Genomic DNA, 72,089 nt, shown 5'->3' on the forward strand with positions numbered 1-72,089 from the left:
TGTAAAGGAGAAATTGTGATTAATGTTGCTTCAAGTGGTATTGCTTCGTTGTTATTACCTGGTGGAAGAACTGCTCATTCCCGTTTTAAGATTCCAATCAATGTTAGTGAAGATTCTGTGTGCAATATAAAGCAGGGTAGTGAATTGGCAGAGCTTATTATAATTGCCAAGCTAAACATATGGGATGAAGCTCCAATGATGCACAAGCATTGCTTTGAAGCTTTAGATCGAACTTTACGTGATCTAATGCGATTCACGAATGCTTCGAGCTTTGAGCTGCCTTTTGGTGGGAAAACAGTTGTATTTGGTGGTGACTTTCGTCAAATATTGCCTGTTATTTGTAAAGGTAGTCGACAAGATGTGGTTAATGCAACAATTAATTCTTCTTATCTGTGGGAGAAATGCAAAGTTTTGCATTTAACTCAAAATATGAGACTCATGAATATTGGTAGTGGAGATGAGGCTGCAAAAGTATCTGAGTTTGCTGATTGGATTTCACGTGTTGGAGATGGTACTATTGGAGGACCAAATGATGGAGAGATTACTATTACACTTCCAGCAGACATTTTGTTGAAGAATGTTGGGGATGCACTCGAAACGATAGTATCAAGCACATATCCAAATTATGATTACTCTGGTGTTGGGAATTCAGTTTTGGGAAATCGTGCAATATTGGCACCTACATTAGACATGGTTAATTCAGTGAATGAGTACATGACTTCCCAAAATTCAGCTGAGTCTCGAGTATATTTTAGTTATGATAGTTGTTGCAAGTCATCGTCAAATTCTAATGGTAATGAGGAGTTGCATACTCAAGAATTTTTGAATAGCTTGAGGTGTTCGGGCACACCCAATCACGAAATAGTACTGAAGGTTGGTAGTCCGGTTATGTTATTGAGAAATATCGATCCTGGTAATGGCTTGTGTAATGGCACAAGATTAGTTATCACGAGATTAGGTACTCATGTTGTTGAAGCAACAGTGTCGGTTGGTTATAATGCAGGGCATGCAGTTGTCATACCTCGATTGTCACTTATACCATCTGATAGTAGATTACCGTTTAAGTTTATGCGTCGACAGTTCCCATTGATGGTGTCATATGCAATGACAATAAACAAAAGTCAAGGCCAATCTCTTTCACATGTTGGGTTGTATTTTAAAAAACCGGTTTTCACTCATGGCCAGCTATATGTAGCTTTTTCCAGAGTTACATGTCGAGCAGGTTTGAAGGTACTCATTTGTGGTGATGATGGTGATGACACATGCGATTCTACTTTGAATGTTGTGTATAAAGAAGTATTTAGAAATGTGTAAGTGTTTTAGCCTTCTGTAATGTTGTCATTTGTTAGATAGTGTGTCTTTTATCTTGATTACAGAGTTGAGTTTGAAAGCTCTGGGCTTTTGATTTCTCTGCTCTGGCCTTTTGATTTCTCTGGCGAGTGCATGACTTCGCTGCTATGGGCTTTTGATTTCTCTGCTCTGGCCTCTTGATTTCTCTGCTCTGGCCTTTTGATTTATCTGGCGAGTGCATGACTTCGCTGCTCTGGGCTTTTGATTTCTCTGCTCTGACCTCTTGATTTCTCTGCTCTGGCCTTTTGCTTTCTCTGGCGAGTGCATTACTTCGCTGCTCTGGGCTTTTGATTTCTCTGCTCTGGCCTTTTGATTTCTCTGCTCTGCCCTTTTGATTTCTCTGGCGAGTGCATGACTTCGCTGCTCTGGGCTTTTGATTTCTCTCCTCTGGCCTCTTGATTTCTGTGCTCTGCCCTTTTGATTTCTCTGGCGAGTGCATGCCTTCGCTGCTCTGGGCTTTTGATTTCTCTGCTCGGGCCTCTTGATTTCTCTGCTCTGCCCTTTTGATTTCTCTGGCGAGTGCATGCCTTCGCTGCTCTGGCGGAACGACTTCAGCTCTGGCATCCTTGGCTTTGGTCTGGCGCGGGATTCAGCTCTGATCTGGCGCGACCTTAGCTCTGGTCTGGCATGGGATTCACCTCTGCTCTGGCGCGAGCTTGGCTCTGTTCGGGCTGCATCAGTTTGACCAGCTCAGTTATTGTATTTTTTATTTTCTAATATGCAATGAGAATGATATCTGTTGCATATTCATTATATTGCCTTATTTATTATTTATGTGCATCTAAAATATGAGAATTAAATTAATTTAAAACATTTATTTTTTAGAAAATATATTAAAACAATCATTCACATAAAAGAGTAAATGTGATTTAAATCAAAGTTGTGAAACAGCTGTAAAAAATGAAAGAGAGATGAAAAAAGAGGGATTCCATATCTTTTTTGCTGTGTATTTTTTTTCGTAGACATAAATAGATATAGATATAATAAAAAAATGATCAACCAGAGCCAGAGCTAAACAAATCAGAGCTGCTATATACAAAAATAGAAACATGATCTTCAACATACAACATTAGATAAAATTAACATACATACATCATCAATTTTTTTTTTTGAGGGAACATACATCATCAGTTAAAACTAATATAATACTAAAACTATAACTCAAGTGTTTCGGCTGATATACTTACAAGATACATAGAGAATGCATATCGTAATGATAACTAAATAGAGCTTCATCTTAAAACACATTGGTCTTTTCATATATACATCAAAAGTGGAGTTGCATGCTTTTGGAGGACTCGGCCTCGCTGGCCTTGATTTCTCTGGCGCCCGACACCGCTGGCCACGATTCCTCTGGCTCCTTGCAGACTCGATCCCACTGGCCTCGATTCCTCTGGCGCCCGACTCCGCTGCACTGGAGGACTCGGCCTCGCTGAACTTGATTCCTCTTGCGCCCAACTCCGCTGGTTTCGATTCCTCTGGCGCCTTGGAGACTCGATCCCGCTGGCCTCGATTCCTCTGGCGCCCGATTCCGCTGCACTGGAGGACTCGGCTCCGTTGGCCTCGATTTCTTTGGTGCCCGGCACCGCTACCCACGATTCCTCTGGCTCCTCGGAGACTCGATCCCCCTGGCCTCGGTTCCTCTGGCGCCCGACTCCGCTGCACTGGAGGACTCGGCCCCGCTGGCCTCGATTCCTCTGGCACTTTGGAGACTCGATCCCGCTGGCCTCGATTCCTCTGGCGAGTGTGATTCCTCTGGTGAGTATGATTCATCTGGCGAATGTTATTTATCTGGTGAGTATGATTCCTCTGGCGAATGTTATTCCTCTGGCGAGTATGATTCCTCTGTCGAAAGCAATGTCGCTGCTCCCCGTGATTTCCCTGGTAAACTCATTCCTCTGTTCCGCATATATTACTCCTCATCAACTTCTTTATCACAATATGAAATTTTATAGTTTTTTTTGAACCAACTATACTGAATTTTTGGAAAAAAAAATAAAGTTAATGAATGTTTCTATATAGACAATAGAGAAAAAAATATAACCCTAATATTTAAGTGTGAATGTGACTGTGTTACCACGTTTTAAGGAGTACTCATAATTTCGTAATTAGATATGCTATATAGATAATTAATATATACTTTTTTGTATGTTATACTTTAATCTATTTTATTCCTCTGGCGAGTGTGATTCCTCTGGCGAGGGTGATTCCTCTGGCGAGTATGATTCATCCGGCGAGTGTGATTCCTACGGCGAGTGTGATTCCTCTGACGAGTGTGATTCCTCTGGCGAGTGTGATTCCTCTAGCGAAAGCTATCTCGCTACTCCCCGTGATTCCCCTGGTAAAGTCATTCCTCTGTTCCGCATATATTACTCCTCACCAACTTCTGCTGCACTGGAGGACTCGGCCTCGCTGGCCTTGATTCCTCTGGCGCCCGACACCGCTGGCCACGATTCCTCTGGCTCTTTGCAGACTCGATCCCACTGGCCTCGATTCCTCTGGCGCCCGACTTCGCTGCACTGGAGGACTCGGCCTCGCTGGCTTTGATTCCTCTGGCACCCAACTCCGCTGGTTTCGATTCTTCTGGCGCCTTGGAGACTCGATCTCGCTGGCCTCGATTCCTCTGGCGCCCGATTCCGCTGCACTGAAATACTCGATCCCGCTGGCCTCGATTCCTCTGGTGCCCGATTCCGCTGGTCTCGATTCCTCTGGCACTTTGGAGACTCGATCCCGCTGGCCTCGATTCACCTCTGCTCTGGCGCGAGCTTGGCTCTGTTCGGGCTGCATCAGTTTCACTAGCTCAGTTATTGTATTTTTTATTTTCTAATATGCAATGAGAATGATATCTGTTGCATATTCATTATATTGCCTTATTTATTATTTATGTGCATCTAAAATGTGAGAATTAAATTAATTTAAAACATTTATTTTTTAGAAAATATATTAAAACAATTGATGAAACAAGAAACTTTACCCTAATTATAAAACGATAAACGAGACAAGATGTACGTGGTTCGATCATAAATGATCTACGTCCACGGGAGTTCTTCGTTGTTTTCACTATACTTTTAGAGAATTACATATTACAAGTGAGCAATCATGATGCCTTTAATGCTTGCTAACCTTCTATTTATAGATGTGAGAGTGAGCCCTACAGGCCTTAGGCCCATGAACACTAATAATCGAATTTAGGCCCTTTCATGCCTTAATACACTTTAGTTTTGACTTGATCCATTTGTATTGTCCTTCGTTGCTCATGTTGAGTAGCTCCCTTGAGCTGCGCAGGCTAGTCTTTGCTGCCGAGTAACCTGGGTAGTCTGCGCCGCCAAGTCCCGTAATCTGCGCTGGTGAGTCCCTTAATCTGCGCTGCCGAGTAACCTGGGTAATCTGCGCCGCCAAATCCTGTAGTCTGCGCTGCCGAGTCCCTTAGTCTACGCTGCCGAGTCCCTTTATTATCTAAGGTCTTCAATTAAACCTGCGCTGGTTGGCCTCGTTCAATGAGAATAATAATAACAATAATAATAATCAAGTAAGATGTTCCTGTATTGCTAAGCACATCGCTGATGAGTATTCTAGTCCTCATCAGCTACTCCCCTCCTAGTCTGGTTGAACTGTGTCTTCTCTGTTCAACCAGTGGTGCGTGATATAGAGTCGGCGCTGTGCTGCTCACCCGAGTAGGGTCCAAGTGTTTTTTAGCCCTGCAACCCTGTAACTTATCCCGAATCGAATACTTGTAAGCTTGCAAAATAATCAATGATAGAATATTATATCCTTGCCAATTTGTCAACATAAAAATATCCCAACTCTGTCAAAATATTTAGAATAACAACAAGAATAATAAGAGTGAAGCAACTCCCTTTCGAACGTGCTCGTTGAGCCGCTTTTTGATTATTATCATTGTGCTCGTGCTAAGGCAGCTCCGGGAGCTTTGTACTTAGGCAGCTCTAAATTTCTTAGGCGGCGAAATTCCCCAAACTTCTCAAACTTAAAAGCATAATCCTCAATATAGTCATTAAAGTTCAGTTGCACATGCAAAAGATGATGTTCCCAATAAAAGTAAAAACAACTCGAGAAGTTAAGGAGTGATACAACAACACCCGAATCATGAATTGAGTTCAAAGTACGTGATCAGCGCAATCTTAACAATCAGCAAGTACAACCCAAGAAAATAACTAATTCATCAAGAATTAACATAATGAAATGAGATAACTTAGCTTCCTCTTATATTAGTGTTTATCAACGTCGGAAATTCAGCGCAGGCGATGAGATGGACCGGTATATGGTATTGACCTGGTGAAGAACAAAGAATGCGCCGCAGATGGTGAAGAGCAAAGCATAACATCACTGCGCTGGAAACTTCGTTGTATCAAGATCAATAAATCCCATAGAGTTGAGATGCTAGAGTAATTTGTTTGGCTTGGTGATCATAAAAACTGAGACTTTGTCATCCCAGCTAGTTCACCTCAGTGGTGGGTGTGAGTTGCCGACGACGTGATTTAGATTTCGAAAGGCGACATCTTCGTATGTCAAGGAGCTCTGAAGCTGAGAGTGCATCTTCAATAATATCAGCCCATCTTAATCACGAGCGGAAACAAAGGAGAGAGGCGGCGCTGGCTGCGTTGCCAAGCAGCAACAAGCGAGGGAGGCGGTGCTGCCGAGCAGCAACAAGCGAGAGAACAAGTTAGAGAGGCAGCGCTGCCGAGCAGCGACAAGCGAGAGAGGCGGCGCTGCCGAGCAGCACCAAGCGAGAGAACAAGTGAGAGAGGCGGCGCTGCCGAGCAGCGACAAGCGAGAGAGGCGGCGCTGCCGAGCAGCACCAAGCGAGAGAACAAGTGAGAGAGGCGGCGCTGCCGAGCAGCCCCAAGCGAGAGAACAAGCACGAGCCCCTTTCCCTTAGGTTTTGAATTTTTTTATCCCTAAAAAATAGGATATAAGAGGTGATGGGGGCATACACCCCCTACTCCCCCCCCAGTGTCGTGCGCGTACTTTAGAAGTCAAGCACGATTGTTGAAGACTTGGAAGAGTTGAGAATGCCCCCGAGTAGGGTTGAAAAGCCGGTGCCGAGGAGTGACCCGGGAGAACGGCTGAATTGCCCCTTAAGGCTCATCCTCAGTCTAACTTTTGCGGCTTACGATGTTTCTGCGCGGAGCATAGACATTGAGGCCTTCATCGTGCAATTAATGCCTTGAGTTGTGCAATTAATGCCTTGGATTTTGCAATTAATGCCTTGAGTTATGCAGTTAATGCCTTGAATTTTGCAATTAATGCCTTGAGTTATGCAGTTAATGCCTTGAATTATGCAGTTAATGCCTTGAATTTTGCAATTAATGCCTTGAGTTATGCAATTAATGCCCCTGTCTAACTTTCGCGGCTTACGATATTTTCGCGCGGAGCATAGACGATCAAAGAACCCTGTCTAACTTTCGCGGCCTACAATATTTTTGCGCGGAGCATAAACGATCAAAGAACCCTGTCTAACTTTCGCGGCTTACAATATTTTTGCGCGGAGCATAAACGATCAAAGAACCCTGTCTAACTTTCGCGGCTTACAATATTTTTGCGCGGAGCATAGACGATCAAATAACACTGTCTAACTTTCGCGGCTTACGATATTTTCGCGCGGAGCATAGACACCGTGAACTGACCACGACTCGGACATTCTGCGCCGACCGAGATAACTGTTTTCCCTGTACTTGATATAGATGCTCTGACTGCGCTGAGATAGTCACACTGGTCGCGCTGACATGATCACTCTGACTGTACTAAGATAGCCGCATTGAGATAGCCACACTGGCTGCGCTGATATAATCACTTTGACTGTACTAAGATAGCCACACTGGCTGCACTGAGATAGCCACACTGGCTGCGCTGATATAATCACTCTGACTGTACTAAGATAGCCATACTGGCCGCATTGAGATAGCCACACTGGCTGCGCTGATATAATCACTCTGACTGCACTAAGATAGCCACACTGGCCGCATTGAGATAGCCACACTGGCTGCACTGAGATAGCCACACGGGCTGCGCTGAGAAAGCTCAGATACATTCTGAGGTTGATAGCTGCGCAGGCTGAGATAGCCTGTCCTAATTGTGCTGAGAAAGCTCAGATATATTCTGAGACTTACAGTTCTGGATCGTGGTTAAGTTACCATTTAAGGTTTTAATATCCGCTACGCGGCTGAGTTGCCGTTAAGGCTCAAATATCTTGCTAGGTTTTTCGAGAAAGCACACATGGTGGTATATACTCCACTCCCCCCCTTAGTAACATGTGCATGGTTCAACAAAACATGTTATGTGTATGCTTGTGATTGGTGTTCCTGCTTGTGATGCTAGTGGCAGCGCTGTTATGACTATGGTCCCAAAGTATGTTATCCAAATCGTGTCTCAAGTCCCTTTATGTACTTAGTCAATTTATATTCCAAGTCTAGGCACATATGCAGAAGGTGTGCAGCTTCGTGTACTTAGTATCAAATTCTCACATCCCATCAAAGATAATATAAATCACTAGTATGCCCAAGTGTTCAAGTAGAATATTGTTCAAATCCCAATCATGCCTTCATGCTTAGATAAAATAGCTTAGATCACGTAGTAAGGAACTATAGTTCTGCGAAGTACCTGAGTCACCACTTGTTAGTGGGTGACCTTTTCATGTATATGGTGTTCACCATATTTGTTCAAGTCTTTCCCCCAGAGATGTTTATCCTGTGCTGTAAGAATTCTTAAGCAAAAGTATTAGTAAAATATGAGAGCCCTTTCAGGACTGTAAACTCGTTAACAAAGAAGGCAGATACTCCGGACAGAACTAATTTAATTAATCTCCAAATGACCCCCAAACAGATTGATCATGACGATGCAACTAGAAAGGACTGAGTTTGCAAAAATTAGAACCGAATCAGTCTTAAGATCATAGCAAAGTTATAGCATCGGTCCCGACTCCCGAGATTACCGCCGCATCGTAGTAAAGTCTAGCAATATTGGTCCCAAAATCAGAAGAAGATCATAGCAAAGTTGAGTTCAAAATTCTGTACATATATGTGTGTATATTCCCAGTGCAGGTACCATAAAAGGAACAACAAATTTGATATTTAAACTACAAATTCGAATATTAAAGAATGGATGTCAAGTAATGTAATCAAGCTCAATCCCTCGGAAAATCATAATCAAAGGACACTTCTTCCCGGGCGGAGCAGTGGTGCTTAGTCTTCTTGTCATACCGGAAAGTTTCTTCGTATCAAAATTTTAATAAAACTTATAGGGCTGAGCAGAAGTGCTGCATCAGCGCAGCGGCGCAGTTGATGAACTATCCCTCGCCCTTCCTGCGCTGCATCAGCGCAGCGGCGCAGCTGAGGAACTATCTCTCGCCCTCCCTGCGCTGCATCAGCACAGAAGCAGCTGATGAACTGTTTCTCACTCTCCCTGCGTTGCATCAGCGCAGCGGCGCAGCTGATGAACTGTCCCTCGCCCTCCCTGCGCTGCATCAGCGCAGCGGCGCAGCTGATGAACTATCCCTCACATTCCCTGTTCATTTCATAAGCAGCAGTAATTCTAAATTCAAAAAGCATTGGAGACGAAGACATCAAAAGAACTTATATAACTTGACTAGGGCTGCAAATCGAAAGCTGAGAAGAACAGATAACACGAAAGAAAGCCATTGTCATGTCCTGTCGACATATTCACTTCTGCCAGCAAATCAATTTGCAACAGCAATCAGCAAGGGATACTAAAAAAAAATGAAAGGTAGACAGAAGCCTATGTAGAGTGCATGCCAACCAATCCAAATATAATCTGTGCAGGTCAAGATAGTGACTGGAATATATTCCACTCTGATAAAAATAGCAACTTCACAGCATCCAACCCAGAATCCCCAACAATAGATATAAGATACACAACAAGAACATAATGGTCAACCATCTGGTTTCAGAATGTAATCCCCGTATATTTTCATGGCTGGCAGGTGCAGATGCCATCGCTGCCCGAACTGGGTCTCGCCAGCAAGATACGGAGCTCTTCTGTTTTGATAGCGTTTCACCGGGTTTTCCGTGGCAATTCCGTTAAGCATTCGAGCTTTGCTCGGTATTCATAGGTCCTTGCACCAAGAGTTGAGCAAAATTATAGGAAATTGTAAACAAAATAAACAAGCAAAGTTAGTAGACTGAATTAGAGGACTAGGTCCTTCACGAAAGTAATTGAGAAAGCTCTGATAGATGGAGGTCTTCCTGTCGATGTAGGCTGCACCAAGGCAGCCGCTCAAGCCTCTTCTTGGTTATAGGTATAAGGCCGGAAGCTTGTGCTCAAATTCTCAACATCAGAAATTGGTTATAGGAGTCAGTACGGCTCAACGGTCAGTGGCAATGATCAGTGTAGCGTCGACCTTCGGTCAATGATAATTCTGCTTCGACCAGAGCATATCTTCAGAGGACCAAGCAAGAACTCGGATTGAGTATAGCCTGCATATTGAGCACGGCTAGTTGTCAGCGAGAGAAAGGAGCCGTTCCTGCGTCGACGGCGATTATAAATCCCGATTTCATGATTTCATCAGAGTTGGGGATAGATTGCACCCTAAACACACGGTAAAAACACAAGGTTAACCAAGATTTGCACAGAATTGATGAGAGATACATATTAGCTAAGAAAATTGGGGGTTTTCCCCTCCGTCAGTTGTCGACGATATGCAGGGTGTTGCTCAAAGATTGGCCCAAGTAAAGACCCTTTCCCCATCGGAGACTTAGCTAGGGTTTAGGAAATCGAAACTCCCAGAGATTCAGAGATAGCCGCAGATCATTGGTCACACTTCTGCGGTGTATTTAGCTTCTGCACTGCGGTGGTGCGCGGTTCTCGCACGGTAGTGATCCCTGCGAGGTGGTGGTGTGCGGCTTCGTGTTCTGCGGTCTCGATCGAAACCTGCGTTGGACTTGGTCTGGTTTCTTCCCGGCGATGAGAGCTCCGGTGCAGGGTTCTGGTGGTTCAGCTGTTCGCCGAAGCCAGAGCCATAAATTCCCCAGCCGGCGATACGGTGGTCTACGGTGGTATGCGCAGCTCCTGCGCGGCGGCGACGGGCGGCCACGAGGCGACTCCCACCGGCGTTGGTACAGCCGGCTATCAGCTTGTCTCTCTCCCCTCCCTTTTTCGTTTTTTTTTTTTCTGTTTTTCTTCGATTCAGCCTTCGTCCCCCTTTTCTTCTTTCTTTTCCCCTTTTTTTTCATGAACAGTAACAATCGATGAACAGTAAATCCGAATCTGGAAATTCCGAAAATCAAGAAGAATGTTCCTCGAAACTCACGCCATAAGCTCAATTTCCCACAGACGGCGCCAGTTGATGAAACAAGAAACTTTACCCTAATTATAAAACGATAAACGAGACAAGATGTACGTGGTTCGATCATAAATGATCTACGTCCACGGGAGTTCTTCGTTGTTTTCACTATACTTTTAGAGAATTACATATTACAAGTGAGCAATCATGATGCCTTTAATGCTTGCTAACCTTCTATTTATAGATGTGAGAGTGAGCCCTACAGGCCTTAGGCCCATGAACACTAATAATCGAATTTAGGCCCTTTAATGCCTTAATACACTTTAGTTTTGACTTGATCCATTTGCACTGTCCTTCGTTGCTCATGTTGAGTAGCTCCCTTGAGCTGCGCAGGCTAGTCTTTGCTGCCGAGTAACCTGGGTAGTCTGCGCCGCCAAGTCCCGTAATCTGCGCTGGTGAGTCCCTTAATCTGCGCTGCCGAGTAACCTGGGTAATCTGCGCCACCAAATCCTGTAGTCTGCGCTGCCGAGTCCCTTAGTCTACGCTGTCGAGTCCCTTTATTATCTAAGGTCTTCAATTAAACCTGCGCTGGTTGGCCTCGTTCAATGAGAATAATAATAACAATAATAGTAATCAAGTAAGATGTTCCTATATTGCTAAGCACATCGCTGATGAGTATTCTAGTCCTCATCAACAATCATTCACATAAAAGAGTAAATGTGATTTAAATCAAAGTTGTGAAACAGCTGTAAAAAATGAAAGAGAGATGAAAAAAGAGGGATTCCATATCTTTTTTGTTGTGTAATATTTTTTCGTAGATATAAATAGATATAGATATAATAAAAAAAATGATCAACCAGAACCAGAGCTAAACAAATCAGAGCTGCTATATACAGAAATAGAAACATGATCTTCAACATACAACATTAGATAAAATTAACATACATCATCAGTTAAAACTAATATAATACTAAAACTATAAGTCAAGTGTTTCGGCTGATATACTTACAAGATACATAGAGAATGCATATCGTAATGATAACTAAATAGAGCTTCATCTTAAAACACATTGGTCTTTTCATATATACATCAAAAGTGGAGTTGCATGCTTTTGGAGGACTCGGCCTCGCTGGCCACGATTCCTCTGGCTCCTTGCAGACTCGATCCCACTGGCCTCGATTCCTCTGGCGCCCGACTCCGCTGCACTGGAGGACTCGGCCTCGCTGGCCTTGATTCCTCTGGCGCCCAACTCCGCTGGTTTCGATTCCTCTGGCGCCTTGGAGACTCGATCCCGCTGGCCTCGATTCCTCTGCCGCCCGATTCCGCTGCACTGGAGAAATGTATATTTGCCAATCTATAATTTAGGCTGCACTTATTAGTAATGTATTTGTACAAAAATGTCTAATTTTAAGTAAGTTCTTAAGTTACACACCTCTGTTTCTGCAGAATGAGAACCTGCATTTTGTGATCGAAGATAACTTTATACTCAACACCATTCATTAGTGGGATGGTGCGAGCAAACTTTGACCATGTACCACCCAGTTCGTAAATCACGCTTCTTGGACGTCTCTTTAGCAATTTCATGTTCCACTTTTTCCTCTGATCTTCGTACTGAACTGTGATGAATTGCTTATCCTGTAAAGACGATTCTAGAACAAAGTTCTTGCGCAATGCCTATTTTGTAGTTTGATAAACATGCATTTTTACCTCTTGGTGTGTCATTTTTGATGCTTAGTTGTGAGGATTTTGTGTGTTTGATGGTCTATTTGAGCTTATATTCGTTTATGGTCAAGAACTTGTTACTTGCTTGTTTTTGAATGAATTTTCAGAAATAATGAAGCAGAATTTGGAAGAATTGGCTGAAATACAAGTTGTAGTTCATCTCGATAGGAGTTCGTGAGAGTAAACGGTTCGTAAATCGGAGTTTGGACGAGAGAGAACAAGCCAAAACAAAATCTCTGCGCAAAGCTGTCAGGAGTTCTGTTTCGTCACGCGGGCCGGCCATGCGGCCGCGCGACGTGGCCGCGCGAGTCGCCGTATTTCCGCCCAAAATTCGTTTTTTTAGCGATTTTGGGTATTTTTTAGAGCTACAAGACCTAGGGCATATAAATACTCCCCAAGAACTTATTCTCTGAAACCTTTTATCAACTTTGTATCATATTTTACTTTTCCTGAGAGCTGAGAGAGACGGAGAACAGAGCAAGAACAAGATTGAAGATTCTCGATTTCAATACGGTTTTTCTTGTTGGATGTTTATTTATTTGATTGAGAATTATATTCTAGTTCATATGTCTATGTGTGGCTAGAATCCCTTTTTCCCAGGGTTTAGGGAGTAGACATGATTTGAATTTCTGACTGTTTGATTCAATTGATTGAGATTGTTTTTCCTTTTTATGTTCTTGTTACAATTGTTTGCTTTATTGATTGGCCACCAATTTAGCATAATCATAGGTTTTAATTTGAGATCGGGAGATGATAATTATTACCTGAACTAAGAACATAGAACACATATATTTAATTCTAAAGGGAATTGATATTTGTGAGGGCGTTAATCCAATGAGCTTTTAGGAGTTGCATGTTAGAAGTGCGATCCGGAAACGGTAGCCTTGCATGTAATCAACGGTTTGTATGCCACGGGAGTGGGTATAGACTAGTTTTGAGATTGCCTTAGGAATCGTCTTATTAATTGAATTGAACATGTTAGTTAGGAGAATTTGTTGAAACATTTACCTTGGGAAATCTTGTCTCATCTGTTTCTCTGTTTCACAGCTTGATTTATTTTGTTTCCTGTTATTTATTTATTTAGTTTTAAAAACAAAACTCTTATTTTCGTTTGTCCAGATAGAGTAGAATAATTTAGGATAGGAATTGATTAATTCAGTCTCTGTGGAATACGACCTTGCTTGCTACTGTACACAATTGCACCCGTACACTTGCGGCGTGTTAAATAAAATAGCGAACAAGTTTTTGGCGCCGTTGTCGGGGACTGATTTTTATCAGTACTATCTGTTAATTATTTGATACTAATCTGGATTTTTTTTTGTTTATTTAAATTCTGTTTTTTATTTTTTTCCTGTGGTCCTGATTTTTGGTTCTGAAGTTTGCTAGGTAGTTCTATGGCTACCGTAGAAGAAGTTCGTGCTCTCAAGGAGCAACTGCAGCGTTTGATTGAGGCGCAGGAAAACCGCGAGGTTCAGAAGCAGCCTCCGATCTATGAGGCGTTCACTCCGCAGTATCAGTACTACGAGCCTCCAAGAGTCAACGCAAACAATTTTGAGCTCAAGACTGGTTTAATCACGATGGTGCAGCAAAACCAGTATGGAGGCAAAGCTGTGGAAGATCCCAATGCGCATTTGGCGCAATTCCTGGAGCTGTGCAGCACTGTTAAGATGAATGGAGTCCCTGATGACATTATACGACTCCGCCTTTTCCCATTCTCACTCAGGGATAAGGCAAAGTCGTGGTATCAAACTCTACAGCTGGGAGCCAATCCAGTATGGGGGGACCTGGCAGATCTTTTCCTACGGAAGTTTCATCCTCCTGGGCTTACTTTGAAGTTGAAGATGGACATTCTTCAATTTCAGCAATTTGATGGAGAGACTTTGGCTGAAACATGGGAAAGATACCAGGAGAAGCTGAGGAAGTGCCCGTCCCATGGCTTTGATGAGGGGACTCTAGTGGTCATGTTTTACAATGCGTGTGGTGAGCGTGCGAGAATGTTTATGGATACAGCAGCTGGAGGTTCTCTGCTCAAGAAAGGGAGCTCGGAGGCAATGGAGATCATTGAAAGCATGGCTACTACAAGTTATCAATGGCCATCCGAGAGAGTTCAGTTGAAGAAAGTTGTTGCTGCGTCCAGCTCAGATCCCATGGCATTGATTTTGACTCAGCTGGTAGAGATGAACTCGAAAATCAATGCTATGACTGTTGGCAATTCTGAGCCAGCTGTAGAGATCCCGACAGGCGTAGAAGACGTCAACTACATTAATGGCAGAAACTACGGGAACTTTCAGCACGGGCAACAGAGCGGGTATAATAATGGACAACAGCTTCATCATGGAGGGCGTCCACATCCGAATTTGGCGTATGGGAATCCCAACAATGCAATTCAACCTCCACTAGGCTTCTCGGTACCCAATGAAATGATAAATGCAGAGAAGAAGCCGAATATAGAGGAGTTGCTGATGAAGTTCATATCCAAATCCGACGAGAGGATGGAAAAGCTAGAGTCCAATGTCGTTGCTGTGGGGACTCAAATGAAGATGTTCGAGACCCAATTGGGTCAAATAGCCACCGCCGTCAACAAACTCCAACAGTCGGGTAATCTCATAAACAATGCCAAGGTGAATCCAAAGGAGCAGTGCATGGCCATTGGAGTAAAGAGTGAAGTCACCTCTGAAGACAGCCATGGTTCTCATGAGATGGGGAAAAGAGAGCTCTCGTGGAGAGTCCATGAGGAAGGTCGACGACTTCCACCTCATCTGCGTCCGCCTGGGTGGATGCCGTTTCCCCAGCGTCATTTTAAGATGGTTGATTTGCCAAGCGGGACTACACAGGAAGGGGCCATGACGGCAAAAGATGAGAGTGCACGGCTGATTGAGAAAAAAGCTGAGGAGGTCACTGTTGAGGTTTCTGGCAGAAAGAAGGAGGAAAAGCAGAAAGCTACTTCGCCAGCAACTGTGACTATACCATTCCCTCAGCGCCAGAAGAAAGAGAGGATGAAAGAGCGACTCTCTAGGTTTTTAGAGATCTTTAAGAATGTGAACATCAATATTCCGTTGGTGGAGATGTTACTAGAGATGCCGCAATATGCCAAATTTCTCAAGGACATAGTCTCACGAAAGAAGAAGTTGGGAGAGTTTGAGACGGTGAATCTCAATGAAGAATGCAGCGCAATCTTGCAGAGGAAGCTGCCGGCGAAGGTCAAAGATCCGGGTAGCTTCACACTTTCCTGCATTATTGGAGGCCAGCAATTCAGAAGGTCACTCTGCGACTTGGGGGCGAGCATCAATCTCATGCCGTTATCTGTTTTCAAGCAGCTGGCGATTGGAGAGTTGAAGCTGACATCTATGAGGCTGCAGATGGCAGACAGGTCGGTCACCTATCCTCGTGGAATTGTGGATAATGTGCTTGTGAAGGTGGGGGATTTTATTTTCCCTGCAGATTTTGTGGTTTTAGACATTGAGGACGACAACAAAATTCCGCTGATTTTGGGGCGCCCGTTCCTTGCAACGGGAAGAGCTTTAATTGATGTGGAGAAAGGAGAGCTCACGCTGCGAGTTCACGATGAAAGCCAAACCTTCAATGTCTATGAACCATGCCGCATCCACAAGGACGAAGTGCCCAAGAAAGTTAAAGATCCGGGCAAGGTAAGTGATGATATTGTTAATACTTTTGATGAGGATCAGTTTTCTTGGCAGGACCCAGGTGATCAGAGTTCGCAGGAAGGGAGTGATCACTATTTTTATAGCAACAATAACTGCAACTAAACAGTGTAATTGTAGTATGAAAACAGCAAGCAGAGTATCGTATCCACGGAGACTGTAAAACGAAATTACTATATCTATCTCCTAAACAGACTCTAACAGTATGCAGGTAAAACGAATTATGAAGGTGAATTACGAACTAAGATTAACTAAATAAAAACTAAAGAGTATGTTAACTATGATAATTAACTCAAATATAAGGAAAGCTCTGACCCTAGGGATGTACTTTTACTAAGCAACTACATGCATTTAACCTATTGATTCAATTACCAATTTTAATCCAACCCTGATGAAAGATCACTATATTATTCACAAGCGTCTCTAACGACCACCTATGAACGTAGATTAATTAATCCCTTTTCGCATTCAAGACTCCAAGGAATAAATTAACTCCCAAGCGTACACAAATAATAGCTTCCTATAGCTTCACCTGTCGCAATCAAGACTCAAGGCTAACACTATATCATGCATTCCTGAATCGGCTGAACAATTATCGCATTCAAGACTCAAACTGAACAGCTAGACATGTAAATTATTGGCCAAATAATTCACAAGAAATTAAGCACCAGGAATCATGAATCACAAGTTGGAGGGCAAATTGATATCAATAAATCATACGCACATAATTGAATAGCTATGTACAAACCCTAGGTTCAGATAAAAGAACTAGCCAAACATAATAAAAGAAAGCAAAAACATAATTAATGAGAACTCAATTGAAAGAACTAAATTAAATAAAACTCTGAATAAAATAATTGTAGCGGCTTGAATCTTCAATCTTGTGGAAATCCAATCCAAGCTGTAAAAACTGGAAAGCAATAATAATCTAAAGCTATGAAACTGAGAAAATAAAGTTTGGGAACTGAAAGAGGAACCCAAAATAGGTCATAAGAAGACCTATTTATAGTACCAGGGTAAAATACAGAGTTTGAAACCCAGAAGAACTCCAAAAACGCGCAAAACTGAAAAATCCGGGTAGCCGGCGACCTGCCCGGCGACCCATCCGGGGGTCACCGGCGCAAGCACAAAAATCCTTCCTAACGCGGCGATCGCCGCGTCTTTTCCAACGTTCCAGAAGGTCCGGCGACCCAGGCGGCGATCGCCGGTCAGGTCGCCGAAAATCCTTCTTCGGGCGGTGGTCAACGGTGTTTGACCGCCGGATTCTGACTGCTGCGCGCGACTTTCTTGTTTTGGCCATATCTTTCTCGTCCGAACTTGGATTTGCGATCCGTTTGCGCTCACGAACTCCTATCGAGACGATCTACAACTTGTATTTCAGCACAATTTTCCAAATTCGAACTCAATAAACCTGAAATTTCCTTCAAAGTTCGAGTAAGAATCATGTTTCAAAAGATAAAGCAAATTAAGCACAAAACAATCATCCAATACTCAATTTCCTATAAAATTGACATCATATGAATACTAAAAACAAAGGAAACATGAGTGTTATCAGGGAGCACGACTGGCAAGAGTGGAGCAGGGAGCAGCTGTTCGCAGCACTGCTTGTACCAATCTCCTTGATGAGTTTGTTGTTCTGTCGAGCTAACGACGTTAAAAATAACGCTTATTGGGAGGCAACCCAATTTTTGGTTAGTTTGTTCCTTTTTGTTTGTTTTTTGTTTTCGTGCCCCACAAATCCTTTTCAAACTTATTCTCCTTAGTGGTGAATAAGTTTGGGGGGATGTGTCTTTGTGGGTGCACTTTTTGTTTTGATTGTTTTTGTTTTGTCGTTGAGTTTGTTTTAGTCTTGCTTTGGTAGTTTCTCTGTGATGTTACCTTGATGATGATGTGAGTAGTGTAGAGATTTGTTGGATAACTGGTTCATGATGATTTCTGTTTAAAACTTGTGAAATTGCATGCGTTTGTGTCGATATTGTTGAGATTGAGCATGAATGATGAATGATAAGCATGGTCTCTGTGTGCTTGCAATCAATGAAATAAGCTTTGAGATTTGAGCCTTGACTGTCATTATTTTTACAGTCTTATTTCTTATTCTTGAGTGATTGTTCGAGCATGCTTGTGTCTCACTAGAACTTGTCTTGGTTTCTCCCTCGAGGTCACATAGTGTGCTTAATAACTTTGAGATGATAGAAGGCCATCTTTGCTAGCCTATTTATCCCTTATTTGTCCTATATCTTTATATGATCCTAGTTCACCCCCTTTGAGCCTTATTTTTCCTTATTCTTTGATTCAGCTATGGGTGGGAGCTTGGAGATTGTTGTTATGGGGTAGTTGGTTTGTGGAGATGTGTGTTTATGAATTATATACTTTGATCTTGATTGAAAAAATCCTAGTACCCTACAAGTCGTTGAAAAAAAAAAACAAAAGGAAAAGAAAGAGGAAAAAAAGAAAAGAAAAGAAAAGAGAGAAAAGAATTGAAAAAAAATGGGTACATAGGATGCTTTAGAAAGTCATAATATCATGAGAATTAATTATTGTGTTGTGATGGATTTTGTATTGGAAATTTGGTTTTTGTGATAGGTGGATGATTGTTGAGTTAGAATGTTATAAGGTTGGTGATTGTGCTACATTGAGGAGTATCTTTTAGTCACTTAGCCAAATATATCCCACCTTACCAAAGAGCCTACATTACAACCCTTAATGAAGACCTTTTTGATCTTGGTTATAAGAGCACACATTAAGTGGTGGAGAGGTGAGACGATTGACAAGCTTATGGTTCAGTACTTGTTTTGCTTGAATTGAGTGTAAACACGTCCATATCTTTGATTGATACACTTGAGAGTTGAGAGTTCTTATTTTCTTTATCTTTTTGGTGAGGATTGCAAGTCATTGAGACCACAATTTGAAGTTTGTCATGAGTGTGATATCTTGATGATTGGAGATACAAATGCATGCTGGTAATTTTGTTGACAAATCTGAAGCCACAATGTTATCCACTTTTCTCTGCGCTCTTGTTGATTCATTCTTGGTTCATCTTTGTTTTGTCCGAGGACGGACAATAGTTCAAGTTTGGGGGGTTGATAAACATGCATTTTTACCTCTTGGTGTGTCATTTTTGATGCTTAGTTGTGAGGATTTTGTGTGTTTGATGGTCTATTTGAGCTTATATTCGTTTATGGTCAAGAACTTGTTACTTGCTTGTTTTTGAACGAATTTTCAGAAATAATGAAGCAGAATTTGGAAGAATTGGCTGAAATACAAGTTGTAGTTCGTCTCGATAGGAGTTCGTGAGCGCAAACGGTTCGTAAATCGGAGTTTGGACGAGAGAGAACAAGCCAAAACAAAATCGCTGCGCAAAGCTGTCAGGAGTTCTGTTTCGTCACGCGGGCCGGCCATGCGGCCGCGCGACGTGGCCGCGCGAGTCGCCGTATTTCCGCCCAAAATTCGTTTTTTTAGCTATTTTGGGTATTTTTTAGAGCTACAAGACCTAGGGCATATAAATACTCCCCAAGAACTTATTCTCTGAAACCTTTTATCAACTTTGTATCATATTTTACTTTTCCTGAGAGCTGAGAGAGACGGAGAACAGAGCAAGAACAAGATTGAAGATTCTCGATTTCAATACGGTTTTTCTTGTTGGATGTTCATTTATTTGATTGAGAATTATATTCTAGTTCATATGTCTATGTGTGGCTAGAATCCCTTTTTCCCAGGGTTTAGGGAGTAGACATGATTTGAATTTCTGACTGTTTGATTCAATTGATTGAGATTGTTTTTCCTTTTTATGTTCTTGTTACAATTGTTTGCTTTATTGATTGGCCACCAATTTAGCATAATCATAGGTTTTAATTTGAGATCGGGAGATGATAATTATTACCTGAACTAAGAACATAGAACACATATATTTAATTCTAAAAGGAATTGATATTTGTGAGGGCGTTAATCCAATGAGCTTTTAGGAGTTGCATGTTAGAAGTGCGATCCGGGAACGGTAGCCTTGCATGTAATCAACGGTTTGTATGCCACGGGAGTGGGTATAGACTAGTTTTGAGATTGCCTTAGGAATCGTCTTATTAATTGAATTGAACATGTTAGTTAGGAGAATTTGTTGAAACATTTGCCTTGGGAAATCTTGTCTCATCTGTTTCTCTGTTTCACAGCTTGATTTATTTTGTTTCCTGTTATTTATTTATTTAGTTTTAAAAACAAAACTCTTATTTTCGTTTGTCCAGATAGAGTAGAATAATTTAGGATAGAAATTGATTAATTCAGTCTCTGTGGAATACGACCTTGCTTGCTACTGTACACAATTGCACCCGTACACTTGCGGCGTGTTAAATAAAATAGCGAACATAGTTTCATTTATATTAGTATATAAAACAGTTAAGGTGAAACTTTGCGATATGCAAAATCTATATAGTGTGTGTTACCAATCTCGAATGTTGCGCCTTTTTGTATTTGAATACATACTGAGGAGGAGTTTCGAACTCAGTTTCTGCAAGGCATATAGTGTACTGTGAGCTTTGTAAATGAAAAAAAAGTATATACAGATAGATTAATAAGTGATCTTACTGATCGATACTGAGGAGGGCAATTGTGATGGTCCAGCAGCTGAGACAAGATGAAAATGAGAACTATTTCGTTACTGTTGCAATAATTGAAGTATATACTCTAATTAGATTTATCTAACCGTTGTTCAGAGTTTGACGCTGCACTTCAACATCCTTAACAGATCCATTTTCATTGTACACAGTGGCAAGAAAGACTTTTTTAGTAATGATGTGCAACAGCAGGTGGTCATTTGCAGACAACTGAACATACTCTTGAAATGGCTGAATGTTGCTTAAGTACCAAATCCTTTCACTTCCAGATTCGTTTTCATAGTAGCATAGTTTGATGTTCCATTTCTTTTTAGGAGAGCGAAGTTTTAACTTGAGTGCCTCATTCAAATTGTGTGCGTTGTTTTTAACAAAGTCATGAGTGATAATCTGAAAATACCATTACAAAACAAAAGCTGTAACTCTCAATATAATTGGAAATTAAATAGCTGGCAATGTAGTTCAGTGTTTGAAGTATGAAATACCAATATTCCTCCACGTCTGACATGAGGATAATGTTAGAACCGGGTACACGATCGAGATATTACAAAATAAATATTTTGAGATATTACAACTCAAAATAATTGAAAATATTACAAAGAAAATAATTTGAGAAATTACAACTCAAATAATTTTGTACAAGTGAAATATACAGTATAAATAAATTATACGTATAGACTAAGTCGAGTCGAGATAAATCTCTTCCCGCAAGAAGATTATCGCCCCGGTAGTGCTCTTCGGTTTAGGCGTATCTTCCCCAAAGGTAAAACGACTTCGTCTCGTCGGATGTAGCACCACAATCCGGCGAGCTCCGGCGAACTGAATAGGATCAAGAACTGAGCATAAGTGTTGTGCAGAGAGTGTGTGTGTAGAAATGGCAGAATGCAGTATTTCTTCGTGTGTTACTCCAAGCTCTCCAGAGGCCTATTTATAGGCATGTGGTAAGTATGAATTCAAGACCTTGAATTCTACTCCGACGGCTGGAAGCTGTAAATGTTGAAGATGATGGCCGGTGGGCGCAGTCATTGAAGAAACTTAGCTGCAAAATTGAAGTTGCCATGCAGAAGTCGTAGCTGGCGTGTTTCTGCTACTGCCTCTTCTGCTGCTGCTGTCAACTGTTGCTGTGGGCTGGGCTTGGGTAAAACAATCAGTTGGGCCAAAAAATAAAAAGCCCAGTGGAGTTGGTCCAAAAAATAGTTTGGGCCCCAAACACCACCCCAAAGCACCAATTGCCAAGATCCAAGTCCTTGGCCGCGGCCCGTACCCGACCCGCCCGTCCGGCGGCGACGTCGTCGTCCGTCCGTCCGATCGATCGTCGACGGCGGCGCGCGTGTGTGTGTGCGCGAGGCTAGTACTTAGATCAAGCTCACTAGCAAGCCCACAAGTCAATTTATCAACTCCATGTGCTTTGCTATTCTTATACATGAAAAACATCTCTATGTTTTCCAATGTGGGATAGCATTTATTTTCCCTCTTCAACATCCAAACTTTGACATACAATATCTCACTCATCGGAAATCGGTTTTGAGACTTCAAGTATATCACGTTGATCTACTCGAGATGTAGATTAACATCCAATAATTATTTTAATTAAATAATAAATATTTAATTACATAATAATTTTCAGATATGGCTTAAAACCATATTTCCAACAATCCCCCACATGAGTCAGAAATCAGTATGCGAAAGTATGCAAACACTTAGCTCAGTCCTCTTAAGATACAACATTGCATTTGGAAAGGTAGCTTGTGGCTTTGAACCTGCCATAGTCAATATTATCGAGTATACCGGCGGCCTAGTGGATTGTGTTCCTTGAACTAGTCCTCCTCGGTGTATACTGAGTCAACAATATTGACACAATATTGCTTCAATCCTTATTCGTTCTCACGTTTGTGTCCATTACAGGCCTTGGAACACCCCTTTGGATTCATAAGTGTTTCAATCGAAGCGGCCCCACTTCACACTTACATAGGTGACTCTTAACTCAAGTATCCTGCTATACTTGTCCTCTTCGAGGAGTTCTAGAGTCATTAAAAGTCAAAGACTTAACCTCACCACGTGCAGATTTCCGAACACTCACTGTTCTACAAGGAATAGGCAATTCGAGTGTTCAACACACGGATTTTCATAGCTTAGTTGTCCCATTGAACCAAGTTCTTTGGATCCTCCAGTCATCATGGTTGGGTTGCCACTATGATTATCCTTAATTTGTGGACTTCAAACCCATTCCCCCTAACAGTTTATACATCTGATCTCGATGGATACTTTTTGTCAAAGGATCCGCTATGTTATCAATTGATCTTATATAATCAATTGTGATAACTCCACTAGTGATCAGATGTCTCACGGTATTATGACGTCGACGAATATGTCTCGACTTACCGTTATACAAATGGTTTTGTGCTCGTCCGATAGCAGCTTGACTATCACAATGAATTATTACGGACGACACAGGTTTCGACCAACATGGAATATCCTCGAGGAAATTTTTAAGCCACTCGGCTTCTTCACCAGCTTTATCCAAAGCTATGAATTCTGATTCCATGGTCGATCTAGCAATACATGTTTGCTTCTTGGATTTCCAAGACACAGCACCACCCCCCACAGTGAATACATAACCGCTCGTTGAAAACGAGTCTTTGGCATCAGATATCCAATTTGCATCACAGTACCCTTCAAGTACAGAGGGTTCCCTAGTATAATGAATCGCATAGTTTTGAGTATATTTCAAATATCTCAAAACCCTTTCAAGAGCTTTCCAATGTTCATTACTAGGGTTAGCTGTAAAGCTGCTCAACTTGTTGACCGAGCATGCTATATCGGGACGAGTGCAATTTGTTAGATACATCAGGCTCCCAATAATCTTCGCATATTCTAACGCGTCAACAGGTTCTCCCTTGTGTACACTCAAATGCACATTAGGTTCCCATGGTGTCTTAGCTATTGGCTTGTCAAAAGCGTTGAATTTCTTTAACACTTTCTCAACGTAGTGAGATTGTGTTATAGCAATACCATCAGGTCTTCTTAGAATTTTAATTCCAAGGATAACATCAGCTAAGCCCATATCTTTCATGCTAAAATTTTTACTTAGCATGCCTTTGGTTTCTTGAATCACTCGGGAATTACTTCCCATGATGAGCATGTCATCTACATAAAGACAAACAATAACATATCCGTTATTAGAATTCTTAATGTAGATACATTTATCGCACTCATTGATTCTGAATCCATTTGACAACATTACACTGTCAAATTTTAAATGCCATTGAAGCGGTGCTTGCTTCAACCCATATAAAGACCTTTGAAGTTTGCATACTTTGTGCTCTTGCCCAGGTACTACAAACCCTTCAGGTTGCTTCATATATATTTCATCTTCCAACTCGCCATACAAGAACGCAGTTTTCACATCCATTTGGTGAATCTCGAGATTGTGCAAGGCAGCAATAGCGAGAAGCATCCGAATAGATGTTAGTCTAGTCACAGGTGAATAGGTATCGAAGAAATCGTACCCTTCTTTCTGCCTGAAACCTTGAACGACAAGTCGGGCTTTGTACTTATCTATAGTACCATCAGATTTGTACTTCTTCTTTAGGATCCATTTGCATCCTAAAGCTTTACTTCCAGGTGGTAGATCCACTAACACCCAAGTATGATTCTGCATAATGGAATCAATCTCAATATCGATGGCTTCTTTCCAGAGAGCTGCATCTGAGCCAGACATAGCTTCTTTAATCGTCACCGGTTCGCCATCTAGCATCAAGACAACATAATCCGGTCCATAGACATTAGCTTTTCTAACTCGTTCCCCACGTCTCGGTTCTACATCCATAGGTTTAGACCTTGGTCTTTTCCTATTAGGTGGTACATGATTAGAACCCGTGGCATCATCTACTTGAGTAGAATTACTAGCTACTTCCATAGGTTTAGAACCTGTAGCATCACCATCAACTCCATCATTAGAGTTCGATGTACCTTTATCCTTGTTAGGATAGATATTTTCAAAGAATATAGCATTCCTTGATTCTATCGTTGCCCCAACATGTATATCAGGTATCTCCGATCTGTGCACTATAAAACGATAGGCACTGCTATTAAGTGCATGACCAATGAAGATACAATCCACCGTTTTAGGTCCTATTGTAACTTGCTTTGGTAAAGGCACTTCTACCTTGGCTAAACACCCCCACACTTTGAGGTATTTATACGAAGGTTTCCTTCCTTTCCATAGCTCATAGGGAGTTACATCTTTCCCTTTGAGTGGAATCTTGTTCAAGATATAGTTGGCCGTTAAGACAGCTTCCCCCCACATGTTCTGGGGTAATCCCGAACTAATCAACAAGGCATTCATCATCTCCTTAAGAGTTCGATTCTTGCGTTCAGCAACGCCGTTAGATTGTGGTGAATAAGGAGCCGTCGTTTGATGGATTATACCACTTTCGTTGCATAATTCAGCAAACGGAGCTACATATTCTCCACCTCTATCACTTCGAACCATCTTAATTCGACATCCAAGTTGATTCTCGGCTTCATTTTTGAAGTTTCTAAAAGCTTCAATAGCCTCATCTTTACTTTTCAATAAGTAAAGGTAACAATACTTTGTGCAATCGTCTATAAAGGTGATAAAGTACTTCTTGCCACCTCTAGTTTGCACGAACTTTAAATCACAAACATCGGTGTGAATAAGTTCCAAAGGTTGAGTGCTCCTTTTTACCGATTTAAACGGTAACTTAGCCATTTTGGCTTCAACACAAACTTCACATTTTTCTTGTGAGTTGTATTCATCAACTTTTAGTAAATTCATTTTTACTAATCTCTTTATAGCATTTAGATTAACATGTCCAAGTCTACAATGCCATAAATCAGAACACTCAATCAAGTAAGCAGAAGAAGTTGATGCATCTTTATTGATTTTAGCCTTGGCAGGCTTACAAGCTCTTACACCAAGTTTGAAAAGTCCTTCGGAGGCATAGCCTTTCCCTAGGAACTTTCCCCACTTGCGTATTACAACATAGTCAGATTTGAAAAACAATTCAAAATCCTTATTCGTAAGCCTAAAGCCCGAAATTAAACTCTTTCGGACAGTTGAAACGTGTAATACGTCTTTTAATGTGATCTCCACGCCCGACGTGAGTTGAAGAATCACATCTCCCATGCCAAGGACTTGGGATGTCCGCTCGCTAGCCTCCATTATCGTTTTGTTTTCCACTTCCTTGTAGTTGTGGAACAACTCACGATTTATGCATATATGGACGGTAGCGCCGGTATCCACGAACCAAGCGTTCGGGTTGTCCACATGATTCACCTCGGAGATCATGGCAGCAAAGTCATCGTGGTTCCAATCGTCGAAGTCCTTCTCGACGTTGTTCACGTTGCTCTTTGCCTTCTTCCGCTTTGGCTTGCGGCAATCTTTAGCCATGTGACCTTGTTTGTCACAATTAAAACATACACCATCAAACTTTGATGGTTGACTACCGCCTTGTTTCCCTTTACCCTTATTATTAGGGTTAGGGCGACCACGTTTATTGGAGGGACCGCCTTTCTCGGTGAGATTGGCCTTTGCCTCCATCGGAGCTTTTCCCTTTTGATCACGACTTCTCACGTGATCCTCCATTTGAAGCTTGGATATTAATATCGGCATGGACATCTCCGAGCGCTCATGCTTCAAAAGGTTTTGAAATTTCCTCCAACTAGGAGGTAATTTCTTTATGATGATTGCAACGAGCAATGCATCCGCCAAGGGCATCCCTTCGGCTTGAACCTCATGTGAAAGATTTTGGAATTCTTCCACTTGGTCCATCAATGGCCGGGAGTCGACCATTTTGTATTCCAACCATTTGGCGACAATATACTTGGTAGTATTTGCCTTGTCCACTTGATATTTCAAATCAAGGGCCTCCCACAATTGTTTCGCGGTTTCATGAACCTTGAAAACACGGTAGAGCCGTTCGTCCAGAGACATGAGAACGGTGTTACGGCACAAGTAGTCGCCGCGGCACCAGTTCAAATATCCGGCACGAATTTCTTGGCTCGTCTCCCCTTCACTCGGGGTTGGAGGTTTATCCTCCATCAAGAATCCGGCAAACCCCACGGTTGTGACGTTGAAGCGCCCATTGATGCAAACGAGAAAAAGCCCAGTGGAGTTGGTCCAAAAAATAGTTTGGGCCCCAAACACCACCCCAAAGCACCAATTGCCAAGATCCAAGTCCTTGGCCGCGGCCCGCCCGGCGGCGGCGGCGGCGGCGACGTCGTCGTCCGTCCGTCCGACCGATCGATCGATCGATCGTCGGCGGCGGCGCGCGTGAGGCTAGTACTTAGATCAAGCCCACTAGCAAGCCCACAAGTCAATTTATCAACTCCATGTGCTTTGCTATTCTTATACATGAAAAACATCTCTATGTTTTCCAATGTGGGATAGCATTTATTTTCCCTCTTCAACATCCAAACTTTGACATACAATATCTCACTCATCGGAAATCGGTTTTGAGACTTCAAGTATATCACGTTGATCTACTCGAGATGTAGATTAACATCCAATAATTATTTTAATTAAATAATAAATATTTAATTACATAATAATTTTCAGATATGGCTTAAAACCATATTTCCAACAGATAATTGAAGTTGAGTTTGATGAGGATAGATGGCGAATTCATTGTTCAGCTATCTCTAGAGAAAACAGGATGAATAATACATCAAAACATTGATACGGTTATTTGAAAAAGGTGCTTAACAAGTGTTCTCATATCAAATGTGTTATCTAATTATGTTGACTGCACACAAATATGTAAATATAACCTACATAATAAAGAAATTGATTGCAGAAACACTATATAATGAGTTTTCTCTATATGTTTTAAGGATTATGTGCTTGCTCTGTTCAAACTCGAGTATTCCCTTTCATAACTTTAAGTAAGACTCAAAGAAGAACTCTTTTAAGTGTGGTTCTGTTAATGAGCAAAGTGGAAGTTGATGTAACGAAACTGTTGAATATAACACTTCAGATCTTTTCAAAAAAATTATGAATCTGGATGCGAGGACTTCAACAGGACTGATAGAACTTTGATTAATTACTTACCCATTGGTAAAAGTTAAGTGTGATGTTTTTTTTAGGTTTTCATTACTGTCTGTGTTGTGAACTAACTAACAAATTGTGTTCTTCTAATTTTAAGAACATGAATCAGACAATGTATTAAGAGATTAAAGTGTGCTTAAAAAAAAAGCAGATTGAAGTGAGGGAAGGAGTCAGACTGACCGATTGTTCAAGCCGATCGAAGTTTCTGGAGCGGAACAGTTTGGGCCTGAGTGTCGTGATGGAGAAGTGAGGGAAGAAGAAATTGCAGATTTCTATCAAAGTTTACGAAGGGTTTTTTGCAAATACAACATGTCTTTTCATCTTCCTTTAGATGGTGGGCCGGTGGTTTCATTTAATGTACTTTGATAGTATTAATTTTTTTATTTGACTGTAAATTTAATTTATGTTACTTTGGTTGAAAAAATAAATTAAAGTGGAGATTGAACTGCAAAGCATTAATTTTAATTGTGCTTATCAATTTAATTTTCGTGAAAAAAGAATGACTACAAAGAATTAAGTTTTACATTTGTCTGAAATAAAGTCAATAATAGAACTTTGATTATATATTTTGATGGTTATTATTATTTTTATTATTTATGCAATCTATTTATTTAATTTAACCTAAAAAATAAAGATAGATGAAAGATTAATTTAAATTTGATGTCTGCATTTTGAGCCTCGCAAATTGTACTGTGATCAATGATGAAATTCGAGCCATTGCAAAGATAAAGAAAAAGGAAGATATTGGTTGAGGTGAATTAAACATAAACATAAATATTTGGATACTTAATAAATAGAAAGTGGTTTAGATTAAGAATAATTAGCCCAAATAAATTAGAATTATAAATTATAATTGTAAATTACAATAATAATTCTAGAAAACATAACTCTAAATAACAAATAAGTAAATGGTGAAGATTTAATAGTGATTGTTACAAATCATTTAATGTTGGAGATTTTGGAAATCCATAAAATCTGCAATTGACGTAAGGTACAGTAACGTTATATATATATGATTACATAGGTTATGTATTTTTGCCGTCAAAATAAAACAATAGTCTTCAAATTACTGTTCAGCGACTCATGGTTTCTAGCGTAGATACAATATAATACAGCAGAGAAATATAGCGAGATGGAAGATGAATAAATCAATGATATTTGGGTGTTCTTGAGCCCCACAAATGGTACGAAGAGGAATGATGAGATTTGAAGCATTACATCAAAGAGATTGTGGATGAGCAAACTTAGATTTGAGGCGTTCTATGAAAGAGGTTTCACGGATTGCATTGGAAGCATAATCCCGAGAATTCTTCTATAAATACATGGCCATTTCATCGATTTTATACTCACCCAAATCAAGGTTTGCTCTCTTGACTTCTTTTCTGAAGCTTATGTCTCTGTGAAGTAATGCTTACTGTTTTGTTTTTTGCAGCGATTGTGATCTTCAGCAATTGTTAAAGATGGCGCCTTTGCTCTGTTCAGTAAATGATCTGTATCCTTCTTTGATAACATCAGCAATCAAAATCAGGGTGGTACGTGCATACGGTCTTCTTTTTAATGGTGATTCACAGCATATGATGAGCTTTGAATGCATTCTTCAAGACGAAGAGGTTTGTACACAAATAAACTATAGACATACCTTTTTTTGTAGCTAAATTGATAGCTTAATCTGATGTGTGTATACTTTTCAGGGTGTGAAGATTCATGCTTCGTTCGCACATAACTTGGATGGTAGTGCTGCATCGAAAATCAAGGAGGGTTGTTGTTACGTTTTCTACAAATTCTACATGCGGCCCAACCACATGCGTTTCAAAACCACAGATCATGAATTTCGTATTGTAATGACACAAAAGAGCCAGATCTTTGAGATTACGGCTGATGATTTTCCTAATGAGATGTTTTCATTTAGGACATTTGCAGAAATTGCAGGAATAGAAAGTGTTGGGGATGCTGCACTATTTGGTAATTATTTGTTGTTTTGCTAAATATTTGTTCATTTGTGAAATGCATTTATTTTACTTTATATGTTGCAGATGTCATTGGGGTTATTGTAGAAAGTGGAGGTGTGATCAATCAACCTAATCGAAAGATGCTGGAGATAAAAATTGAGGATGAAAAGTAAAATTTCTGTTTTTAAAAAGTTTGTTCTGTTTTGTTGTTGCTGCTGAATTGCAAAAAGTTTCATTTACGTGTTATATACTTTATGCAGCCATGATTCTGTTGTTTGTACTTTGTGGGAAGAATATGTTGATGAATTTTTAAGTCAAATTGATCCAAATGTGAAACAAATTCCGATAGTGCTGATTCAATACTGCAGGCCAATCTCATACGAGGGTAATAGTTCATATCTTATAAGTTATTAATTTGGATTTGCATAGTGTAAGATTGTTTTTTGTTTATGTAGGGGAGATAAGAATCTCTACTTCTTTCAATGTTTCAAGGGTACTACTAAATAGAGACACTCCGATAATGAATGAGTTCAGACAGAGGTAAACAAAAGTACTTTTTGTTTTTATGTAACAGTTTATTTAATTGTGCAGAAACATATTGTTGTTGTTGTTGTATGTGTTAGAATTTTTGGCAACATTCGATTCTTCGAAACTGCAAACCTAACATTCAACCATGTATCGAGAAGGATGGTTGATGAGACAGAAAATTTGGAGGTGAAGTCAATTGAAGATGTGTTTTGCTTGGAGGTATTCATTCTTAAAATCTAAGTATATAGCATGTGTTGAATGTGCATATGTATGAAATAAGAATTAAGCAGCCTACAGTTTCTAGATTTTTGTGATACTTTGGATAGCTCTTACTGGATATGTGGGAAAGTGGATAATGTCGAAGCGATTCATGAATGGTGGTACATGGGTTGCACGCGTTGTGGGAAAAAAGTAACACCAGTTGACAATAAGTTCTATTGTGATGCTTGCAAGAAATATGATGGGGTGGCCAACAAGAGGTAAATTTTTGAATAATTCTTATTATTATATGAGAAATGAGATATTTTATAGATTTCATTTTTTTTTATTTAATAGATTCATGGTGAAGGTCAATGTCGTTGATGCCAGTAGTGATGCTACTCTGTTACTGTGGGATCGTGAATGTGTTAAGCTTTTGGGTAAAAGAGCTTGAGAAATTGATGTTGAAGGTGTTGAGGTATTACAGTATTAGGAAATACATTGTTTTGTGTTTTTTGGTTTTTATGTTAATAGGATCAAAGCTGAAATGTATTTTTATTGTATTGTATGATCTAGCCAAGAGATTCATGCAACATTCCCAAAGAAATTAAGGAGAAGTTTCTTCACAGGGTGATTTTATTCAAGGTGCAATTGAGGAATGATGGAGATTTTCGGTTTGATGAACCATATACTGTGAAGAAGATTTGCATAACACCTGAAATTGTTGAGAAACATGCTGCTGAGTTTCTTTACAGTTTGAATGATGTTAAAAGTCAAAATGATTCTGCCAAATCATTCTCTGATATTTCATTTGTTGATGATGTTGTCACTGAGGTATTTATTAAGTATGATACATCTTTTTATATTTAATGTATGGTTATTATTATTATGCAGAAACACATTATGTACTGTCGAATGTTGCAGATGCAGATTCCTGTTTCTGAAACTGATGAAGCATATGGTGGTGATTTTGAAAAAATAGTGAAGGAGGGGAATGAGTTAATTGAGACAGGAAAAAGGAAGATTGAAAATTTATTTGAGGAAAGTGTGAACGTGAAGAAGGGGAAGTTGAACGTCAAAGTAGAGAAGGAGTGATCTGGAAGTTGGAAGGCAGTCTTTGTTTTTGAAAGTAAAGTGAAGATGACCATCTTATTGTTTAATCCTATATCACTTTTGTTTAGTGTTTTGTTGTTTTGAGTACTTGACTGTTATAGTTGATGCATTATTATATTAGCATCATTAAATTGTAGTCAAGTCAGTAAGATGGTGAAAAATTAGATTCCATGAAGACTGCCAGTTTAAAATATGAGGAGAATAAACTCAGTTTTTTGTATTTATTAGAAGTTATTATGTAATGACAGCTCAGTTTAATGATATAGTTTCTTTCGAAAGTCATATTGCAGTGTTTGTTACAACTTCTTTTTGACTGATATAGAATTTCTTTCACATCCACAACCCATTCTTTGCTGTAATGAAGTTTCACTTTCAGTTTCAATTTATAGATAGAACTATAATTCAGTAAGAGTGAAAGATATATGTAATGTTGTATTTATAGAGATGAGTTATGCAGATTTTCGAAGTAAATTCCTTTGGAAAGAAACCAAAAGGCTTCGGCAGGCAAGCATAAAAAGATTCCTCTGGCAGTGGGGAAGCGACTTCTCTGGCAGCGGGGACGCGACTTCTCTGGCAGCGGGGAGGCGACTTCTCTGGCAGCGGGGAAGCGACTTCTCTGATCGGGAGACTCGATCCCTCTGCTCGGCCTTCGACTCCGCTGCACTGGAACTTCGATCTCGCTGCTCGGGAGACTCGATCTCGCTGCTCGGGAGACTCGATCTGGCTGGCACTCGACTCCGCTGGCCTTCGACTCCGCTGGCCTTCGATCCCGCTGGCCTCCGATTCCGCTGGCCTCCGATTTCACTGTCGCTTCGATTCCGCTGGCGCCTCAATTCCACTGGCGTCAGAGAATCCACGACTTCGCTGCTCGGCATATTCTTCAATTCTCTGCTCTGTCGGACTCGGCTTCTCTGCTCTGTCCCTGCAGAACACCAAGAAAAGCAACAAGTAAATGGATACAAAATGAAGAAAATAATGAAAGCAGGAAAGTTCAGAGTAGATTCGCAGTGGGAAAATGTGTCCTCGGGACACTTTGGCTCAGATTTTCCCACAGTAGGCTCGGCTCTTCCAGCAGCTCAATGCAGATATATTTGTATTTTTTAGAAAATATATTAAAACAATCATTCACATAAAAGAGTAAATATGATTTAAATCAAAGTTGTGAAACAGCTGAAAAAAATGAAAGAGAGATGAAAAAAGAGGGATTCCATATCTTTTTTGCTGTGTATTTTTTTTCGTAGATATAAATAGATATAGATAAATTAAGTTGCTAAGTTTCTACACTTTGCATTAAGCAATTAATTTTGTTTTTAAAATGTATGTTTTATTTCTGAAACCTATAGCAAAATAATGCATACTTTAGATATTTTAGCTTCGTACAAATATTAATGTGACATAAATATAATATATATGGGCTCGAGTTTTGGATTTAGCATTTAGAATGCAGCTGACATATTAAACAGAAAGTTATATGTGTGAAGTGAGAATGAAATGCAATGAAAATATAACAAAATTAATGGAAGTTAAATTTCTTTTTTAATAAGAAAAAAAAAGTACTATAGAGGAAGTTAATTTTTTTAGAGCTTATAACTTGTGTAATTTTATACAATGTTGGTTGAGTAGCATAGAGGAGAAGACGGGGGCTAGAATTTGAGGTAAAACGATGTCGTTTTACGCCCAACTAAACGACGTCGTTTTGGTTCCCGTCCGGCGGCGCCATGTCATATTTCAGGTCACTGAAAAGTGCTATGTCAGCACTCAATTTGGAGATTTTTGAAAACCATTCAAAATTGATCAGTTGGTTAAGTTCATAAAAAAGTTGATAAAAAAAAAGTTCATGGCAAACTTCAAAATCGACCCAAAGTTCATGATTTTTTACGTACATAACCCAAAAATATATTAAGTATTTTATCTAACAAAAAATTTCGGATTCATAACCCGTGCGTAGCACGGGTGCGGCACTAGTTAAGTCTAATTTTGTAATACCATGTTTCCTTGTAGCTAAATTTAGAGTAATTTTGAACTTAGATTTAAGATGATTCACACCGAATAAAAGAAAATCATTTATTTTTAATTCCAACAAATGATTTGCAAAATCTTTTGTAAAAATAAGAAATAAAAGATTTATTTATTTAAATTTATATGCATTGTATATTTATTTAATTAAACATTCAAATATTTACACAAGCTTTTAATTAGCGAACGTGAGGAATTATTACAGCCGTGATAATTCAACCATAAAAATTTATTTGTCCAGTCAAGACTCAACACCCATACCCTACTTTCCTATGAGCCACCCTACCATGTCCTCTCTCATCACCGCAGTAACCCCAAAAATCAACTTGAACTTCCCCAACTCCTCTCCCAATTTCATTTCAAATTATTAGTTAGTCTTTCACTATCATCCACCATCTTCTCCACGCAAGAAAAACACAAGAAGCAGATGTAACCTTAAACTTGAAAATTTCTTCAAATCCTTCTTATTTTGACCTCGTAAAAATTTGAAGAAAACAACACTTGATGTCCTTTATAGCTCCATTCACAAAAGCTTAGTAAACAGTAGCAAATCTAGCAGCCACGCATCTCAGAATTCAGCAATTCAAACCAAAGGTTTCATCTATTGCCATTTTATTCTTACTCACTGCTAAAGAACTTTGATTTCAGTTCATGAAACCTTCTTCTGATTTCAACCTAGACAGCTCATTCCGTGGAAACTACTGATTTCATAAATCACGAATGAACAAAATGACAATTACATTACATATGCGTACACTCTATTCACATATATTTATATATAAAGCATGTCTGTTTTTAAAAGAAAGAGAAGAAAGGAGTCTTGAGCTTTGATTTTGCTTGTCGAGTCTGGGTGTTTGGGTTGTCTGATCGGGTTTTGCGGAGGTTAGGGGAGAGAGTGGAGGCTGCAGGGGAAGGAGAGAACGGCGGCGGCCACGGCTGTCCTCTGGTCGCCGGGATAGGAGAGGGAGGGGCGGAGGCAGCATTGGAGGTTGTTTTGAGTCGGGGACGGGAACTAGGGCTCCGGTCTGTCAATCGGAGATAGAGGGAGGCGGCGGCGCCTCGCCATCGCCAAGGAGGAAAGCGGAGGCGGCGTGGAGGCTGTCTGTGTCGGGTTCGGTGAAACATGGGGATGAGACTGTTGTGCCGTTTTTTTATGGGACGAGCGGACTTGAGAGGGGTGTTGAGGGACGGCGGTGCCGTGGTCGTCGGAACTAGGGGTGGAAAATCGGGTTGCGGGTATCGGGTATACCCTCACCCGTCCCGATACCCGCGCGGGTATCGGGTACCCGATACCCGCAAAATTCGGGTGGAGGGTCGGGTGCGGGTATCGCATCCTCAAAAATTGCGGGTAGAGGGTACCCTCGGGTATACCCGCGGATACCCGCATTACCCGCAGATTTAACATTATAAAATTAAAATTAATAATTTTATTTAGGATTTTAGGAATTAACCCCCAAAACTCCTCCTAGCCCTATTTCTTTTCGTCTATAATTCATTGTGCTTGTTTGTTAGTTGTTTATTTATTATTTATTCGTCACAGGTTTTATGGATAATCGATGAAATAGAAAGGATATTTTCAATTTTTTTTGTGAAATGCGGGACAAAATACCCTCTCGCGGGACGAAATACCCTCCAGCGGGACCAAAAACCCGCAAAATTACAATTAAAAAAAAAAATCGCGGGACTGTGAGGGTACCCTCATACCCGCAGCGGGTATCCGCTGCGGGTATTCGGGTACCCGCATCGGGGAAGAGGGTCGGATGAGGGTGCAGTTTTCGGCGGTTTTCGTCCCGCGGGTAGGGTACCCGCGGGTACCCGATTTTCCACCCCTAGTCGGAACCACTGATGGAAGAGAGGAGAGGGGGCGGAGTTCGTGGAGCGTTGAGGAACCTGAGGAATAATAATAATTATATTATTATTATTATTATAATAAGTAAATACTTATCATATGTTTAAGCATGGCATGAGATCTCATTTGCATCATGCAATAAAAAGTATTCATGATTTAATTGGTTCTATTTATAAATTCAATTAGTAAAGAAAATCGAGTAAGGACATTGTTGGTGTTCTTGACTCAAGAAATTTAGTTTTCGAATATTTATTAAATTTTGAAAATCCGGCATGATGAATCAAGTATGTTTAGTGTATCCACTGAAACATTAAGTTAGCTTCACGAGGCCTATTAATGATAGAATTCTTTGTAGGCTTTTGAGCACCAAGAGATTAGCGATGCTTTCCCAAGACAAGTTTATGTGATTATGATCTCCAGGCTTTGCCTAAGCAGGTGAGCTTACTTTCCAAATGTATAAAATATGATTGAGTTATTGAGCTCTAAATGTTATAATGAAATGCAAATTGTTTATAAGTTCAAAAGAAATGTAAACTGTTTATCCAATAAAATGTTTATGTGCACTCTGCTCTATTTAAGGCTTGCTACAACAAATCGTTCGAGGTTCTATTAGGGCCTAACATGTTATTGGAGAATTGTCTACACTCTTTAGCTGACTCGGTGGGTTGATCTCCATTGGACATGGTGCTTGCTGGATGTGTTCCGAAGCATATAATGTAAGGCTTGTCTGGGTAGCGTCCCGAGATCAAATGAAGCTTGTCTGGGTTACGCCCTCAGTTCAAATAAATGGGAGAAATGGGTCTGTCGGTGGCTAAAAGGTCCGGGATCACAGCGAGTAATAGAAAGGGAGTGTGACATGTGCGCACAAATGAAAGAAATATTTTAACATGCTTACAAGTTCTTTTAATTTAAAACCTTATAAATTATGCCAAGTATGAGTACATTAGTACTTAGTCCAAATACTTTCAAATATTTTTCAGGTTCACTGGCTGGTGCTGACGGGGCAGAGCTGAGGCTAGGTTTCAAACTTTTTATTTAGACTTTCAAATGACATCTATTCGAGCTTAGATTATAAACTCCTAGTTATATGCTAATGAATGTTGGTTATCAGAAGCATGAAACAAAACTTGTGATTTAAAGGGGTCTAGCCCGACTTGCTACCTTTTTATTCTGGTATCAACAAGGATTTCTCCCTGTGTTATTTATATGAATTGGTTGTGCCTCAATTGTATTTATTCCTTCAAGAACTGGGGTGTGTCAAATCTAAAAGAGTCCAAAAAAAAAAGTCTAATCTAAAAGGACGAAAACCCTCCTGCTACGTAAACTCTCTCTTCTAAAATTCTTCCGTTTCAGTCTCTCTTTCTAGACTCTTTTGATTGAGAACTGAAAATTCTGTAATCATGTTGGTTTATCAAGATTTGCTCACCCGTAAATTACTCTTTTATCTTTTTATTCTTTATTTCAAGTTGAACTTGAATTTGTGGGTTTTCTTAATTCTTTTATTACATGGATTTTCATGTTTGTGCGTAGATCTATTTGTGAGTTGTATCTTTTTACTAGTAGGATGAAGGAGTTGATGAGCAAGCTGTCAAAGTGGTCGACATTGTTGACACATTCATGCAGTTTGTTCTTTTGAGTTTATGTGTTATTCACGCCAATAATGATTTTTGGATTTCATGGTCTGACCATATTTGTTTATAGGATCGTCTCTAAAATCAAAGATCTCCAATTGTAAAAATCCTAGCTCTTTGTTTCCTCTTTCCTTATACGCATAGATCTCACACATTTATGTTGACTTATATGTCTAGAATCAAAGATCTCCAATTATAAAGGCTTGATTTCTAAGAAGCAAAACGCCTACTTTCTATGATGTTAACTTATATATCTAGAATCATGCTATAATTGCAGTAGTTGTGCATGTTATGTCCACGAGTATTGTTGCTAGAATGATGACCGTGTGTGTTTTTTCTGTGGTCTTAGTTTTGTCGGAGAGAGCGATAGCTCATTGGTGTTTGCTTATACTACAAGGAAGGTGCAACTGATCCATAGTTTGAAGGAAATCAAGTGTTGAGTGGCCGGAAAATTGGTCACTTGCCCAAGTGTTTCTTATACCATATATTTTTATGTTGCCATTATTCATCTCTACTCTCAGAAATTCTTATTCATATGGATTTTAACTTGAAATTTTTATTAAGTAATTGCATTTTTTATCCTATGGACATCATAATTTATTGCTTATGTTGGGTTTAAGGTTAGTTTCTTATGAGTTTCTGTTTTGATCATATTAATTAGACTTGAATTATTAAGAATGTAAGCATATGCTTGATTCTCTTTAGTGTCTGCAGGCATCTTCGTTTTTCTCTCTACATGAAGATTCTGCACCATCTTTTGATTATTGGCATAAAGGTTAGAGAATTTATTTCTGTCTTTATAAAGCTGTATTTTCAAATTTTTGTGCTCAAAATAATTTAATTAACGCATCATTCATAGTATAAAATAATCCATATATTATAGCAAAATAAATCTTATCCTACATGGCATCGTATAATCACTTTATTCTAATTTTTCTTAATTCACATTCATTCTTATTTATTTATATATTTCTAATCAATTTTTACATTATAGCAAAATAATAAATCCTAATATTATAGCAAAATAAATCTTATCCTACATGGCATCGTGTAATCACTTCATTCTAATTTTCCTCAATTCTCATTCATTCTTATTTATTTATATATTTCTAATCAATTTTTACATTATAGCAAAATAAATCATATCCTACGTGGCATCCTATAATCACTTCATTATAATTTTCCTCAATTCTCATTCATTATTATTTATTTATACATTTCTAATCAATTTTTACATTTAAAAACTATTAAATAATCATATAAAATTATAGATAAATTTTATACTATTAAATAATCGTATAAAACTATTAGATAAAGTCTGTACTATTAAATAATTGTATAAAACTATTAGATAAATCCAACATATCAATTTAATTATAAATCATATATATCCATTTGATTATCGGAACCCAGCCAAATTAAAACACATTAGCATTTCGAGGGTTCATTGGTCTGTTTTCAAACGCCTGAAATCCCTCCCAACCTCATACCAACTTTTCTTATATATTAATATATAAATTAATTCAATGACCAACAAGAACTCATCATGCCTCACAATCACATTTTTTTCACCCGAAAAATTTAACTTAATAAAATGATGACATCCAGAATAGGAATCCTTATACCCACTTAATTGAGATTGTTCCAAGTGTGACTAAAATTTAAATAAAGTATACCAATAAATTAATCCACGAAAAGCAATCAATTCAAATGTCAATTCATTTTTTAGAAAATATATAAATAAAATACATGTCTATGCCCAATCTATATATATATATATATATATATATATATATATATATAAATTATAATATATAGCAAAATAAATCCTGTCCTACGTGGCGCCGTATAATCACTTTATTTTAATTTTCTTCAATTTTCATTCATTCTTATTTTTTTTTTCTAAATTTTTAATCAATTTTCATATCTAAAAAAGATTTATATTTGTATTTTATTTTATTATATAATATTAGTTTAAGTTTATCACATCATACTCACAAATTAATATGTGTATATATATATATATAATACGTTTATATATAGATGTATTTACTTAAATAATTAACTATATATATATATATATATATATATATATATATATGATTGAATATGAATTCAAATTTGACGATGTTGTTTAAAGTTTGAGACGAGATTATTCTCATAACTTAATTATAGTTTCACAAATTCTAGATAAAATGATACTAACAAGTAAGTTATAAGATGATGTTCAAATTCAGATGTGGTATTTCAAACTCCAAAGAATATGGTTTTCAAAATTTTGACGTTCAAATGTCATATGTGGTCTTTAGAGTTTCATATGATTATCCGGTCTTATTAAGTCCATATGAGATGATACTCAGATGACATATGTTTAGTTAAATTATTTCTTATCTGTCAAAATTAAAGAATTTGAACAAACTTAATACTTCCTCCGTCCCCCAAACATCTTCCTAAGAGATGATGACGCATGTTTTAATAAAAGTTAGTTATGTATTTGATAAGTTGAGAATGAGTCCCACAAAAAGTAAAATTATAAGAGTGATAATTAGTGAAAGTGGAGAACGAGTCCCCCAAAAAGTGAAATTGTAAAAATAATAATTAGTGAAATTGTTTTCAAAAATAGGTTAGGAAGATGTTTTGGGGACGAACCAAAATAGAAAAAAAAAAAAAAAAAAAGATTGAGGGACAAAGAGAGTAAATATTATCGATATACGATTAAATTTACATATCGTACATTATATCATACTTTAAATTTAAATATTTTTTTCTTCTAAAATCTTCGATCCCACATCAACTTTTTATAAACTTCATCAAATGAATATTTATATAAAAATGTATTTTTATTATCACAACCTACACTTAATTGGCGAAAGTGATTAAGATTAATATTATTTTAATATTGTATTACTAATTTAATTTGATCATATCAAATTAATTAAAGAAATAATTTATATATAAACTATTTCATATGGTATAGTAATAAAAATAACATAAAATAATTATAAATGATGACATAAAATTATTCCCGTCGAATTTCGACGGGTTTGACCCTAGTACTTTAAATTCTTTAATTACCAACACGAAGAGGATTGATTGATGATATTCCATAATCCCATTCAGTAACTCGGAATTAAAAATGCTCGGGGATTCGAGGGTCATGATTCCTAAACAAAAGTTTGAATTTGGAATTTGACAAAATATTTTTACTTCATTTAAGACCACATAGGCAGGCCGGTTCATGGTTCAAAGAAGACCGGCCCCAACCTTCAATTCAAGCCTATATTTTGTCACATTATAATTAATTAGTCCAAATTTTATTTTATAATAATAATAGATTTAATTTTTTTATTTTATTTTCGAATTAATCAACACCTATTGCTAAAAAATCAAAAGTTTATTTTTTAATATTAATTATTAATTTTTTATAGAGTAATTTTCTAATGTTTGCGTAAAACCTCATAAATGTGTCTAGTATATGTTGATGGTTGCTATTAACATCTTCTTCTTGTGCCAATGAGATATCTCCAGTATAGTTAGTTTGATCATCATCTAAATCATTACCATACTTTGTCATCTTCATTCTTAATACTTCACCTACAGAGGAGTGCATAATTGAATCTATAACGAAGGTGTCTTGCGCAACACCTCCAACTTTTGTAATTAACACCAAATATGTCAAACCCATTAGATGACATACAACAAAATTCTCGTCGCCTACCCATTTTCCATGCACGTACGTGTGTTAATATCATAAATTTTGAGGTCTCCTGCATTACATAATTCATACTATAACTTTATTAGTAGAATGTTAGTTATAAACAAATATAGGACTGTTATGCCATATGTGAATGGATGCTCAAGAAAGAAAAAGTACGAATCGTGCAACCATGTAAAACACGAATTAAGTTCTCGTGTTCATGTAAATGTGCGAACTTCACATGAATCAGAAGCTTGCATGAACCCTTTTGTTCGCGCAAAATCGATTTCGCCTAATCGCATCAACTTTGAAGTTTTCGCAAATATGAACATGAAATTGAACAGTATAAAAAAGCTATGCTCTAAAATATTGCCTTCAAACAGCTCAACTCCAATCAAAACTTCAAGTAAATGAATGGCCTAAGTTTTTGGTGTTAAATCCTTTTTCTTTTTTTGGGAGGATTTTTGGTGTTGAATCTTGAGAACATAAAATCTAAAACTGGGGAGCGTAATTTTAATGTTTGATACTTCCTCCGTCCTCATAAAAATTATCAAATTTGTCATTTTTGTCAGTTCTCATAAAATGTATCTAATCTATTTTTTGTAAGTTTTCCACTCACAATAAAGTGTGACTCTTATTCTACTCACAACACATTCAATCACTTTATTAAAACCCGTGTCATTTAAAAGTGGATACATTTTATAAGAACAGAGGGAGAGAGTATTTATTAAAAAGACATGTTCAAATTTCCAAAGATCGAAAAAATGAGACGCGGCCTGATAAATTTTTAATTCTATACGCTCTGTACTCTCCACATATATACCATCCACAGAATGATGCATGTTATATAGAGGTCGAAATGACTATGTTTAAACCAGTAAATATATGAGCACTAAAAATACCTAAAAATATTGTCATTCTCAACGATATCATTTCTACCTAAATACCTAAAAATATGAGTGTGCCTATTTTGATAAGAATTAAAAAGCAGTGCTACTCCTGCAAAACTTTTATTTAACATATTGAAACTAATTAATTAGGTCAAATTAAATCGTGAAAGATTCTAAATGTAATAATTAAGCCCTAGTAGTCCTGTAATTTGATTTCGTGACCGGCCAAATTGCATCAGTACTGCATTTCTTGCCCACTCGTGATTGCTTTTTATTATGCTGGTGAGGATTTCCTTCAATGTATAGTCTTTGTAATAAATACAAAATGAATAGAGTAGTATTGTAGTGCAGATATAGAAAAATCTTAAATTAAAACTAATACAGACAGATTGTTGTCTAACCAACTCCAACCTCTCTCTTCACCCCTTTTATAGAAAACATATCCCCAAACCCTTCCAAATCTCTCTCTCTCTCTCTCATGGCGGTCCTCACTCCCACACCCAAAAAGCACGCTTCTTGCGACTCCAAGCTGAAAAAGAGGCAGCCGCCGCAATCCAAACAGCCTTCTTCTTCTTCATGGGATCAAATCAAAAACCTCGTAACTTGCAAAGCAATGGAGATTTCGAAGATCCATCACCCCTGCGCCAAGATTTGCAACTTGAGGGACGTCATCCATGGCAACACCAGAATCATAGACCGAGCCGATAAATCGCCGGAGATGGTGAAGAGAATCGGCTGCGGACCACCTCACGGCGGCGCCATGCAGCTGAGGAAGCTGTCGGGTTGCTACGAGTGCCACGCCGTCAGCACGAATCCCATGCCCAGAAGCAACGTCTTCCCATGCTCTCAATGTGGAGAGATTTTCCCAAAAATTGAGAGCTTGGACCTTCATCAAGCACTTAGGCATGCAGGTACCTCTCTCTCTCTCTCTCTCATAGTATATATATGTATATGTATATTTCTAAAGCTGGAACAAGATTTGATAATTAATCCCATCTAGTCCTTTAATTTTCTAACTATATTTGCTCACCATCTAATTTTGTCCACGTACAATATGTAGCATTAAAGGTGTGCAAATGTTTGGTTGCCTTTAATTTATTAATTTAATTAACTATGTGAAAAGTGGAAGCTCTCATCCCCATCAATATGTTTGTATTTCGATTGTTGGAAAATTTAAATTTGAACTTGCTAGTGCATAAAGTAGTAATAACTGTTAAATATAATATTAATTGATAAATAAATAAACTCCAATGCATCAGCATCAAATCTTGCCTTTCTTTTCCAAAGCAATGGAGACTGTTGCTCTGCCATTTCATTTTCTAATGGACCAGCTTATTGTTACTAAAATTTGCAGCTGTCACTACATATAATGCAAAAAGTACAACATGGCTACACGTGGCCATTGCTCATTGGTCTTGCATAGTTATGTTTTTGTGTAGAAAAAAAGCCTTATTTCGACCCAAACCATTTCGATCGGTTTTATCATGGACCCCCACAATTATGTACTTGCTTCCTTACTTTATTTCTTTTAAGAATATCTTTGAATATTAAAAGTTTTTATTTATTATAAGTTTAACTTTTTCCAAATTTTTAAAAAACCTTTAAAACAATTCAAATCTAGAAAACGATTTATTAAAACATCAAAAAGTTCCATCTAAAACGTTTATTTATAGTTATCGATCATGTGATACTACCACATTAACATGTTTGAATTTGTATATAAGATAAAACTTTTTAGGATTCGCAATTGAAGTTTCAGATTTTGTCATAGGTAATACACAAAAATTAGTGTCTCAATTTTAAGTTTACGGTTTCTTTATCTTCTTATTAATCAGAGTTGAATCAATACTATAATACGCCATATATATCATCTTCAATATTTAAGAGTTTAACTCTATGTGATAGTGTTCCCTCAAAAAAAAAAAAAAAAAAACTCTATGTGATAGTGTTACGTTCTATCTCATAATTAATTTTTCTCTCCATTTTATGGTTACAGTTTCTGAGCTGGGCCCAGACAACTCAAGCCGCAACATAGTGGAAATAATTTTCAAATCAAGCTGGCTGAAAACGGAAAATCCAATCTGCGAGATCGAACGGGTATTAAAGGTCCACAACACCCAACGCACCATCCAACGGTTCGAGGGTTACCGCGACGCCGTGAAGCTACGCGCCAAGCGGAGCGCCAGGTGCGCCGCCGACGGGAACGAGCTGCTGAGGTTCCACGCCGCCGCCATCACGTGCGCCCTCGGCGCGCGCGGCTCGTCCAGCTTGTGCGGCTCCGCGCCGGCTTGCGGCATCTGCGCGATCATCCGGCACGGGTTCAGATGCTGCAGGACGAGCGGCGTCTGCACCACCGCCAGCAGCGGTCGCGCCGACGACCGCCTGGTCGGCTCGGCACCCCGCAGGGCGATGCTGGTGTGCCGCGTGATTGCGGGGAGGGTGAAGCCGCGCGTGGCGGAAGACCTGGCGGCTAATGGGGAGGGGAGCGCGGCTGGCTCATATGATTCTTTAGCCGGCTGCGATGGTGCTTACTCGAATATGGAGGAATTGTATGTGTTTAGTTCAAGGGCAATCTTACCTTGTTTTGTGGTAATTTACAAAGCGCTTGAATAATAATACCATCACTTTTCTCAAAAAATAAAAAATAAAAAAAATTACCATGACTTTTTTTCGAAGTTCAAATTTTTTAATAATTTGGTGGAATCATGTCGACATAGGTGAGTATTTAAGCGCCGAATCAATTTCCAAAGTCAATTTTTTCTTCTGTTTGTGCGAATCTAATCAAGTCGAATTAGCCTCACAAATTGAACCAACGTATATTAGTTTTGGAACCATGCATGAAATTAAAAGTTAAATGGATCGAATATGACAACAAAAATTAATAATTTATAGAGCACTTGAATAATAATCATGTAGACCTTTTTTTTTCATAATTTATCTTATATTTTGATTATTATTCAAATATTATTAATTTGGTGGACAAGATCAGTGAACCAAGATGAGTTGGCTAAACTTTTTGGAAAAAAAAAAAAAAGAGAAGGAATAAAAGAAACTTAGTTACCTTTTGGGATCCAAGTAATTAAGAGGCGATTTTCGTGCAGGCTATATAAAATAGTGAAAATTGATAATTATCCTTCAAATATAATTTAATAAATTCAAGTTAAAATCAAGTCTTTTAGACGGAATTATCTCTGTTCATTTTTTCTTCTACGTAAAAAGCACAGTCTTTATTCCACTAAAATCTCATACCACTATTTTTCTCTCTCCTTAGTCGAGAGCCTTCGTCCTTCTCTCCGCTGTTGAGAGCTTTTGTTTTTTGCGAATCTTGCTTTTCTGTTCTTCGAGTGTGAATGGAGGCACGTATGGCTGGCTTAAATTTACAAGGAGAGGATGAGGAACTTCTCCTTGATGATGAAGTGGTGGGTGACTCGGCTGTTGCAGCGGATCTCTGTCTTGTTGGGAGATTTCTGACGGAGCAACCAATCAATTTCAATTTGATGCGGAGCAGATTGGCTAGTATATGGCGTCCTGGAAAAGGGGTTTTCATGAAGGATATTGGAGGAGGCCGATTTATTTTTCAATTTTTCCATGAAGTTGATCTTGTTCGTGTGTTTGAAGGAGGCCCATGGGCGTTTGGAAATTTCCCCCTTATCCTCCACCGTTTGAAATGTGGGGAATTACCGCTCACTGTGTTGGGTACAAATACATGACCTTCCGGCGGGATTTTTTACAGAGGGGATAGGTAAGCTTCTTGGGAATTTTATTGGTACTTTTATGGAGTATGATAGCTCCAATTCTACCGGTGTTTGGCGGCAGTATATGAGAGTGCGAGTAGGTATTCGTGTTGAGGAACCTCTCAAACGGTTCAAGAAGATCAAGAGTAGAGATTGATCTGTTTTTGTTGTCAATTTCAAATATGAAAGGCTCAATGTCTTTTGTTTCTTATGCGGAAGGCTCGGCATTCGGAGAATTTCTGTGAGTTGATGTTTGACAAGGAGGTGAAGAATAAAGAGAGACTGTGGGGAGTGGGGCTGAAAGCGATGGATCGGAGGGGACAAAATCTTGCCGGCGATAGGTGGATACGAACTGACGGAGTAGAAGGAAACCCTAGTGGGGTGGCAGCGCCTACTAGGGCTACGAAGGAGCTGCACCAAGATGATCCAAAACGGAAAGGGCTAGAATCAAGGGACGAATCTTGCTTTGTTATCTCGTCCAAAGATACGCGTATATCGATCCCGCGAGATATGCCTCGCCAAATATTGCGGGACATCAGTTACAAAAATAACCGCCCGGAATTCATGCAACTTGCGGATTCCAGTGTGGTAATGTCGGATGACCGGAAACGGAGGCGTGGTGGTATATCTGATTCTACTGGTACTTCTTCTACATCGGAGCTTGTTCTCGCTGGGCTTCCCGGAGATGGCTTGGATGTTTCTTCTTTTTTATCGGCAGGCTCCGAGGATGGGGCCGGCCGGTCGCAATGATTTCCTTAAGTTGGAATTGCAGGGGGTTGGGCCATCCCCTTGCGATTCCCACTTTACGTGAGCTTGTTCGTGCTCACAAGCCTAATTTTATTTTCTTATGTGAAACTCTTGCCAAACGGCAGCGTGTGGAGGCGATTCGTTCTCACCTTAACTTTGAAGGGTGTTTTGTGGTGGATAGTGTTGGACGTTCTGGAGGTCTTTGCTTGTTATGGAAGTCTTCTTCGTCGTGTAAGTTGCTGAGTTTTTCCTCGAATCATATTGATATGCAGGTCTTTGATAATAATGGCGATTGGCGGTTAACGGGATTCTACGGCTATCCTGACAGAGGGAGGCGTAGGGAGTCTTGGAATCTCCTCAGGCGACTTGCTGGTGTTAATAACCTCCCATGGGTCATCATGGGGGATTTCAATGATCTGTTAGACCCCGGAGATAAACGGGGTACTGCGCCGCATCCTACTTGGCTTTTTACCGGTTTTCGCACTGCTATTTTGGATAGTGGGCTTTCAGATATCTCTCTTGTTGGATATCCCTTTACTTGGTCCCGAGGTATTGGTACCTACAATTTTGTTGAAGAGCGCCTGGATAGAGCAATGGCGACGGAGGCTTGGAAATCTCGTTTCCCAAATGCGTTGCTCACTCCTGTCACGGCTACTATTTCGGATCATACTCCCTTTCTCCTTAACTGTGGTGGTGTTTCTATTCCTCCCCCGCGACGTCGGTTTTATTTTGAGAACAGATGGTGCATGGAAACCGACTTACCACAGATCGTTCGGGACTGCTGGATAAATCTTCGTGGTATTGATGTCATTGATCGTTTGTCGGCTGTGTCGGAATCTCTCACTACTTGGGCTTCGAATCGTCATCGGCATGAGAGGCTTCTCAAAAGGCGTCTGGAGAACAAAATCACTCGGCTGCAAGGAAGGCATGATTTATTTTCTATTAATAGCTTTTTGCAGGCAAAGAAAGAGTTGGCGGCTATCTTAGCCAAGGAGGAGGAGTATTGGAGACAAAGAGCGAAGCAGTTTTGGCTCAAAGATGGAGATCAAAATACAAAATTCTTTCATTCTATGGCTTCGGCGCGTCGTAAAGTGAATACCATAAATCGTCTCCAACGCGATGATGGGAGTTGGGCTACCTCCCAAGCTGATTTGAGATGTACTGCCAAAGAGTATTTCACAAACCTCTTTGCTAGTCCAAATGCAAGAGGTGACTTCATGCATGTTTTGGAGAGGATCCGACCTTGCATTGATGATAGTAAGAATAATGAGCTCACCCGGTCGTTCACGTCCAAGGAATTCGCTGAAGCTCAAATGTACCCGGATAAAGCCCCTGGTCCGGATGGCTTTAACCCTAAGTTCTACCAACGTTTTTGGGGCATTATTGGGGACGATATTTTCCGACGATGCTGTGATTGGTTGAATGATGCTGTTGTTCCTTTTCAGCTCAATAGAACAATCATTTCTCTTATTCCCAAGGTGACTAACCCTTCGACGATGAAGGACCTCCGGCCCATCTCCTTGTGTAATGTGGTATATAAATTGATCTCCAAGGTTTTGTGTAATAGGTTGAAGAGTATTCTTCCTGACCTTATTGATCGCGCACAATCAGCGTTTGTGGAGGGTAGGCTCATTCATGATAACATTCTTATTGCTTTCGAGGCTATTCATTCTATGAAGAAGAAGACTCGCGGGAAGTTCGGATCGGTTGCTTTGAAAATTGACATTAGCAAGGCGTATGACCGTGTCAATTGGGATTATCTTGAGGTCGTTCTTGAGCGGCTGGGTTTTTGTAGCAAATGGCGAAGGTGGATTTCTATGTGTATCAGGTCCGTCTCGTATGATGTTCTGGTTAATGGAGAGTTAGTTGGCCCTATTTTGCCAGGTCGAGGGTTAAGGCAGGGAGACCCACTGTCTCCTTATTTATTTATTCTGTGTGCGGAGGGATTGTCGGCTATGATAAACTATGAAATGGCAAGAGGAAGTTTGCATGGCATTCAAATAAGTCGCGGGGGACCGGCGGTTTCCCACTTGATGTTTGCAGATGACTGCATTTTCTTTTGCAGGGCGTCGGTTGCTGAGTGCTCAACGTTGAAGAGAATCCTTGGTGATTATGAACTTGCTTCGGGCCAAGGTATTAACTTTCAGAAATCTGGTATTCTTTATAGTGCTAACGTCTGTCGCAGATCTTGGGTGTGTGGTCGCCGCTCAATACGGGTAGGTACCTTGGCCTCCCTTCGCTTATTGGTCGACAGAAAAAGGAAATCTTTCAATATCTGAGGGATAGACTATGGAGTAGAATCCAAGGCTGGAATGGAAAAAAACTCTCGAAGGCAGGAAAGGAGGTACTCATTAAGTCTGTTGCTCAGGCTGTCCCGACGTTCTGCATGGCAATCTTTTCTTTGCCGTTGGGTCTCACGGATGATATGGAGAAGCTTTTGAATAAATTCTGGTGGGGCAACAAGGCGGGAACAGGTCGTGGTGTTAATTGGTCAAGCTGGCAGAAGTTGTGTGTTGATAAGAAAGTTGGCGGGATGGGTTTCAGGAGTTTTCAGCTTTTCAATGTTGCGATGTTGGGGAAAACGGCCTGGAGGTTGCTCCATGACCAGGACGCGCTTGTTACCCGGGTTTTGAAGGCTAAGTATTTCCCTCATGGCAACTTTCTTACTGCAAGACTTGGCCATAATCCTAGTTTTACATGGCGTAGCATCCATTCGGCGCAAGAGCTTGTCAGAAAAGGAGTGCGTTGGAGAATTGGGGATGGCTCGACTGTCAAGGTCTTCCAAGATCCATGGATTCGCCGGGACAATAACTTCAGAGTTTCTATCCCGCCTCCGCCGGGTTTGGAGGATCTGCGTGTTTCTGATCTTATTGATGCAACTACGGGTGATTGGAATATTGAACTCATTGAGCAGTTATTGCCTATTGAGGATGTAGCTGCTGTTATTGGCATCCCTCTCTGTCCGAACTCTGGCGCTGATTTACCCATCTGGCACTTTTCATCTAGTGGTTGTTACACTGTTAAGACAGCCTATAATCTTGCTAGTGAGCTTACTTTGGATTCGCAGCTTGGTGAAGAGGGACCTTGGCCTCATATTTGGAAGCTTGATGTTTCCCCGAAAGTGAAATCTTTTTTGTGGAGGGCGACAAAAGACAACCTCCCTACCAAAGCAAAGCTTCTGTCGCGGGGAATCCAAGTGGGCGGCGAGTGTGGGATTTGCAAAATTGGTTACGAAAACTTATGGCATGTCTTTATTGCTTGTCCTTTTGCGGAACAATGTTGGGAGCTGGGAGGCTTCTCGCTGCAGTTAACTTCAATCCGAGCGCACTGTGAGTCTTTTAAGGAGGCTATCTCGTATTTGTTGAATGGCGAGCGGGGTTTGGCAGCTAAGATTGCGATGTTACTTTGGAATATTTGGAAAGATAGGAATAAGGCCGTGTGGGAGGAGTTTATTCCTATTCCAAGCAGTACGGTGGTTCTGGCCACTATCTGTAGAGAGGAGTGGGTGCTTGCTCGGGGCACCTCCTTGACGACTGCTGGGGAGATGGCCCTTCCTGTGAATTCTGAGGGGTGTGTTGGATGGCATACTATCCAAGATGGCTGGGTGAGATGTGGTGTGGATGCGGCATTCTTCGCGCATGACAATTCTATGGGTATTGGTATGGTGGTGAGGAACAATGCAGGGGAGTTTCTGGTCGGAAAAACTTTGAAATTTCCTGGTCGTAGTGATGTGGTAGAAGGCGAGCTTATGGGCGTGAAGGAGGCTCTTTCCTGGCTGAAGAGCATGGGTTATTTGCATGGCTATGTGGATTGTGATAGTAGGATTGCATGTGACGCTATTGTGAAGAAGATGGAGTTCATCAATGAAAAAGGCGTCCTTGTGGGTTTGTGCCGTAGAGAGTTATCTTCCATGCCCGGTATTCATGTGTGTAATGTTCGTCGTTCTCAAAACGCTATAGCACATTGCTTAGCTAAAGCTGCGAGAGATGTTTCTACGTCGCATGTTTGGAATGAACCCCCTTTGTTTGTGGAGGGTCATCTCCATGCTCCATGTACGTGTGCTTAATAAAATCTCTCTCTTTCCTTCTCAAAAAAAAAAAAAAAAAGCACAGTCTTTCTATCTCTTCCTTACTCTTGCACCTCCCCTCACTCTCAAACCCCAGTTTCTCTGTTGTACCTCCACCGCTCTGAAGTATCTCTTTCTCTTTCTTCGATTTTTTTCGTTGTCGTCATCAACATCATCTCCTTCATAACACGACGAAAACATGAGTTCTAAAATTTCAAAGAGTTTTAGATCTACGAGAATTATGAGATACAAATCCATATCTAAGAAGATCTGGAACTTATACCATTCGTTTCAAGATTTGTCGTGTCACCCGCAGGAATGGAAGAGGTCAATGCCTCCATTAGTCTAATCCATGTCGTTCGTACCAAGACCTGTCGGGACAAGGGCTGGTACGAGTAGGGATAATGGAGCCATTAACACAATTCGTTCCAAACCGTGAAGATTGCACAATCGGAGACGTATTAGGAATGATGACAACAATCTCCAGCCTTCTCAATTCATCATCACCCATCTCCCGCATGAGGCTTTTCTCCAGTGCAACAAAGTGAATGAAAATGATGAAAAATAAAGATTTAGTTTATGAATTTAGTATCATTTTGTGTTAGTTGTAATGTTTCGTGTTGATTTGATCATATGATTTATAAATTGTATTGTTTGAAAGATAAAGAAAATGAATAAAATGTTGATTCGAGTTTTGTTCTTCTATTTTTATGGCGCCATTTTTGTGGGATGAATTATACGAAATGACATATTCGTATTATTCGTTCCAAGTTCTGGCACGACTGACCTTGACACGATGTGCCAAACACTTGGAGTGACAGACATTGGGATGAATGATACGAATATACCATTTCGAAGCATTCGTCTCAGGTGATGGCACAACAGACATTGGGACGAATGATGCGAAATGACATATTCTCGTATCATTTGTGCCAATTGCTGGTACAAACTACAAGGTTATAGCTTTTAATTGAAAAAAAAATTACGCCATTTTTGTGGGACGAATGATACGAAATAGTGTATCGTGCCAACACTTGCACGATAGATTTTGGGACGAAAGGTATGAAATGACTTGTTCATAACATTTGTCCCAACATTTGACACGATAAATATTGGAACAAATGACACGCACATGCTATTAAGTACCATTCATCCCATGTGATGTCGAGACAATTGTTAGAACGAATAGTATGAATCAACATAAAACAACACAAATTCAAACAATATTTTATTCATCTTCTTCATTTTACAACAGATACAAGTACAATCTTACAAAAACAACCCCTAATTGCCTGAACTAAATCTACAATAATTTTAAATGCGTACTATCGGCTGCATCGGTGACCTTTCTTCTTGGCATATATTATAGGCAAGGTTGGATAGTATCTATCAATGTAAACATCCTCAAACGGTGAGAAATGACATATTTCGTACCATCCGTGCCGCACATATGTGCGACAGATGTTTGAACGATCGGAATGGATGGTGTCAATGGATCCGTTTGGACCATTCATTCATCCGGGTAACAGGACAGATCTTGGATTGCATGGTACACATTCGTACCATTTCGTTCTGGAGCTTCAAGAAAAAGAAATAATTTTAATGACATCAAAATATGTGTCACAAAATTGGTACATCTTTTGTGTATCAAAATTTAGTTATATTCGTGCATACATCTATATACTTTTATTACATATAAAAATATAAATAAAATTTAATTTGTTACTTACATGAATTGATACACCATCAAATATCATTATATTTTGTGACGTGATTTTATTTTTGTGAAATACATAATAGCTATCTAGCTATCATAAAAGGCCACAATTTTATTTAGGGACAATTCTTCAAAATTATATATATCACTATTTGAACATTATTTTGTAGTAATAATTGTATAATGTACAACTTTGCATGTGTGGATGTCCCCACAGTGCCTACACTCACATACGCTAATATTACATTTTAAAGTAGAAACAATGGTGTCAAATGACCACATTGAACATGCAAACACAATATTTGGCCACTAATTGAAAAAACACAAATTATGGCCATTAATTAGGCAATATGCCTAATATACCCCTAATTGGGCGGACTGGGTAGGGTCAGGAGCACGGGTCGCGTGTCGGGTAGGATCAGGCACGCGGGTCGGGTTAAGCACTTATGGCACTATTAGTGCCATAAGTGCCAACAAAATTTTTTTTTACTCCCCCTGCCATGTCTACCCCCCAGACCCCCGACCCCACCCACCCCCAAGCCAAAATGAACTTTTTAAACACTTCCCCTAGGGTTTAGATATTTCATTTAGGGTTTAGATTATCCATTTAGGGTTTAAATGTTCCATTTAAGGTTTAGATGATGCTGTTGTTTCTATATTTGTTCTGCATGTTTGGCACTTATGGCACTAATAGTGCCATAAGTGCTAAAAAGACCATTTTGCTTTATTTTATTTTGGATTTTCGTTGGCACTTATGGCACTATTAGTGCCATAAAATAAAATAACAAAAGTAAAATTTGATTTATTTTTATCTAGGGGGAGTAATTTTTTTTTTTTGTTTTTGGCTTGGGGGTGGGTGGGGTCGGGGGTCTGGGGGGGTAGACAGGGCAGGGGGAGTAAAAAAAAAAATTTCGTTGGCACTTATGGCACTAATAGTGCCATAAGTGCCTAACCCGACCCGCGTGCCTGATCCTACCCGGCACGCGACCCGCGCTCCTGACCCTACCCAGTCCGCCCAATTAAGGGCAAAAACGTCCCAAAGCTATAAAAATGGCCAAAATTTATGTTTTTTCAATGAGTGGCCATAATTTGTGTTTTATGATCCATTTTGGCTATTCCAAAATTTTACTCTTTTAAAGTATCATATTATAGTATGTGAATGATCTTTATTTTGCATAATGTATTACTCACTATGTCGTCCACGAAATATATTTTCATTTTTCTATTTTCATTCACTCAAGAAATATCTTCCTAGTCAATTATAAAAAAATAATTTCACTAACTATCACTTTACTCATCCAAAAAAAAAAAACTACTCCTATTACTTTACAATTCTCATATATTTATATAAATTTGTCATTAAAAATAATTTTATTAACTATCACTAATTTTATTAATTTGTGAAATCTTTTTTCATTTATTAAATAAATAATTAATTTTTCTTAAAATTCGTATCATCTTTCATTAGGGAGATGTTTCATAGATGGATCATGGAGGTACTAATTATGAAGTTGCTTAATTTAATTATCGTGTTAGGATTAGGAAAGCGCTAGTTAGGAGACTTGTCACTTCGGCCACTCGATTTTGTTAGGTATGGCGTTGACCGTTCGATTTGCCTCTTTTTTTAGTCTAAGAGTGGGTAGCCTATAAATCTATAATTATTGTTAAAACATTAATTGACATGCATGAAGAGGCATAATTTAAGATTTCACTTTGATATCTTGAGGTTTTTTTTTTTTTTGGAATGTTTCGAGTTAAACAGTGATGACCTCTTTTATTAACAATAGGGTCTGGACTTCAAATCCCATTGCTCATTCCTAAAAAAAAAAAAAAATCATTACTAGTACTATAATATATAAATACTTGTATCTAATAATTAATAATTTTATATTTTAAACTAAATCACTTAACGAATTTGTCCACGAATTAACGAGTCGAATATTATTAAATTTAAGCTTCATTTGTTAGTTAACGAACTTTACCAAATCTCAACAATCTTTTATGAAGTCAAAATTCGAATAACTATAAGTAGTATGGCTCATTTATAATCTTATTGATATTAAATTGATCACAAATTGGAATATTAGTTTATTAGGGCAACGTAAGTTCGTAACGGCTTAAAGCCGTTGTATATTTTTGTTCCTGCCAACGATTGGTCATTCGTATAGAACCGGTGGAATCTATACTATATTAAAAAGGGAGTTTTTAATTTTAAATTGATTTCAAAATTGAGTGGCAATTTTGTAGCTATAATAAAATTGAAGGTTTATTTATAAGCTATACATCTTTTTCTTTTTCTTTTTCATTAACTTCTTATTTTTCTATTTTATTTCTTTTTTAAAATTATGAAATTCGACTAATTATAAAATACGATATGCATATCAAGTTAAAGATCATGACAAGAGCTTTAATTAATTTGATATATGTTATGTAAATATTGGATTTAAAATATAAAAATTATATTTATTTAAAGATTAAAACTTAAGAAAATTCTCTCTCCTCTCTCCTCTTTTTTTTAAATAAATGATTTTTTTTTCAATTATCTTTTAACTTAGAGCATCCGCATTGGTGTTACATGATAGCTTACTTTATGAGGGAGGGCCACATGGTGTAAAGAGGCTGCATTGGGGTTACATGATAGCTTACATGATAGTTTTAGTTTTGATTTTTCTATTTTTCATTTAAGTTTAATTTCATAAATTTAAATTACACAATTTACTTCAAATTTAAATTGCATTAATTTTGATTTTTCAAAATTTTCATTTAAGTTTAATTTCATTGGAGTATTTTTTTTAAAGGCGCGTGTTTTATTTCAACGGTTGTGAGGGCTATACGATAGAACGTGTAGCCCTCATGTAAGTGTTTGCTGCATCGGTTACACGATAGCAGCCTTACATGAGTAGGCTGCTATTGTGTAACCGTTGCAGATGTTCTTATAGTATTGTTTTCTTATAGTATTATTTTCTTTTTTCACAATATCATTTTTTATTAATATGAATTATTCTTTATTGTCTTTATATTAAACTAAAATATATTTATCTTAAATCACAATATTTTTAATTATATTTAGAAATTTTTAAATAATAATCAAATGATAATCAATTTTATATATAATAAAATATAAAAATATTTTTCGTGCGTTGCACGAGTGCAAATGCTAGTTATTTATTTAAACAACAGTTCTTATTTATGAACTTATGATAGAACTAATTAACATGTTTACTATTACAACGCGCGGTAAGGTTTTAATGATGTATGAAAATGGAGAACGATGTCTTGTTGGTTGGTAAACATCTTTTATTTATTTTTTCTGAAAAACATTTATATAAATGAAACACAACACTATTTTTTTTTTCCTAGTAGCTAGAGAAACTATTATCTTTTGTAGCTATATTCAATTAGTTATAAACAGCCAAATAATCTTAGAGCTAATACAAAAGAAAAATAATGCTCCATCTGTCCCACCATAAGTGAGACAGTTCTTTTGAGCACGAGATTTAAGAAGTTGTTGTTTAGTACTCCCTCCGTCCCAATAATCTTGTCCCACTTTTATTTTTGGGTTGTCCCAATAATCTTGTCCCATTTCATTTTTAGGTAAATTTTAAGACTAATTAACTCTCACTTAAACATGATTCTAATTAAACTTCCCCCCTCTAAATCACATCTACTCGCTCTTTCTCTCTCCCTACCATCTCCCCCATTCTCCCTCTCTAAATTCACTCCACCAGCTCCCTCTGCAAATCCACCGGCGCCGCTGCCCCTCTGTTCCGCCGGCGCCGCCTCCCCCCTTTCCCATCTGTAAATCTGCTTCCCCTCTGTTCCACCGGCGCCGCCTCCCACTTTCCCCATCTGTAAATCCGCTTCCCCTCTGTTCCGCGGGCGCCGCCTCCCTCTTCCCCATCTGTTCCGCGGCCGCCGCCTCCCCCCTTCCCCCTCTGTAAATCCGCTCCCCCAGAAATTAGGGCTTGTCGGACTCGTTGTAGTGACAGCGGAGAGCGCCCTCCGCCTCTTGCCCCTCTTCTCACGCTGCCTCTCGCCGTCAAGTCGCCTCTTCTCTCCTCCACCATTCATGGTGCTTCGCCTCTCCTACTCTATTTTTCTCAGAAGTGGTGGTGAGTGGCGAATCTTGTCTGGAATTTAGGAACTAAAGAAGAGGGATAGAAGGGGATATAAATTAGGGATTTTGTTTTTCTGTTCTTGAATTTGCTGCATTTCTTGAATTGGTTTTCTTTTTCTTGTTTACTGAATTTGCAGAGTGTTGATTAGTTCTCCTTGAATTTATTTTTGTTGAATTCATGTTTCTCGCCGGAAATAAAAAATCCTGCTGCTGAATTTGTTGAATTTGTTGCGTTTCTTGAATATATTTTTTGTTGAATTCATGTTTCTCAACACACGAATTAGGAAGAGGTTAAGCTATGAATTTGCTGAATTTGTTGCGTTCCTTGAATTCATGTAATATGATATTATTATTTCATCTTTCAGTAAATCAAGCCCAGTAATTATTTATGATTTAAATTCAGCTTATGACCTTGGATTATATTCAATTAAGCAGGATTATTATTTTATTACCAAGTCAGTAGCTTCGCGTAAATAAAACCGCGATGAGAATTATTGAGTAAGCCAATAATTATTTCAGATTCATAACTGACTTAGCGAAGTCATGTTATTTATTAATCACAATAGAATTATTTTTCTATTTTTATTATTATTTCTTGAGTCGTGAATTGATTCCGGGTTATGAAGAATTAAATCTACGGATTTAATTTAGAATTTATTCTAGCTAAGAAAAGAAGCAGATATCGAGTAGTTTTATAAACACGCGATATTAACAAAACCGGTAGTTGGATTTTATTTAAAAAAAAAGATGCAATACAATATTACAGATATAGAAATTCCAAGACAAGAATTATTGCTTCTGTTTATACTTCACTTTACAAACTGTTCGCTAATATTTTCACCACGCCGCAAGTATACGGGTAGTTGTAATATATGGAAGCAAGGTCGTATCCCACAAGGATTAGTAGTTCAATCTAGTGATTATCCTAATTCATTATGCTAGAGCTATTTAGACTAAACAAGGAGGTGAGTGGTTTGATTATCTAACTAAATACTTAACAAGTGTAAAGACGAATAAAAACAAGCAAGCAAAGTGGATTAAAAAGATGATTAAGGCGATTTAGGGACTAGGCATCGATGATTAAGCAAAGGACTTCAATTATAACTCAATACTAATCTTGACGAACCTAATTATCTAGAGTGATCTCCCAACTAGTTCTAGCCCCCTCCCGGACGACTAAAACGGTAGATTACGGGTCATAGTTGTCGTCCCCGGTCAACTTCTAACCTATAACTCCCAAAAGCACACAAAGATCGACATACTCTCACCCAACTCTCAACCTCCCGGTTATCGAATTGATATGTTTCAAACACCTTATCTATTGCAATTATCCTCTCCCGATTCAAAGTGCAAATTAGAAATGCATAGAATGTGGCCAACAATCCATACAAGAAATAAATCAAGGGTTTGAAAAGATAATGTGCAAATGAACAAACAAGATTTATATTGAGCATAAATAATCAATCCATTACAATAATCATCTAGCCTAATCCCCAAATCAAAGAGAAATTTAGCCTATCATGTTCAACAATAACATACCCAATGAAAAGAGAAACATAAATGAAAGAGAGAGAAAGAATGAACAAATCCTATTGAGAAGCTTGCTTCAATCCTCTCTCCTCTTCAATGCCTTCTTCAAATGGGTAGGAATGAGTATTAATGGGGGTTAGGGTTTGGATATGGAGGTAGGAATGTTGGGGATGATGAATAATGTGAGGAAAAGGGGGAGAAAGGGGTTTAAGGGCTGAAAAACGCGACTCCGCTCTTTTCCCGCGGTCATGGCCCGCGCCCGTGGTGCTCAAACGTGGGCAAAACTCAGGGAACCCGCGGTCCCGCCCCGCGGCCGCGGGTGGTGACCGCGGTACACCCCTGGAATTGGGAACAGCTGACCCGCGGTCCCACCCCGCGGCCGCGGGTGGTGACCGCGGGGTACTGGGCGTATTGCGCAGTCCGCTCGTTTTGCTCCGTTCTCCCTCGTCCGGACTCGGATTTGGTCGCCGTTTGCGCTCACGGATTCCTCTCGAGACGTACTTCAATCTCATATCTTCAAAATCCTCCAATTAATCATTGAGGTTTCCTGAAATTGCTCCAAAACTACACCAAGATATCAAATCTTTATAAAACTAAATATTCGGGCACAAACAAGCATTCACAAGCAAAACATGAAGGGAAATGACAACAAAACATGTGGAATTGAGGTACGAAAACCATGTTTGTCAACCCCCCAAACTTAAAGTGTTGTTTGTCCCCAAACGACGAAGAGAAGAGAAATAAAAGTAAACAAACATGTGAGCATGAATTGGTGTCATTTCAAGGGCTTCAAATTTTTTCAAAATATTTCACTAGTGTATCACAAGTAGATATGCATTTCAAGAAGTCACAAGTGATAGTAAGTTCAACATTATAGCCTCCAAGCTTGAATCCTCACAAGGTGGATGTTTCAATGGTGCACTCAACTCTCAAGTGTTTAGAATGGACGTGTTTGCACTCAACTTGAAACAATGCATGCAATCTACCATAAGCTTGCCATTTATCCTAACTCTTTATACTTCAATGTGTTATAAATAAAGATCAAAAAGGGCTTTCTTTGGGTTGTAATGAGGGTTCTTTGGTAAGGTGAGTAGTTTTTAGGCAAAGTGACTCATCCCACGATCAAATAATCATAATGAACAAATCGACTTCACTATTTCTCTTATCAATCAAAAACCAAAATCCCTACATTTCATCTTTTCATCCTTAGTGATATCTATCATGGCTATGATTCAAAAGGCAAATCACTCCCCTTTATGCTCTTTTATTCACATTCATTTTCATTTCTTTTTCTTTTTGAGCTCATAGGGGATTAGTGATTTTCACACAATCAAAGCTTGATAAGCAATTTCAATCATTTCCCAAACTTTTTTCTTCATCAAAGCAACCACTAACACTCTAAGTTCTACCCCTTTATCATTGGTTCATTCAAAGAAAGGCTACAAGGCACAAAAGGGGTAAACTAGGATCATATGAGAATTTGGCACAATTGGGGTCAAGTGGCTAACAAAGATGGCCTTAAATCACTTCAATATTAACAACACATCTACTTTTATTTTCAAGAGAGGACTCATGGCAAGTTCTAGAGACCAACATACATGCTCAATCGATTTACACTCAAGAACAAAATGAGATTGTGATAATATGACAATCAATGGCTCAAATCTTACAAGCTCATTATCAAGTTCTTGGAGGCAAAACATTTAACTCACTTGTCACAAGTTCAAACTTTTCATGCATAATCCACAAGTGATACACACAATTTTTCCAAGAAACAATTCATATCATAATCCCAATGACATTCAATCAACATCACAAAGTTTGATACAATTATCCCAAGCAAAACAAAAACAAAAATATCAACCCAACTAACTCTCAAGCTTTCATTTATTCAACAATAACAAAAACAAGACAACAATACTAAAACAAACAAAAACAAGTAAAGCTTAAGATAGATGAGACAACTAATCCATCTCTCCCCTCCCCCCAAACTTATTTCACACAAAGTGAAAATGAGTTTGGAAGAAAAGAGAAGGAGAAGTTGTCTCGGACTCACAAAAAAAACTAACATAAAAAAAAAAAAAAAAAAATAAACCATACAAAAATTAAAGGGTACCTTGTTGGGGTGCCTCCCAACTAGCGCTTAGTTTAACGTCATGAGCTAGACGTCTCCATGATGGTGTTATGGCTCGGGGGTGGTTCCAACGAACACTTCAACTTTTGGTTTCAAGGGCAAAAATGCCTTGATTCTTTCCTTCTCAACCACAAAGGTTCTTTCATCCTTCTTTCTCAATTCAATTGCTCCATTGTCGAAAACCTTGTTGATTTTGAAAGGATCCGACCATTTTGACCTTGGCTTTTTCGAAGGTAGCGAGTGACGAAAGGTGAGGAGAAGGACTTCATCATCGGGTGCAAACTCCCGTTTGTGCATCATCTCGTCATTAGCACTTGTTGTCCTCTCTTTGTAGAGGCTTGACTTCTCAAATGCGTGATACTCATCTAACTCTTTGAGTTGGAGTACACGGTCTTGCCCCATTGGATGTATCTCATTCTCACCAAAGAATGCATACTTCAAGTGTGTGGGGAGAAGCTTCAACTCCAAGCCTTGGGCTTCCTCCTCTTTCCTTTCTCCCTTCAATTTTTCTTTCATGTTGATGCAAGGTTCAATCACTTGCATCAATTTGCATTCCTCCACTCTCATTCTTTCTTCCCCATCTTTGTGCTTGGGAGCTTTGTGGATTGAGAAGGTAACACTCTCATCATTCACTCTCAATGTGAGCTTGCCCTTTGCAACATCAATTAGGGCCCTCCCCGTCGCCAAGAATGGACGTCCAAGGATCAAAGGTACATCCTTGTCCTCAACCATATCCAACACCACAAAATCCACCGGAAAAATGAATTTGTCAACCCTCACCAAGACATCCTCCACTATCCCTTTTGGATATGAAACGGAACGGTCCGCCATTTGCAAAGCAATCGTGGTTGGCTTAATGGTTCCTATTTCAAGCTTGTTGAAGATGGAGAGAGGCATCAAATTTATGCTTGCTCCCAAATCACACAAGGCCTTTCCAAAACGACCATTTCCAACATCACATGGGATAGTAAAGCTCCCGGGATCCTTGATCTTGATGGGTAGCTTCTTTTGAAGAATGGCACAACATTCTTCGGTGAGGTTGACCGTCTCAAATTCTTCTAATTTCTTCTTCTTGGATAGAACTTTCTTGAGAAATTTTGCATACTTGGGCATTTGTTGCAAAGCTTCAACAAGGGGGATGTTGATGTGTACCTTCCGAAAGATCTCAAGGAATTTAGAGAACTCACTCTCCACATTTTTCTTTTGAAGTCTTTGAGGGAATGGAATTGGTGGGCAATAAGGTGGTGGTGCCTTGTACACATCTTTCTCCTTCTCCTTATCGCCTTGCATTTTTGAGGAAATGTTCTGTAGTGACCCGCTCTTTTATATATTTTAAATCCAGTAATGAGTGTGTATTTTGTTCATCAGTGAATGAAAATGGATATTATTCTGATATGAATTCAGCTTATGATCCTGAATTTATATTGTTAAAGCAGTCAATGATATTATTTCAGAGTTATAACTGACTTAGCAAAGTCACGTTATTTATTTAAGCGAGATGGAATTAGATTTTATTCTTACTCAAGTTGTGGATTATTTCAGACTCGTGAGTTAATTAAATCTGCGGATTTAATTTAGATATCAGATCAATGAACGAATTAAATCTACGGATTTAATTTAGATTCATTTTATAACTTATCGTTTTTAGTAAGATATCACATGTCGAAATCGGGATTTATTTAAATAAACAGTACAAGCAAATATGAGCACGTGATTCACTTTACAGTTACAGAATCACCGAGTCAGAGAAAATACATCAATAATTCTCCTCTACATTTTTTTTTCCTTTCTTTTTCTTCTCTTTTTCTTTCCATTAAACTTTGTTCCCCAACTTCTATACACCACTATCATTATGTTTTTCTTTCTTTTTCCCCACCATTACACTCAAGTCTTCACCAATGAATTATTAGTATCAACCCCAGCCAACAAACTCCCTACTTCATTCACTGTCCGTCAAGTTTCAAGGGGAGTAAAGTACTCTTCTTCTTGCCAAACTTCAAGGAGGTAAGCCTTCTTTGAATTCTCTTTAATGCACTCAGGATTCCACCTACATTTATGAACAGCAACTTGGTTATTTCAGTTCATTTTGCTGCATTTAAACCAACGACAATCAGCCAACCAACAGTCATTTTCAAGGTATTAATTCAATACCAAATATTCAATCCAGTTGTATGCATATCAAAGCATGATCAGTATATAATGATAGAAAACATTGTTGCATAATGGACATAGCAATCTACTAAAGTCAGTTTTTTTATGTGTTATTCATGAGTTAGACAATGAGGACTTTCGAAATAGAAACAAACCACTATGGCTAGTTTTACCCACTGCATAATCGAATTATAGAAATACTAGAGCTCAATAGAATCATGAACTGAGTTACAACAAGCTTTGAGTTTCGTTCACAATAGAGTATTAAGAATGAACTTAGCTTCGAATGGAAAAGGGCGCAGCCTGTTCGGTCGAGCCATGAAGCGATGATTGGGCGACGGCTCAAGGGGATCCAAGCGCCAACCGTGAATCACGGCGACGTGCAGAGGCACGCCGGACTCGTGCGCAGCAGCGGCGGTTCCAAGGACAGCAGCGTTGACGGCGTCGAGCGGTGAAAGGTAGAAGACTCCCGACCTCGGCGATGGCTCTCGACCTCGCTGGATTCAAGAGCAGCGGCGGACGAGCAGCAACAGTCGGCGCTGACCACCGGTACCGAGCCCGAACAGCGGCTGCCCGGCAGCGGCGACCTCTTCCTTTCTGGAATTAGGACAGCATCAACGGCGTTGATGGAGCCCGCGTCGGCAACCGAAGCCGATCAGAGACGATGGCGGCTGGACGAGAAGCTGGTCGGCGGAGGGAAGAGGAGGCGCTCGCCGGTCTTCCACAGACGGCAGCGGCGGCGGCACCCGCTTCGGCTGAGGCCGGATCGAGAGGGAGAGATAGGAAGAAGGCTGGCCAACAGCAGCGGCCGGCGGCGGCGCTCCTCCAGCAAGCCGCGACTTCGGTGAAACAGCAGCAGCTCCAGACAACGGCGATAGCTCAAGGCGGTGGCGGATCGAAGCAGCGACACGGCGAATCTTCCGACCTTCCAGTTGCAGCGACGGCGGCGCTCTCTGATTTGGGGAAGAAACTAGGGCTCAGGCGGCGCCTCCGTTCGAAATCGGAGCGGTGGCGGCCGGCCGGCGCATGGGGTACCTGTCGCACGAGAAAGAGGAGAAGGGAGAAGTGGATACAACGTTGGGGGCTGCTTTGCCGGAGTTGAGCCGGAGGGCCGAAAGAGAGGGCGGCTCGACAATGATGTCGCCGGAAACGGACGGAGAGGGGAGAGCAGCGGATGACGGCGACTTATCACCGCTGCTTCCCGGCGAGTTTCTGCAGCTGCGGAACTTAGCGAGAGAGAGAGAAACGAGAATTGAGAAGAAGAGAGAGATTTACTTTCGTATGGGTGCGTGGGAGTGTGACCGAGAGAGAGAGAGATGAGTGTATTATTGTTGAGAGAGAGAACCGTGTATTTGGAGTTGGGCTCTTCAATTTGTTTTGGGCTTTAATTTAATTGAGTTGGGCCGAAAAATTTGGGCCTCCTATTTATTTATTGGGCTTTGTTATTTATTTTCAGTGGGCTTGAGTTGGGCTGAGTTATTTATTAATTTTGGGCCGATTTTAAATTAGGAATTGGGCTTCAGAATTTATTTATATGGACCAATTTTAATTACTGATTGGACCTCTGATTTTATTTATAAGGGCTTTGAGTTAATTGTTGTTTTGATTTGTATGGGCTTTATTTAATTGAGTTGGACTCTATTTATTTTAATAATTGGGCCGAAAATTGGGCCTCCTATTTATTTTCTTTGGGCCTAGTTGTATTTATTTTCATATGGGCCTTTATTATTTCTCTTTGGCCCGAGTTTATTAATAAAAGCCCAACTGCAATCTATTTTAATTGGACTTTAGTTTAATTCATTGGGCCTTTGTTATATTATCTTCGTTGGGCCTCGTTTGATTTATTTAATTAAGCCCAGCTAATCAAATTATTTATTTATTTGGGCCAAGATTTATTTAATTACTTGAGCCGATGAATTATTTCAATTGGGCCTCACATGTTAATTATTCAAGCTCACTTCTATTTAATTAATTATTAGGCTGCCTTATGTTGAGCCTTTTAATTATTTGAAATTATATTATTATTTCCATTCATATTTGATAAGCCCGATAAATTCCTACAAGGTTATGTAATGAATAAGCCGAGTTAGTTCCTTTCTATCTACCACATAGAGCGGGATTATTTAATCAGTAGTGTATAACATCCTGAAGAGAACGGATTAATTTTTATTAGTTATCCGGCTTCATGAGACGAGACTTAGCTTTTGTTTAAATCCGATAGCCTGGATTAACAATAGAAATTCCCTGATTATTATTTCAGAATAATAATTCATGCATAAGGATCATGCATAGTTAAATACACATTCTCATTTGAGGATTTTTATTCGAGCAAATATCTTATATATGTACATATATTCTCGTAATAAAGGTCAAGGGCGAGATTGATAATCTGTTGAGGAGCTTTTGTACCACAGAAAGTTTATATCAGGTGGGCATTACTTTCATATATATCAAATGAGTTTAAATGTTACGTTCAAGCAAGTTATTTCATGACTAAATTAATTGAAGTTATTTCAAATATTGTCTTGCCATAAAATATTTAAATTTCGGTATGATATCTATCTGATGTGACTTTTATCATGTAATCGAATTCGTGTCTTGAGCAGTTGATAGCTATCCTGCCAGGGCTAGTGTACACCAGTGACCGTGAGTCATCTAGCGGGTTGGCCGGTCAAGTGACCGTGAGAGGTGGCCACCTCTCCGGCACAAAGTTCCAGATATGATAGATTACAAGAGAACTTAGACTGCAGTCGAACTTTAAGAATCACAAATGAATTTAGTAAGCTTGGGCCTTTTAGCGAAAAACTCCCTTGCTGTACTGTTTAATTATGGCATGACAATTTACAGTTTTGAAGCATGTATTTTATACTTAGGCATACGTGCCCACTGAGTACTTTTGTACTCAAGCCCTGCATATATTTCTAAATGTGCAGGTTGAGCAGCTGCCGATGGTGATGAAGTGACGAGCGGGATTCTTTTGTCTTATTATGTAGTAATGAACTCTAGGGTTACATGTCATCATACATGTAATCAGAACCTTATTCCGCTGCGTACTCAGAAGTTTTATGTTTATTTGGCTAAGTCAGAGATATCTGAACTTACTAGTTATTTGAGTCTATACGACTAAACTTCTGTTATATTATAAATATTCCTTTTGTTAAATTATGAAATGTGATTCTTCTTTGTTTAATTATCCCCTTTCTACCCCGTTTCTAATCTCCCTCCATTAGTCACGGTTTCCCCGGCTTAATTATCCTTAATTAGGACCGGTCGTGACAGAGTGGTATCAGAGCAGTTCATTTGCTCTGAACCCTAGAGTTAATAAATTTTTCTAGTATGATCACTAGTATGAAAGAGTCAGTCGGCAAAAGCTCAGCACTTCATCACATCGCTATGCTCAACAGAAAGGAATGCAACAGAAAGTTTTGAATGTTGAAGTTTATATTTCGCCTTGATGCAGATGTTGATTTTACTTATGCCTTTTTATGGAGATGTTACTCAATGAACTTAGATGCGCTAAGGATGCATGATCACTGTTATGAACACAACAATAGAAGGAATTTAGCAAGAACATTTTTGCTTTTCTCTGTAAATTGAGGCGATGAGTAAGTTACAAAGTTAGTGAACCAGACGAGAAATCAACAAACAAAATACAATGGGGAGTAAAGAAAAGTGTCACACACGAGATAGTGACACGGGCATAGATCTTCGTTCGGATTATTCACGCGAGGCGGATACCGAATCAACTATTGCCTTAATCAGAGTATGGTGGGAACACTTTTCATAGTAATAAGAATACCCTACATAGTTTGGAAACTGCAACATAGCGGAGTTATCTCTTTTCAAAAACCTAGTTAGTACTAGTTGCAGCATATTTAAGACTTCACGAATTATATTCGAGTCTAGTGTTAGGCTATTATGATTATAATACCGTGGTTTGAATTTCGAGACCTCAAGTAGAATTATTACCTTACTATTATAGATATGTTTGAACCCTATTGTTTTTGCCACCTATTTTGATATTCGTGAGTTTGATTATGCGACCTTCATGTATAGATGGCAAGGATGCGCTTTACCAGACGACGGCCGTTGCGTCGAGATGCTAGTCCGGATACTATCAGGAACTCATATTTTACTTATCGCCGATGCCACGGTGATGACTTAGGCCAATTCTTGGCCGGCTTCCATCGACACTGGGTCGCTGCAAGAGACCATGGAATATCGGACTATGACGGAATGGAGCGGCTAATGGATTTGCTGCCATCAGAATGGCAGGGATGGGCGAGGATGATTTCCGCTCACTACATCACTCGTTCTGGCAGGTCCTATGACTTGCATTATGACTTCTCTGGATTTACTGCTGAGATCCAGGCACAATTCACTCGTTGGGGAAATGCTCCTCGAGGGCCGTATATACGTCCGGGAGACCTTGCTCGAGTCGGAGTACCTTCGCCCGACGAACTACTGGACCCACTTCCGGAGCCGACTCCACCAGCAGCCCCTATCTTAAGGCAACCCAGGAGGCACGACGCTGAGGCAGGCCCCTCTAGGCCTCAAGCCTACAGAGATTTTCCACCTGGCACGGGTTCAGTGCCATTAGTCTGTGAGCCACCATTGTCATCGAGGCAGTTGAGCAAGGCAGAGATAGCAGCCGCTATGGCCGACGTTGACAGAGTCTTAGCCGATACCATTGATTTCCTCAATAGGGGAAAAGCCCCGGCCATGGACGACCGCCCAACTCTTCGAGTGACCTTGAAGATGATTCGCTCAGCCATCATTGGCCAGGCAGCAGGTGAAGGAAGGGGTGAGTCGCACCCATCTGGCGGAGAAACAGATGAGGACCCAGAGGAAGATCCGGAAGAGGATCCAGAGGAAGATCCGGAAGAGGATCCAGAGGAAGACAGCCATGCCCCGACCCAGGGATCTTGTACCCGATCTTCTTAGACCGGTTTATATATATATCTAATAGGATGATATTTAAATATTCCAGAAACATAGATTGTTCTGATGCTTTTGTATGCCATGTGTCGGCATAGACTTTTGACTAATATTAGGACGGAGACGCGAAACCTTGGGACGTTCTGTGATTGAGTACTTTTTGTAATGGCTTCGCTGGATAGCCAGTTCATCATGTGTGGTACTTACATAGATCTTTGAACCTAGATTTTTATGATGATGTAAAGTCCTCATTGAGGCAATTTTTCCCTATGTTATATATGGTGACCTTATTGGTCTTTCGTGGCAAGTCATTCCGCTATGTTTTATTTATATGTTCGCTTAAGTTTTAACAGAAGCAGAACTCGATGAGTTAAAGAGTAACTATAGAAATGATAGTATGTCCTTATTACATTTTAATGCGTTGACAACTTATGTTTTGACCTAATAGAATGCCGCCAAAACGAGGACGACCAAGAGGAGGGGGCAGGATTCCCCGAAATGAAAGAAGAGACCCAGAAACAGTGCCAGAACCAGAACCCGAAATAGTTCAACCACCTGTTCAGCCAGAACGACGGATTGAAGAATTATTTTTGCGACAGAACCCACCTACTTTCAACGGGACAGGAGACCCGGCAGAAGCTGAAACTTGGGTTCGCGCTATTGAACGCATTTTCAACTTCCTGCGTTGCACCGACCAAGAACGCCTGACTTGTATGTCCTTTCAGTTGACTGGGTCAGCTGATTTCTGGTGGGAAGCAAGGATGAAAACAATGACAGCAGAGCAGTTAGAAAATCTGACCTGGGAACAATTCAAAGCCGGTATATATGACAAGTATATACCCAAGAGCTACCGCAAGAAAAAGGAAGCTGAATTTTACAATCTGAAACAAGGGAAGATGTCGGTAACTCAATACGACAGGATGTTCTGCGATATGTCTAGATATGCACCGGAACAAGTTGACACAGATGAGAAGATGGCTGAAAAGTTTTGTGCCGGTCTGAGGCATGAAATTAGGATGGCTTTGGCAAGCCACGGAGGATTGTCTTACACTGAGTCGCTCAGCCGAGCATTAGACATTGAAGCAGCCATGCCAGGAGAAAGACCTGCAACTGTACCTACGCCAGCACCTTCACATGATCAGAATCATAATCAAAATTTTAGAGGAAAGAGGAGATGGGACAACAGTAACCCGAACCAAGGTGAGAAGAGGCCATGGCAGGGACGGGTTTTCCAGTCACAGGGCTATGGAGGCCAGAGTGCACCGAAACAGATGGGAAATGACCAACAGAGGGCCCCACATTGCCCCAAATGTAACAAAAATCATGTGGGAATCTGTAAGGCCGGCAGTGATAGTTGCTATATCTGTAACCAGAAAGGGCACTATGCAAACCGGTGCCCGAATAAGCAACATGGAACGAGTTCAAGGCCAAACCCACCTATCCAGGCTCCACCTCTGCGAGCAATTCAAGCTTTACCCCAATCATACCCAAGGCAGCAACCACAGTATCAGCAGCCACTACAGCACCAACAGCTACAGTACCAACCCCAACCTCAACAACCATATCAGCAACAGGCCCGCCAACAACAGCAGCGACAACAGAAACAACATGAAAAACCTCGTCATGCTAGAGCCTATGCTATGAGGCAGAAGCAGCCCGAGAACAACCAGGGAAACCTGGCAGGTATGGGCATGCTACTCAATACTCCTGTTGTACTTCTATTTGATACGGGCGCATCACATACTTTCATTTCAAGTACATGTGTTGACACATTAAAACTTAAAATGGAAAGAGCTGACCAAGAGTTGAGTATATCATCACCTATAGGAGGGATGACGACAGTAGATCATGTGTGCTTGAACCTAGAACTGAACATAGGGTCACACAAGATTGTAGTGAACAACTCGTATGTTATTCCAATGGGAGATGTGGACATAATCCTAGGAATGGACTGGCTAGCCGAGAACTATGCCACCATCCTTTGTAACGAAAGACGGATATCGTTTCGACCCCCAGGAAGGGAGCCGTCACATTTCCACGGAATTAGTATGGGAAGAAGAAAGATGATCATCTCCGCCCTACAAGCAACGAAAATGATGAAGAAGGGATACCCAGCTTACCTCGTATATTTGCACGGAGAACTGGGTACTGAAAAGAGTATAGAAGATGTAGCAATTGTACGGGACTTTTCAGATGTATTTCCAGAGATTCTGCCAGGGCCACCACCGGACAGACCAATTGAGTTTACCATTGATTTGGAGCCCGGGGCAGCTCCCATTTCGAAGGCACCATACCGGATGGCTCCTAAAGAGTTGGAAGAACTCAAAATACAACTGCAAGAACTTTTGGAACTTGGATTCATTAGGCCAAGTGTATCACCTTGGGGTGCACCTGTACTTTTTGTGAAGAAAAAGGATGGCACATTGAGAATGTGCATAGACTATAGGGAACTGAACAAAGTGACACTGAAGAACAAATATCCTTTACCAAGGATAGATGACCTCTTCGACCAGCTCAAGGGAGCAAGCGTGTTCTCGAAGATTGATTTGCGGTCTGGTTATCACCAGCTGAAGATTCGACCAGAAGACGTACCTAAGACGGCATTTCGAACTAGGTATGGCCACTACGAATTTGTAGTTGTGCCATTCGGGCTAACTAATGCGCCAGCCGTGTTCATGGACCTCATGAATCGAGTATTCCATCCGTATTTAGACAAATTTGTCTTGGTATTCATAGATGACATCCTGATCTACTCGAAGAACGAGAAAGACCATGAAGAACATCTGAGAATTGTCCTAGAAACGTTGAGGACGGAGCGTCTTTATGCCAAATTCAGCAAGTGTGAGTTTTGGCTCAGCGAAGTCACGTTTTTAGGACATATTGTATCATCAGAAGGGATTAAAGTGGACCCTGAAAAAGTGCAAGCAGTGCGCGAATGGAAATCGCCTACTAACCCTAATGAGATAAGAAGTTTCTTAGGATTGGCAGGTTACTATCGGAGGTTTATGGAAGGATTTTCCAAAATTGCAAGGCCAATGACGCAACTACTCAGGAAGGGAATAAAATTTTCTTGGACAGAGGAGTGCGAGAAGAGCTTCCAAGAACTTAAGGAGAAGTTAACTACGGCACCAGTGTTAGCCGTCCCAACAGCTGATAAGGAATACATGATCTACACAGACGCGTCCAAAAATGGACTTGGTTGCGTGCTGATGCAAGAAGGAAGAGTGATAGCATATGCGTCACGACAGCTTAGGCCACATGAACTGAATTACCCGACTCATGATCTGGAGTTAGCTGCAGTGGTGCATGCGCTGAAGATTTGGAGGCACCACCTATATGGAGTTAGGTGTGAAATATTCACAGATCATAAAAGCCCGAAATACTTTTTCGAGCAAAAGGACCTCAACATGAGACAGAGGAGATGGCTCGAACTAGTGAAAGACTATGACTGCAGTATTAACTACCACCCAGGCAAGGCCAACGTAGTGGCTGATGCATTGAGTCGTAAGACCCAATCTAAATTGGGAGCTCTCATCACTCGAGAGACGGTGCTCATAAGGGAATTTAGCAAAATGAGCATAGAAGTGGTTAAACCACCAGGGACGATAGCAAGCGTTGTGGCAACAGTACCTAACTTGAGGAAGATGATCGTAGAAGCACAAAGAAAAGACGGGAAAATGGAAAAACTACGGGAAGCAGTAAGGAAAGGAGGCGTCAAGAATTATCAAGAAGCATCGGATAATGTTATCCTTTTTGAAGGAAGAATATGCATCCCCCACGATGATGAGCTTAAGGATAAAATCATGAGTGAGGCTCACGATACCCCTTATACTGCCCACCCAGGCAGTACTAAGATGTATCAGGACCTAAAGAAACACTTTTGGTGGGAAGGAATGAAGAGAGACATAGCGTCATTTGTGGAGAAATGCCTAGCATGCCAACAGGTGAAGGCCTTACATCAAAGGCCATATGGAAAACTACAACCGTTGGAAATTCCAGAATGGAAGTGGGAGCACATCGCAATGGATTTTGTGACCAGTTTGCCCAAAACAAAGAGAGGAAACACTGCCATTTGGGTAATAGTGGATCGACTCACAAAATGTGCTCATTTTATACCAATACCGATCACACATGGATCAGACAAGCTAGCTCAGTTGTATGTTCGAGAGATTGTACGCTTACACGGTGTACCAGTGTCGATCACTTCAGACCGAGACTCAAAATTTACTTCTAGATTTTGGATGAGCTTACAAAAGGAGTTAGGCACGAGGTTAAATTTCAGCACCGCCTTCCACCCGCAGACAGATGGGCAGTCTGAAAGGACAATTCAGACCCTCGAAGATATGTTGAGAACAGTGGTGTTAGATAGAGGTGGAAGTTGGGAAGTAGTGCTGCCGTTGATTGAATTTGCCTATAATAACAGTTACCAGGCGACTATCGATATGGCACCATATGAGGCATTGTATGGAAGAAAATGTAGATCACCACTTTATTGGGATGAAGTGGGTGAGAGAAAAGTTTTAGGACCAGACATGGTAAATGAGATGGTTGAGATAGTCCGCCAAATCAGAGGGCGAATAAAGGAGGCGCAAGATAGACAGAAATCTTACGCTGATGCACGCCGAACCGAATTACAGTTTGAAATAGGAGACAAGGTCTTCCTAAAGGTATCTCCTACCAAGGGGATAACTAGGTTTGGTGTCAAGGGAAAACTTAGGCCCCGATTCGTAGGACCTTATGAGATTTTGGAAAGAATAGGCCCAGTAGCCTATAGGTTGGCATTACCGCCAAGTTTTGGAAACGTTCACAATGTTTTCCACGTATCACAACTCAGAAAATACGTTTTCGATCCAAAGCACATAATCCACCAAGAAGAGATGATCCTTTGCCCAGACTTGAGTTATGAAGAGAGACCAGAGGCCATTCTAGATCGAAAAGTACAACAACTCAGGAATAAGGCAATCACATCAGTGAAAGTCTTATGGAGACACCACGGACAAGAGGAAGCCACGTGGGAGCTTGAAGACAAAATGAAGGATAAATACCCCGAACTGTTTTAGAAGAATTATGCAAATTTCGGGACGAAATTTTTGTTAAGAGGGGTAGTATGTAGTGACCCGCTCTTTTATATATTTTAAATCCAGTAATGAGTGTGTATTTTGTTCATCAGTGAATGAAAATGGATATTATTCTGATATGAATTCAGCTTATGATCCTGAATTTATATTGTTAAAGCAGTCAATGATATTATTTCAGAGTTATAACTGACTTAGCAAAGTCACGTTATTTATTTAAGCGAGATGGAATTAGATTTTATTCTTACTCAAGTTGTGGATTATTTCAGACTCGTGAGTTAATTAAATCTGCGGATTTAATTTAGATATCAGATCAATGAACGAATTAAATCTACGGATTTAATTT

The 72,089-nt window shown here is 39.7% G+C and overlaps 3 protein-coding genes, 2 long non-coding RNA genes and 1 pseudogene across 5 annotated transcripts; 5 read left to right on the top strand and 1 right to left on the bottom strand.

Annotated features, from left to right (window-relative positions):
- The window catches only part of LOC131025633 (uncharacterized), a 6,020-nt pseudogene extending 4,706 nt beyond the window's left edge, over window positions 1–1,314 (top strand).
- Window positions 1,315–12,037: 10,723 nt separating this feature from the next.
- LOC130986638 (uncharacterized) lies at window positions 12,038–21,108 on the bottom strand. The gene is made up of 4 exons (XR_009089328.1): window positions 21,077–21,108; window positions 20,566–20,981; window positions 20,424–20,488; window positions 12,038–12,280 (listed from the first exon to the last, which is right to left on the bottom strand). It is a non-coding gene; the product is annotated as an uncharacterized LOC130986638 (long non-coding RNA).
- Window positions 21,109–29,123: 8,015 nt separating this feature from the next.
- LOC131025634 (uncharacterized) lies at window positions 29,124–30,380 on the top strand. The gene is made up of 6 exons (XM_057955430.1): window positions 29,124–29,273; window positions 29,355–29,625; window positions 29,697–29,781; window positions 29,873–29,997; window positions 30,068–30,105; window positions 30,204–30,380. The coding sequence occupies exons 1-6, from the start codon at window positions 29,124–29,126 to the stop codon at window positions 30,378–30,380; spliced, it is 846 nt and encodes a 281-aa protein (XP_057811413.1).
- Window positions 30,381–30,407: 27 nt separating this feature from the next.
- On the top strand, window positions 30,408–31,166 carry LOC130986639 (uncharacterized). The gene is made up of 3 exons (XR_009089329.1): window positions 30,408–30,619; window positions 30,696–30,816; window positions 30,915–31,166. It is a non-coding gene; the product is annotated as an uncharacterized LOC130986639 (long non-coding RNA).
- A 10,620-nt stretch (window positions 31,167–41,786) lies between these two features.
- Window positions 41,787–44,199, top strand: LOC130986640 (uncharacterized). The gene is made up of 2 exons (XM_057910102.1): window positions 41,787–42,445; window positions 43,531–44,199. The coding sequence occupies exons 1-2, from the start codon at window positions 42,013–42,015 to the stop codon at window positions 44,145–44,147; spliced, it is 1,050 nt and encodes a 349-aa protein (XP_057766085.1). The 5' UTR covers window positions 41,787–42,012; the 3' UTR covers window positions 44,148–44,199.
- Window positions 44,200–67,045: 22,846 nt separating this feature from the next.
- On the top strand, window positions 67,046–69,517 carry LOC130986641 (uncharacterized; the record flags this gene model as incomplete). Its single annotated transcript, XM_057910103.1, has 1 exon — window positions 67,046–69,517. A coding segment is annotated over exon 1 (2,400 nt), but the record flags the coding sequence as incomplete, so codon positions are not given.
- Window positions 69,518–72,089: the final 2,572 nt, after the last annotated feature.

The sequence above is a fragment of the Salvia miltiorrhiza genome, chromosome 5, assembly GCF_028751815.1.
Source record: "Salvia miltiorrhiza cultivar Shanhuang (shh) chromosome 5, IMPLAD_Smil_shh, whole genome shotgun sequence".
In the NCBI taxonomy this organism is placed as follows: domain Eukaryota; kingdom Viridiplantae; phylum Streptophyta; class Magnoliopsida; order Lamiales; family Lamiaceae; genus Salvia; species Salvia miltiorrhiza.

Coding starts and splice junctions, on each gene's coding strand:
- LOC131025634 (XM_057955430.1), top strand. CDS start 29,124: ATGGCGCCTTTGCTCTGTTCAGTAAATGATCTGTATCCTTCTTTGATA. Junction 29,274..29,354: donor GCATTCTTCAAGACGAAGAG/GTTTGTACACAA, acceptor TATACTTTTCAG/GGTGTGAAGATTCATGCTTC. Junction 29,782..29,872: donor ATAAAAATTGAGGATGAAAA/GTAAAATTTCTG, acceptor TACTTTATGCAG/CCATGATTCTGTTGTTTGTA.
- LOC130986640 (XM_057910102.1), top strand. CDS start 42,013: ATGGCGGTCCTCACTCCCACACCCAAAAAGCACGCTTCTTGCGACTCC. Junction 42,446..43,530: donor TCAAGCACTTAGGCATGCAG/GTACCTCTCTCT, acceptor TTATGGTTACAG/TTTCTGAGCTGGGCCCAGAC.